At 37.6% G+C, this 72,089-nt stretch overlaps 1 protein-coding gene across 1 annotated transcript; it reads right to left on the bottom strand.

The window, feature by feature from the left end:
* Positions 1 to 25,715: 25,715 nt before the first annotated feature.
* On the bottom strand, positions 25,716 to 67,726 carry RIT2 (Ras-like without CAAX 2). Its single transcript, XM_010087007.1, has 4 exons — positions 67,672 to 67,726; positions 47,496 to 47,569; positions 27,040 to 27,261; positions 25,716 to 25,949 (listed from the first exon to the last, which is right to left on the bottom strand). Exons 1-4 carry the CDS (start codon positions 67,724 to 67,726, stop codon positions 25,716 to 25,718), a joined length of 585 nt encoding a protein of 194 aa, XP_010085309.1.
* Positions 67,727 to 72,089: the final 4,363 nt, after the last annotated feature.

Here is a 72,089-nt window from a genome sequence, read left to right as displayed (position 1 = left end):
TGCTACCGTCTGTTTTCTGAGGATCAGGGAATGCAGTGTCACAGGATGGAGGTTTTCCACTAACATGTCTTCTTCAGTTGCCAAAGGTTGTTCATTTAGGATAAAGAGTGAGAATGAGTGAGATGGTAACCTCTGGGTCAGAGGACAGAAGATTGTCAGTAAATGTTGGTACTTCTTACGAGGGTATGCTTTCACACCTTTCCAAAGATACATTTCCCTTTACACTTGAGTCTGCTGGTGGTCTGGAACAACGCCAGACAGAAAGGTACTCAAAAAGCACATTTACAGCGTGCAAGGGGTTATTCTGTAAAATACTGGATGCATGACACACCACTAAGCTACCTGAACAGGCATCTTAATTAGCTATTTGTATTTACACATAGTCATCTTCCATTAATACGCGAGTCCTGTAACACAGTGATCATTGAAGCAAAAGTTGATTGCAAAATGAGCAAGACATGGAAAAGGTTGTAGACCAGAGAGAGATGATAATGTGCTAATTTGACCACTGTCACACAATAATTGCAACACTGACTGTTAATGGAACGACATGGAAATGTCTGCCCCAGGCAATGGACCCCAGAATGTATTTACCATTTCAGCACAAAACCAAGAAACAGTGCACAGCCAGTATGTTCAGTAAAGATCATTCTATAATTAGAACAAACAATATTCACAGTGGCCACATGAAGCAGATAATCTTATTTGGACTAGCTAACTGAACAGGAGGGTTTTATTAAAAAAAAAAAAAAAAAAAAAAAAAAAAAGGTTTCTTCTGTGAGAAATATTAACTTCATGAGCTGATTGAAGGGAAAAAAAAGCTTTAAAATGAAACCCTATCTATAGGCTTGATTGATAAGAAATGAGATTATACTTGACATTTAAAAATGGGGAAAGTATGCAACTGGGAGCTGAATATATTGAAAACACTTAAAACATCATGAGATTCTATTCATTTGTGAAAATTAAAACCTTAATGAAGGAATAAGGAAATCATTTTGCCAGAGCTATATGACATGGTCTTGATCTCCCAGTGGTCCTAGAGGGATGCCCTTCTTGTGCAAATTATGAGTGCACAAACAAAAACTCCTAGAGATTTACATTATTAAATGTAGCATGGAAGTAATAAGAACAAGGAGATAATACAGCCCACATACTGGCACAGACCATTTCCCAGTTGAAGATTTAATCAAGACTCTACAGAGCTTCTCTTTCTGTAGGCTTTTCGAATTCACTAATTTTGTATTTTTGACCACAGATGACTTAAGTTTATAAGACTCTCCTGAGCTCTCCTAAAACTTGGGAACGGTTTGTAAAAACTCATGAGATTAAGGTGAACCTTAAATACAGGTTTTCCATATTTCCCACATCTGCATCTGTCCAAAAATGCTTTATATAAAAAAAATTTAATACCAACCTATTCAGTTATAAAAATATATTTTGGTTTTAAAAAAAACCAAACAACAACAACAAAAAAAAAGAGAACTATAAAATAACTGTTCATTGTGGAACGAAAGCAATCATAGGAGTTTCCAAAAGATCTTGAAAGAATCAGAAGGAGGAAAAAAAATCTTCTTTTTCTTTTCTCAGGCGATTTGAGCAGAAAACAACTGTGTTTGGAGCAGGGTTAGTTTTGGAGATGAGTTATTCTTTTCCTTTCAGATTCAAGTGTGAAGAACACAACATGAAAGAAAGAAGATAGAATGAGACTGGCTACTGTACTACAGTGTTTTCTGTTTGAGAAAAACCGATGGTAACAAATTGTAAATCAACTTAACTCCACTCTCATCTCTGAATTATTGAGCACGAAACTAAAACCTTTGAGAGGCTTAAACAATCTATCACTTGCTCAGCTTTTGTCAGAAAATTAGCTCATGATATGTAATGATCTTTCCTATACATTTTAATTCCTTTTAACTGTTTAAACAGAATTTGAGTAATAACTTCTTAATGTTCACCATAGAAAGTAACTAAATCTTTAATGGACTCCTGGTGCAACCAGTTGAATAATGTAATTTAATTGAGCTTTATGCAAAAAAGAATAGAAGAAAAACAGAAAAGACATCTTCCTTCTTTAATATGTAAACTAGCTAATATATTTTGTTATATAAAACATTAGAAAAATTTTGAAGCCAACTGTGTTCTCTCAATCCTCAGACTGTATCTTTAGTGGATCTATTTTGAGAATTTATTTTTAAAAATATTTTGCTTTACTGAAATCAGGCTATTATTCTTCAAGTGTGCATAACTTTCTCCCGTCTCTTTTCCTTAAGCACAGACACTATTTTTTTTATCCTTTGGTGTTCCAATAAACGTTAATTTTCAGACATTTACTAAAACCCCCTTTGAACCACACCTGCAATTCCATCTTCCATTTAATTCAGACTTCTAGGATGTACATCTTCTGATTTAAGGATACTCAAAGATTTATTTCTAACCCTTACTATGGCATCTTTCATTTCAACACCATCACCTCCTCCACGTGTCTTGTTATTGCTCATTTTCAACACATTCTTCTTTAAAACATGGACAAGGTATTAGTTTATCTTTGGGAAAACAATTAAACAGTATATTGTGTCAGCCACAGCCTCTCTGAATGATTGATCCCTCTTCGTCCTTTCACATTGTCTTGTCTTTTATCTTGGATTAGTTTTTTTGTACTGTTTAATTTAATTTATTTTTTTTTTTAAGATCTAGCAAATATTACTTTTGTCATTTCTCCCTCCTATCTATTTGCTTCTTAGCTTCTTTTCACTGATTTCAGAACAGACCCTCATTTCTGATTGGTTTTTAAATAAGAATGTCTCCCCTTCCTTCCCATTCCCAAACTTCTGTCACACAGTTTTGAACCTGAAGGGATCCCAAGCTCTCTCCATGTCTTTTAGCCAGATAGGTTTGTTGTTCACTTCTCTCAATATTGTGTCAGTTCTGAGAAACCTGGTAAGTCCACATCAGACAGGAAAGCCTTGCAGAGACAGAATGGATGCAGAAGCATTACACTTAATTAGCTTCTCATTGATGAAGACATACACCTCACTTCTTAACACCCACCTAACTAGATTTTCAAGAGTAACTCTAGCTATAGCTAAATCTTAAGGGATTTGTCTGTGATTTCTGATGGACCATGCACAATGTTCATTGGGGAAAGCAGGGACAAGGTCTTATAGATGAAATTTATGTTCCACTTCATGCTTATGATGCAGTAAGCTTTGGCATGAAGTCATCAAACATTGTCCTCTGCATCTTTATTTTACAAGGATTACATCAGACCTGGTTCCTAGCACATGACATCACCTTGTCAGAGATATTCACAGTTTCTAATATTATACTCAGCATGTTTAATGACCCAGATTTATATTATCTGAAACATTATCTGAAGTGCCTGAATAAGGGCTATGGTTGATAACTTTACTTCTCAAATGCAATAAGGATTTTTAAACCACCATTAAGCATCAACAACAAAGATTTATTCAAAGCTTTCCTAAAACCAACTCTAGGAATAACTTTCTTTAATAATCTAAAACTGAAATCTCATGTTTTATTTCAAAAGCAAGATTATTTTTCTTTAAACTAAATTTTCTAAGAAAAACATACAGCAGAATGTATTTTAAAATACAAGCAAAACAAAGTATTGCCAAAGCAAAACAGCTAATCATATATCACTCCTATGCTGAGAACGAGTCACATGTGACAAATGATGAACATTTTGCTTATTGTACTGCAGGAAACCACTCAGACAATACACCAGTGAGAGTCATATAAATACGTAGTGGGAAAAGACTGAAATTAAATAACCTAATAAATTAAATAAAGAAATTCTGGCATAACCCATTTCCTATGATTATTAAAGAGTGTGCATAGCTTCATATTCCTAAAATAGTTATTTTGAGGCTCATCCCCAGGCTCAGAATATATCCTGGTCACAGATCAAGTTTTGTGACCATCTTCCCCTGAGAAAACTATGAGATTTTGAGGTCGTCTTCTGATTTAAGCAAAAAAAGAACTTGAATACATATAATCCATATTTCATTTAGTGGTTTTATGAGGACTACCAGCGACAAAGACAATGAGCAGCAGCTTGGTATAACACTGGCATCTCCATAGCTTTAACCTTTTTGGAAGTTCTGCAAAACAGAGTTTTAACTTTGGTCAGAATGTCTCATTTGATACACACTTTTAGTTGGACATAATCTTTAAAAAATGCATTAATTTGAGGTTATTCTAAATAATGTGTTTACCTTCAATTTGAACACTAAATAAAGAAACATAATTGTTATTTGCGCAACTACATCACATACAATTCAGAGAAGAGCAGACTGTTCCTTGGAACAGAGGTTTTTGCTGGCTAAAAATCTTCTAATTAGAAGTCCACGCAAACCTCAGATATTTCAAGGGTCACTTTAAATATTAACAGGTAAACCTAAAGTTGTTTTTTTTTTTTTTGGTTTTTTTTTTCTGCTACACCCACAAGACTTCCTAGTTCTATTATACAACTTCCTTACTGGGGTTATGAAAATTTTTATTGTATTTATGAAGTTCTTGTGATTCCCAAATGTTAGACTCAATATAAGTATGCACCGTTGTTATTGCTATTACCTACATTCGTGGAACTTTTCCTAAAAGTTAGTTATGTCTCCAGATGGTGATTGACTCTGCAATAAAGTTCCCTAGGAAACAATTAGTGAATAGCATTTTCATCACTGTCCTTCTTAAAGCATAGGTGCACCTGGTAGGAAATTAGCCACAAAGGATTTCCACTTTACAGTGTTATTATTTCTAACCCTATTTAACAGATTGTTTTTGTATAGCAGTCAAAGCTTGCCTAATTTATCTCTGTCTATTACGGATGCTCTTGACTAAACAACTATTGTGCTGTGTTCTTACTATTATTTTGTTTAAACACGCCACACATACCATCCAAAAATACAAACACAAAACCCCATGAGGAATAATGCAGCAGATTCTACCTGTAGACTCTGACAGATGGGCTGCTGTGAATTTCATTTTCACTGGGATTTCACATGGACGTATCCTAGCTTTTAAGAATAGTTAAGATAGATGAGATTTTCAGCTGCTATAAACCATAATAATCTTACATCTGATCTAGTCGTCTTGACTTCACTTTCTCTTTATCAGTGAAAAAAAAAAAAATCAACATTCTCACACATGATTCATTCAGAGATCCTTTTCAGGATGCTGTAGCTCTCTCCATTTTAGATTTCCAAAATTAGGAGAGATTAGTCCCAAACTTAATGATGTTAATGGATGTGAATATAAGATATGATACTGTGAGCAAACTAAGGGGTATACGTCTACTTGGGCAGACCTCAGCTTCTTTCTGCATGCTGCTGCACATGTGTAGTCAGGGAAGAATAAAGATTAACCTAGAATCTAAATATAGATGTTAACAGAGCTGGACACGGTGTCACAGAAATGAAACTCCACAGTTCCCAGACAAGAGCTTTTGTCTGGCTCTCTTGCAGCTAGGTGAATTCACCTATGTTTCTTTGAAACCAAACCGTCAGACTTGTTCTGTTAGTCTGCTAACATTCAAAAGAAGAGAGGGGAGAAATCCTTGCTCACAATAATTTAGTAAATGGTAGAAACCCCAATGCCTAATGCATGCATACATAACTACATTGCCCTAGCTGATTATAGCCTTATAGATTATCACTTTAACAGAACGTGTATAAAACATGGGTTGGAGGGAGAAAAGAGAAAACTACATGGCAGACCCAGACCCAGACATCTCATGTTGGAAAATCTGAAGTTCTCCTGTGTCTGTAACTAAACCAAATAGCTATTTGTTACCAATTTCCTGATGGAAGCTCTATAATACTAATTTCAGTAACTTGAACTGAATTTTATGTGACAAACTACTAGTTTTACTGGGGTGAAAAGCCCTGAATCTGCAATATAGGCTGCTGAATTTTCTTTATATTTTTCTTCCTTTGTTTTCTTTCTTAAATGGTATGAAAAGTGAATCTCATTCTGGAGAAAAGCTGTATTCCTCTGAGCTTATGTTAAACAGGATGTACCTACAAGTCGAATGGATTCTTTCTTCTAAGGGAATTGCAAAGCAATGGAATTTCATAGCCAGTGTTATTAGTTATTAATCCAGATCTGTTTCTGTATTCCACTGCTACTGTCCTAAAACCCCCCTGGAATCTACTGTATTGAGCCAGATACATAGATCTCAGTAACAGTCTTTAAATATAAGTACTGATGCTGTCTATATTGTGTTAATCAATAAGACAGAACTGTGAAGGAAACTTGGAGAGAAAAGGAGGAATAAATCCCTTCGGAATGTTTTTTCACCATTCCAGCAAAGTTACACTCTCACTCTCATACTATATGATACAGAATGGAAAGAAAATCACCACTAACCGAAGTTACAGCTTCTTTGCAAAGATTTTGATTCAGACTTAGGATTTAATTGTCATTAAAAATGGAAACAATCAAAACAACTATAAATATGCAAAGTATAACCATAAAAAAAAAAAAGTCTGTTTTCCACAGCCCTGCTTAGTGTTCCACCCAGTGCCCCAACACACACAATCAAGATGACTGCTTATGATGGTTTTAATGTTACGACTCGGATCATTTACAACCTAGTGTCTTAAATGACTTCGAAGACAGAGGATAGAAAGATGATTTGACTTCAGATGTCTAAGATCCTTGTCCCAGCTTCACTAACCTTTATGAAACCAAACTTCAGCCTGCTGGTTACAAAGTGGTCTGAGAAGTTTCCTCACCCACACCACTTGCACATTGGAAATCTTCAAGAACTGAATGCAGATATGATAAGGTGTTAAGATCTACTACTAGTTTTAGACTCTTCAAAGAGCTGGAGAACTTAAAAGAAGTGATCAGAATGTTGGGATTGTTATATTCCTCTTTGGAATACGGTTTTTCCTGTAACTTACTCATAACTTGTTGATACAAGGTTTCCTGTCAGATAATTTCACATATGAAATGATCTCATCTCTATGGACTTGCTTGACCATCCCTGGACTGTGGCTGATGCCAGTTGCTGCCACCAGACCTGATCATGACCCTGACTTTGTGGCTCCTGTTCCTGGCTTCTTCTCCTGCAATTTGCCTCTTCACCACTGACTCAACAGATGATCAGACAGCCCTTGTGAAATCTTAGCTAAGTGATGTAAAGGATTGATTGTGCATATACAACCCTTGAGACATAAACCGTTGACCAAGACTTGGACTAGGATTGGATTCAGCTGCACCTGGGCTCCTCTCTGAGACAGAGTGTAGAAAGCAAGGGGGTTCTTTCTGAACCTTGTGACTCGACAGGAGGTTTCCCTTAGCCTCTGTATTCTTTAGACGTAAACCACTGACCAAGTCTGGGACTAGCACTGGATCCAGTGGCACCTGGACTCCTCTCTGAGGAGAAATTTAGAGAGCAAGGGAGTCTTTTCTGAACCTCGTGACTCAATGGGATGGTCTCCCTGACAGTTTTGTCTGACCCTGTCCTCTATGTAGTAAATAATCAAGTGCACCTTGCCATCGAATCCTGTTAAATCATTGTCGCATTAACTTTTGAACTTTGTTAATTCACTGGTTTATATAAATAAATATATTGCTGCTTCTCTTGTGTGAGTGAAGTGTATAACTACCTCTGACTCCTTCCATGATGCTCCTGGCTCCCCTGCCCTTGCAGAGCAGCCAGCCCATCCTGCTCTCCAGCAGTTACACCAGTAACTAGCCCGGTGCTGGTTTTCACACTGAAGTCACTGATGTACTTAATGATCTTTCATTTACTTCAATAACAAGAATGTGTTCACGGGTGAATACTTTCCTTGCTTGTAGAAAACTTATTACCTGGATCCTCAACAGCTTTGAAAATGAGGGGAATTGGCTGGTAATCTCCACTGTAAGGTTTCTCAAAATGAGACAGGAGCCTAGTAGAACAGTATCTCCCTAAGTCCCAGCAGTGGGGACATGCATGTCTGCTTCTGCTTCACCTCCTGCTTATAAGTCTCTTTATGGGGAAATAAACAAGGAGCAGAAGCAGAAAGTTGTGAGTGATGCAATCCATTAAGCAGCATGAATTGCAAATTATGATGAGCCGGTATTCTTTGTAATGGTCTTGGAGCAAAATTGATGAGCAATCTCTAAAATAAACTGCCTTCTTATCTTTATGCAGATTTTGAGTAACAAAGAGATTCAGGCAAGCAAAAGCTTGTTCACTGATAAATTACAATGAGAAAGAGGGATAAATTTGCTGAAAATTCCTCTGTTGATAAAAACCGTTTGAGAACGTTATTTGTTGTGAAAGTTATATATGAAATAAATTTACATGCACGGTCAAAGCAAAAATTAAAGTACAAGGACGGGCTCTGTTAGTTGCTCCTGGAGATGGGGCAGGGACTTCCACAGAAGGATCCCTTTAGGAACCATTGTCTTTAGACGAAATTTCCACCTGTCCAAACTGCTTTTTTTACTAAACCTACATGGTTCAAAGAACATAAAATTCTTTCAAATATTAGACTCCTCCTATAGCTAATATCCCCCAGGTTATATGGTGAAACACTGGAACAGGTTGCCCAGGGAGGTGGTAGATGCCCCGTCCCTGAAAACATTCAAGGTCAGGTTGGATGGGGCTCTGGGCAACCTGAACTAGTGGAAGATGTTCCTGCTTGCTGTAGGGGGAGTTGGAGTAGATGATCTCCATGGTCCCTTCCAACTTAAACTATTCTATGAACCTATGATTCTGTGATTCTATATACTTGGAATCCTTATATATTTTTAGTTTTATTTTATTTATTTTCCCCTGCATTGACTATGTTCGTTGTATTCCCAGAACTATAAGCCAGAAAGAGAATGAAAGTCCCGTATACTTTACAGACCTGGTTCTCTATATCCGGATGTCAAGTGTAGGGGAGTTGCAACTTGGTGTAATACAGATGTTCTGCCCTAAAGAGCTGCATGAAGGAGGCTTCCTACTAATTCCTTTTAATTTTTCAACCCACGATTTTGTCATATGCCAGTGATGAACCAAATGGCTGCTGACCTTCCTGCCTTCTCTTAAATATATTACATTCCTTACAGGTAGCTATATTATATAAAGTGTCTAGAAGTCTCTAAGATTGAACCAGTCATACATGTTTTATAATCATCAAGAGGAAACAGAGTGTGTCAAATCAGTATTTACCACATCCCAACAAAAACTTCTTAAGTCAGTCGGATGGTTGTCTGATTGCACAGAACATCTGTTTCTCCTCTTGAACAACAAGGGAATGGGTGACCAGGTCAAATTTAGAGAACTGAATTGTAGCTTTCTTAGGTTAGTCACATAAGAGGAATCCTACCCAATGAAAGTATACTTCTGATGGTGCCTTTTACATTGGTGACGACATGTAATGTATCATCTCTTTCCCCACCATTTTTCAGTATGTCTGGAAATTTTCCTGAAGTTCCCAGGTAAGAATAAGCTTGCACTCAAAAAGTAAGTTTGTAGTCAAGACTGGTGGCCAGTTTGTGCTCGGAATATAGCTACATCCATCCACTGTTTCTCTGTGGTAATTACTAGTTTCACGGGGATCATTTCTGCAGTCATGTTCTTGTATTATGAGACACATGGAATACAAATTTGTTTAACATTACCTACACCATAAAACCTAGAATAAATGCAGGGATTTTGTGTCATCACTTCTCACAACCTAGCAACATTTTTCATTTAAATTCAGAAGCAAAACTCAACTGCTTATTTGAGGGGAATGTGGTTTTTTTACTGAAAAACAGGTTATCACATTGTTTCATGGAAGCACAATGACGATGTAACGGGCAATATTAATCTACACTAAAACTACTCCAGCCCAGATAATTTTGGTTTCAGCCAATCATTTCTGTAGTATTACCCATAGGATAATTAGAATACAACCAATTTTAGGATTATAATTACTTGCAGTTTAATTCTCACATTGACCTGATATTGCACACCACTATGGCTCATTACACTTGTTTTATTAACGCAGTGTACCAAAAATTACGTTAACATTCTTACTAGCTACAACACAATCTTCTGGTTCACCCACACACAAAATCACCTTCATTAAAGTTGAAATAATAATAATAAAAATATCACAGCAAAACTTAAATGCTTAGTTAGACTGCTTTCCAAGAATCACAACAATTTACATAATTGTTCAGTCATTTTTCAATGCATATTCCTAACCATTCTATTCTGTGTAGAAAATTATATTTATATATGCTTCTGCAACATTTGAAGACTCAGTAGTGTATGACAGCAGGAATTGAAATAAAATGAGTTCATAAAATCAGTGATGCCAGTGTATTAGCAGTTTGCCCTCAATATTTTGCTATAATGGTTATCAAAACTGCATTAACCTTTCTTATTGAAAACTATTTATATACCCCTAATTATAATTAAAATGCTATTTTGTCTACAGCACAACAAATTAATCTTCTCCTCTATTAAAAAGAAATCATCTATTTTTTTTTCAAGGCTTTGCCTGTTAATGATGATTCTGTGAAGCGAACACAAGGGAAAGCTCCATAAAAAAGAATTAAAAGAAAAAAATGAAAGGAAGTACTAGAAAGTTGTTAACAGAAATTACAGACAAGGTTTATCAGTTTCCACACTAATGGTCTATTGCTGCTGAGGGATTTTTTTAACTGTATCTTTTCAGTGAGATGCCCACAGTTTTTACTGATTCTTAATAAAATTTATTAGAATATAGGCCACAAAAACAAAATCTGTGGATCAGTCATAGAAAAAGCCACACTACCTACACAACTGAGTAAAACAAGACTCAGGAAAGAGCTGGGTAACAGACTGCAACACAACCAACGCCAAAAAACCATGTTTTAGTTATTTCTGACATCTCCTGACAGTCTCCAGTTCAACATTTAGGCAAGAATTAAGAGACTAAAATAAAGAAAAGGCAGAAAAGCCTTGCCTAACCTGGAGTGACACTTAATACTTGAAGGAAACACCTTTTTAGGAAAGAAGCCTTTCTGGAGTTGTATGTCTAGTGACTTTTGTTGAACTGAGTTGTATAGATTCCTGAGTTGCTCCAGAATTATGGGAAAATGGGATTAGTAGGTGCAATTCGCACACGGCATCAAAAATATTAGTGCATTCAGAGGAAACCAATTCACTTCTTGAGATATTTGGAGGAGGAGGCAACATTATAAAGAGTTAGATACCTCATTTATATTGACCAGAAGACCACTCTGCTAAAGATACCAAAAAAACATTTAATGAAAGGCAGACTCTGATCTCAGACTACATAATCTCAGAAACAATACTAAATTCACAGCTCATTAAAATCCAAGGTTACTAGGTTAGTTTTTTTTTAGACCCAAGACATAAATATTGATACTACTTCAAGAAGCTAAAGTAAATTGAGGCCATTGTGCAGCAGAACAGCTATGACCAGTGGCCATCACAGAAACATGGTGGGATGAGTCTCATGGCTGGAGTGCTGCAATGGATGGCTATAAGCTCTTCAGAAGGGATAGGCAAGGAAAGAGAGGAGGTGGGGGGGAGGCTCTATATGTTAGGGAGTGTTTTGATTGTATAGAAATCGAGGATTGTGATGATAAGTTTCAGTGCTTATGGGTAAGAATGAGGGGAAGGGCTATTACTAATTGTCTCTAAGAGGTCTCTGTAGTCAAAGGTGCAGCTCAAAAGCAACAAAACATTTGCATCTTTTAATTTTGTAGCTACTTACAGCTATGCATTATAATTCTGAAGAATGAGTTCTGATGACTTTATCCATTATTCCTTCTGACTGAAGGAGCAGTAGTGTGGTAAAAAAATTTAATGACTTCTGACCTGCTGTGGCTCCATCTCTAAGCATACTGAAGCTAGAGGGAAGACCTACATGGCCCTTGTCCTTACTTTGAAGAAGGAGGGACCTTTAGAAAGTAGCAATGTTAAAACCAGAGACTCTACAGTTTATTATAAGGAAAGACAAAGCTTAGCAAGACATTGTTCTTCACTTATTTCTAGCTGTGCACGATGACCAAGAACTTCAATCATGGGGACTGCATGCTTAAATTTGCACGGTTTTCAGTTCCGCGATGTAGGTTCCAAAAGTTCAAGTCACTTCTTGATATGTAACTGGAATCAAGGATTTTTACTCAAAGTAAATGCAAGACTAATCTTTTAACAATGTCCCATCACTTAGAGTCTAGCTTCAAAGGCAATCTTATCCAGCCTCTTCTTCTTAGCAGAAAGGTGAATGTAAATCTGAAAGCACAGGAATATGCTCAGTTTTTCCTTCCTAGCAGATAACTGGGATAATAGCACTATCTCTGCACCTAGTGCTTTCCCCACATTGCTCTAAACATCTCAGGTCTGTGCTACAAAAAACAAACACTTTTTATGTTTCCCTATACTAGCCCTTAGATTCCAATTTGTCCCTCACTATCTTAGACAAATTGGGTCATGTAGATCCTTTGCCGTCTATTTGACTAGTCTTAATTATTTATTTTCTGTTATTCAGGTTTATGGCTACGCAATAAAAGATAGGTTTAATGGGCCAGTAGTCCAGAATGGGAAATCAGCCAGCTAGTGAAGCATTGAGGACATCAAATTAGTGGCACTGCTGATCAGTCTTTTTCCTCAGCTTGACATCTGTTTGCAAACACTCCCAGCCAAAATTGTTTTGAAAGGCAATGTCAGCCTTAGGCTTTGGAGCTTGCTTCCTCAGATGCATCAGTGATTCTCTCCACCCCTTACTACTTGTTATTCTCTTCTGTGAAGTGACACAAAACATATAATGATGCACAAGAGAGACAATATTATCTGGTGTTTTGATCTGATGAGTAGAAATCAGGATTCCTGGACTCTTATTTCTGACACCACTCCTGATTCTCTTGTGCCTCCTGTCTTATGTGCATATTTATTATGTACATTAAATTAGAGAACACAAACACAAATTTAAGGAAACTTTCTGGAAACCTTATTTTGAATTGAATTAGCTGTCAGATGATTCTTTGATTTTCTTTTCCAGAAACTATTCTACTAAGTGTGAATGCTGTTAAGAATCTCCCTGCACTGAAAGTGAAAATAAAAGAATATTAAAAGACACCTAGACATTTGAAAGGAAAGGACTCTTGGGACCCCTGTTCAGGACTGCTTTATAGTGCAGACTGAACATCTTTATCCTGTGATTCTGCTTCATGCTAACATTTGCTTGGAAAATAGAGTATCTTAGGGGAAAAAAAAACTAACACAAAGAAGAAAAAATAAAGAGTCCCAGTGGAAACTAAGTACCAACCATCAGTAATTATCATATAGTAACAATGATTATATAATAATCATATGATCATGAGTACAGTGATTATATTAACACCATGTTAATACTGCTGTACACAACTTATAAGTGTCTGTAAATATAAATATTTATGTAAATGAATGTGTTCACAAGACCTCTGTGTGTTTGCCCTATCAAAATTAGTTGCTATGGTTCATTTTTTATACATGTTACAGCAGAAGTGCAATGACACTAAATAAATCAGCCCACAGCTGTCTTGTCCCCCATGCCATCATCAATAGCAGCAACTTGCTTAGGGACAGGACATGATAATAGACCTAGCATAGAGAATACTTCTTCCCCTATACGCTTGCATATTGTGGGAATCTGAGGCTCAGACACCTCCTGAGCTAGAAATGTGATGTTTTCCTTTAATAATTCTTGGATGGCTGATTGAATTACTTTTTTAATCTACTAAAAAAAAACCTTTTACATTTCTCAATCCTGCAGGAATGAGTTCCACAGTTTAGTTATGCACTGTGTAGGAAAGCATTTTCATTTGTTTACCATAAGTATGATTAATCAGATTGTAATTTATATTTGTTGTCGTGGCTGTCCTGTTACTACTTTCCAACTTCAGCACTGAATTTCATCTTATCATCCAGGTTTTAAATATATTAAGAATTACTCAAACCTCATCATTGTCAACTGTCATTTTTACTACCCAAAATAGTTAACTATCATTGAAAATGTTTCATTTTATTGTTCAGTTATTAATGGATATATTTAAAACAGGAATACCTATATCACCACAGTTAAAATTATAAACTCTGTTTATTCTTGACTATTTATTCCTGCTTTTGCTTCATCTCCTTTTGACGCTTATTAACATGTGAAACATCTTCCTTCGACTTTATTTTTGTTATTCACATAAATCTTTTTGGAATTTTAAGGAAAATATAAGAACTGTAACCATATTCCTCGTACGTTTGTTGACTTAATCAAAGAACTCTTAAAGACTTGTCAGGCATGAGTGACCTCTGTGAAAACCATGATGAATTTTGCCTGTAAAAACATATTTATTCATGTACTTGTTATTTCTGTTCTTTCTTATAGTAGCTATCAATTTGCTCAGCAAAACTCAGATTTACTGGTCTGTAGCTCCCTGGACTGTTCTGAACTTGCCATCTTCCATTTCCCTGGTGCTGATTCCATTTTAAACACAGTTAATAGCTCAGCAATTTTATACTTGAATTCTTTTAGAACTCTTGGGTGAATACCATCTGTTCCTGATGATTTGTTACCGTTCATTTTATCAGTTAGTTCTAAAACCTCTTATTTCTAACATTTTTATAAGGTGGCCAAGTACTGAATTCAGACAGCCTACTAGAGAAACTCTCAAACCTGAAGTCCCAATTATAAATTTTGGGAAGCTTACATTCAGACTGCAGATATTCTATAACCATTACTATTATTCTGACATAAATAATGAACTAAACTTAATGTCATAATCCCATTTTCCAGTTTAATCACCGCAGCATTCTCACCCTTTCCTGTGATGGTTCAGAATACAAATATCATAAAATTCTTTTGTTTAGGTACATTTTTCACCAAGATAAAATCACAGATATAGAGGCAGGTAAAGGCAGAACGTTACTGACTTTCTTCTGACCTTAGATAGAATTTCAATGAGAATCACAAACAGGAAGAAAAAATATACGATACAGGCACTGTTGATGCTCTCGTCAATAAAGAAAAATTGAGATGTCCTAAATTACCCATCTATTTTCAATCACTATATAGACAAATAAAAGCATAGATTGAGGAAGAAGAAGGCTTAATACATCTTAATAGAGAATGGCACTATGGAGTTTCTGAATAACAGCTTACTACTCAATTTCAGGTAACAAGGTACTATTTTTTTATTACTGTATTGTGTTAATTTTCTCTATAAATATCATTGTTTTTTTACACAACATTTTCTAACAAAGTTTTCAATACTATGAAGCTTTCTGCTGCTTCTTTGTGTTTTTAATTTTGAAGGAAAATAACCATTACAAACCTAATTTGCTTTAATGAATCACATTTCTAAAGAACAGCAAACTTTCTAATCACAAGGTTAATTTGCTAATTAAAAAAAAATAAAGAAGGTTTCTATACTACTGTGTAAGTTTGGCATAACAGTAAACCTTTAAGTTGAGTGCACAAGGGAAATAAAAAATTTCCTATCAGAACTATTCTATAGTTTTTTTATGGTTTTTTAATAAATTATCTTCTCTTTTTTCTTATGGCCTTTTTACCTGTGCTCCATAAAAAGCAATTTCTCTTTTACAGATATTCTATATTGAAAATGTCAGGCAATCAGGACATTTATAAAGTTATTTTTATGTGCTATGGTTCGGAAATTAGTAAACACAGCACTTTTTATTTTTTCTGTTATATTTAAATGACATAAATTGTGTTAAGTTGATAGCCCTGGAGAATGAAGCAGTCTTTGTGTCGTACTGTGGTACAAACAGTGGGAGTTTCTCCACCACTTTCTGAAAAACTACTTGCACCTCAGATAGAGTATCGGCACAGATGAAAATTCAGTTCTGATTACCATTAAATTTTTCACTCCTCTTACTAAGAATGTCAGGAAAGATTTTCAGAAGAGAGTACAAGGGTACTTTCACCATTGTCCCATTTAACCATGGCTTCATATTCTAGATTACAGGGTTTGAAGGAAAAAATATACTGACTTCCCTGAATTTTTGATAAGTCATATGGATACTTTCATCTAGGAATTGTGCTCACATATAACTATCTGGTACTGGTTCCCTCCCAATAAATGCAAAGGACTGAAGTATGTGCAAGGAAAAGCATGTGCAAGGAAATTGCATGAAGCAAGGAAAAGCAGTAACTGATGAACTGAGACTAATGAACCTTCTCCATCTTTCAATTCTTCCTACTCGCAGGCCTAAGTGTTTGTCAAATGAAGTACAAAACCCTAGCAAGAGCAAAGATGTCAGATATAGCAGTGAAATACTCTTTGTCTCCAACTTCAGAAGTGTGGTAACACTGAACACTTTTAAAGTCACATACAGCAACTATTCAGGGGCTTAAAAAAGATTTTCTTTGCAGCCACCACCATGTCTAAAGTCATGCCTGATGTTTCCCAAAGGACTTTCAGGCTTCAGTCACACTGAATCATCTCATTAATTTCAGATGGGAACGACAATGGACTCAAAGGGAAGACAATTTCTCCACAAACAACATTTTTTTCAGTAGACTGTCCTGGGAAAGTAGCTACACATGTCTATAACCCAAATCAAGTCAGATGTCACTAGGTCTGATGAATGGTCAATGCACATCTCACTGTAAGGAATGCATAGGATCACCTTCTCTACTCTCTCTTACAACCTCCTTCTCTTCCACCTTCTCTTCTGACTCCACCGAACACACAACCACTTACAACCCATTCCCAACCTAAAACAAATAACCTGCAACAAACCTATTAAAAATGAAATAGAAAAATCCACAAAATTTTCTACATATGATGTGCTAAGAAAGACAGTATGAGACTGAGAACACCACCTGAAGCCCACATTCCTGCATCAGTTCAGAATCCGTTAAGTAAAAATGCCCAGATAATTCTGAGAATCTGAACACACCTCCCTGCCTGATCACCTGCAGTCGGCATAAGCCTTGTGTTCACCTTCAGTGGAAAATAGACCAGGACTCTGGGGCAGTAACTCATGTGGGGTCTGAAGCAATCACTAGGAAGGTATGACACAACAATAATAAGGTGACTAGGTTTGGTCTGTAGTTTCTATGGGCTAGGACTAAGCAGGTCTGGGGTAATATCACTCAGATTTCAGAGGGTGGAAGAAAACAATGAAACATATCTATCGCCTTTGTTCCTCAGGTTTAAAAATTCAAGAAGTCATGAGCTATAGAAATTATTGGAGTCTCAGCAACAAAGGCAAAATTCACTTTTTTTTTTTTTTTTAATAATAATGAAAGAAGAGATTATATGAGTCACAGCTAGGAAAAGAATGGAAGAATTGTCCCATGGTTTTGGTAATGACAGACATAATTAAATGCAAAGACACTGTCTTCCCCACCACCTCCGAAGTAATGCAAAGTAAAGTCAAAATTTCAATGACTAACTATGTATGACAGGAATACCCAACGGATGGCCTGTGGTATTGATGAATATCCTGTACTGAACTCATTGTTGGTGTTAGATTGCAATGTTAAAACATGCAAACACAAGCAAGCGCACACAAAACCCTACACATTTGTGTCAGTGCTTGTACCAGACAACTTAAAAAAACTGATAAGAAATATTATTTTCTCCTTATTAAACTTTTTGGATTGTAGTAGGTGGTAAAAATTACATAGATGGAAACAGAGGGAAAAAAAACATTAGCTGAGCAACAGAGGAAATAAATGCATCAACGACAGAAGAGATGCCCATACTTTTTTGTATTTGAAATAACACCCATCAGGACAAGGTGGATGAAGACATTAAACTGTATCAACTCCAGTACCAACTAATTTCAAATGAACAACATACCACACTCTGACCCCCAGGCTGGGTCTGGGGTTCTGATAAGTAAAACAGTGTGATTAAGATTGTTAATGACTGTAACATCAAAACCTGAGTTCTGACATTTTATGGATATTTAACATCTTGTGTTTCAACTGTAACAATGTACTTTAACGTCATTTTATCATAGGTAATTTCCCGGACATTCCTGAAATAGAATCATAGAATCATAGAATGGTTTGGGTTGGAAGGGACCTTAAAGACCATCTAGTTCCAACCCCCCTGCCATGGGCAGGGACACCTCCCACTAGCCCAAGTCGCTCAAAGCCTCATCCAGCCTGGCCTTGAACCCCTCCAGGGATGGGGCATCCACAGCTTCTCTGGGAGATATGTGTCACTTCCTCACCCCCCTCACATTAAAAGCTTCCTTCTAATATCCAGTCTAAATCTTCTCTTTTTCAGCTTAAAATCTTTACCCCTTGTCCTATCCCTCCACCCCCTGATGAAGGGTGCCCCCCCATGTCTCCTGTAGCCCCCTTTCAGCACTGGAAGGTGCTGTAAGGTGTCCCCAGATCCTTCTCTTCTCCAGACTGAACAACCCCAACTCTCTCAGCCTGTCCTCGTACAGGAGATGATCCAGCCCCCCGACCCCCTTCATGGCCTCCTCTGGTCTCACACCAAGTGAATTAACTCTGCTATATTAAAAAAAATTTACTCAGAGATTGAGAAGCTGCCATTATACGTAGACTTTATCGGGTAAATTTGGACACTTTGAAAGAGAGATTGGAAGTTTCCAGAATAGATATAACACAGAGACATTTTCCCTTGTATTTTTTTTTTTTTCAGATTGGTTTGTTTGGGTAAGGGCTTTTTGTTTGTTTGTGGTTTTGGGTTTTGATTTTTTTTTTTTTTTTATTTTGCCTGTCATGACTGCACAGCTTAACAACATCACAGTGTGTGAAGCTAACATGCTGCTATTTTTAGCCAAGTTGTTATATCTGGATAAAACCAAATCTCTCTAACTTCCTAATTCATCTGAAAGAAAACCAAAAAACTGAGACATTAAGTCAAGAATATAAGCAAATCTTCAAAACCCAAAGATGATTAAACTGATTAATCTTCTTTTCTTTAAATGCTAGGTCATGCTCTTATTATTTGTGACACCATGATAAACTGTAATTAAAGTCTGGCAACATTTTTTCTTTCAAGTAATGTGAGCTGCTACTTCAAAAACACACAGGAAACCATCCTTGCTAGGAGGAATTAACATTTTTATATAAGCAACGCTCTCAGTAAATGTTACCTTGTATATTAATCTGCTACTTTGCTATGGGATTTTCATTTTTACAAAGTTGCTCATTACTGTCTCACTTTCAGGACAGCATCTTCACTCAAGTGCAGACTAACATGAAGAACATGCATTAGTTCCACTCTAATTAACCATATGCTTAAATAGTTTCCTGAACTGGAACTGTAGTAAATAATACATAAGAGTGAGGATGGAACCTTGATTTTGCTGATGTAAAAATAGCAGCATGTGTATAAAAAGATACCTTCCCATCTCATGCCATTCTTTTTCACGTATATGTGCCCTGTGGAGAAAATGAGAGGACAAATCTTGAGAGATGGGAGGTCATATTGCTTCAGGCATGGATGGTGGAGAGGCAAAACTGTGCCCCAGTTAGTACTGTCTGATGTGATATGTTCATGCCTTTCCCGTTTCTGCCTGAAGAACAGGTTGATGCCTGGCTTGTGCACAGTCTGCAAAAGGAAGATTCACAGACAGGACAATGAAGATTCCAGTAATTAAACAGAAAATGAATAAAACTGAATTTTACAACCAGACTTTTGAAGCACTGTTCTCTGAACAGAGCAGGAACTGGAGTGAGAGCCACACCCAGCTCCTTCCTTACACCTTCCTCTGCTGGCGAAAAATGAATTATGGAAATCCTTCAAGGATAATTATCTTCTTCACAAGGAAAACTGTAGAGGTTACTAACTAAACCCGAGTCACCCAACAAATGACACCACTGTGGTTTTCTTTGCAAGCTGTACCTCTTTGTGTGGCCACTGTGTAACCAATGGGTTTCCCTCTGAGAGGCTCTGAGGAATGCAACAGCATCCTGAACTTACAAACCAGCACTACACAAGTCTGTTTTGCAGTAGGCTTGTCTGGGTAGTTTTCCAACAGCATTTTCTTGCTTCGGTTAAAAAGAAAGATCCTGCTGGTGTGGCTGCCAAAAGTGCATTGAAGTCTTCACAAGAGCTAATCTCCCAATTTGCAGACCTAACAGACAAATCTCACAGTCCAGGTTCACCTTTAAGAGCAATTTAGATGAAAAAGACAAGAGGTGTGAGAGAACCTCTGTAGCTTCACACTTCTCCTCCAAGGTGTTCTCCCTCTGGAGTGAAATATGACCACACCAAGTCAGGGTCTGGTACGTGGGGAGGACAGAATCTCTGAAATTGAGGGTGAAGGTAAAGCAGGCAGAGGTAACAAGTACTGCGAAATTTTTGAAAAAATATAAAGTGTGTTGGTGTTTAATATCCCTATCCACGAGGTGACCCTCCAGCACTATCCCTAGTGTATAGCTCTTGCTATGTGTCCTGTGTTACAGAATCATAGAATGGTTTGGAAGGGACCTTCAAATTCATTGAGTTCCAAGCCCCCTGCCAATGGGCAGGGACACCTTCCACTAGTCCAGGTTGCTCAAGACCTCATCCAACCTGTTGTCCTGCTTTGGTTTCAAGCCTCTGTTGAAATATAAAAGTGTTGTAATGACAAAGAGGTAAACTACGTATAAATGAACTTTTGCTAGATACAGTTAAGTTAAGAATAATAGCATTTCCTTCCAAAAGACTACAACTGCTAAATTTACTTCTACAATTGCATTGGAATAGAAAAGCACACACCTGGGGGCAGGGGGCTAACACTGAAAGGTTTTACTTAAGTGATATAAGGAAGACTTGTAAGGGCAGTGAACAGTGTGAAAGAAATGTTGAAAAACCAAAGTCAACTGAAAATAAATAGAAATTAGAGGTGTGGAAGAACATGACAGAATCCAGATACATATTTTGTTAATTTAAGAAAGTGATTATCAACGGTTTGACAGTTTTCTAAGATAATAAAACATCATGACAACTTCAGTGGTTTTACTTCCAAATATTCAGACAACTGTCATAGCTCTATTAAAACAGCAAAAATAGCTTACATTATTCAGCACTTGAAGAGCAAAGGAAGAATAGGCTGTGATGTCATGTGGGAAGGGCAATGTGTAGGCAAGAGAATGTAAGTGACGATGGCAACTCTTTACAAATGGAAGTAATTTTCAGCAAACATTCATGCTACCAAAATGGAACTGCATGGACATCCATTGAAAATGAACAGCCAAGATGACATCAAGATGGATGAATGAATTAATTTCAAAATTCATTGCAAAATTCAAATAAATGGTTTTGAATAATTTGCTCTTCTGTGACATATTCTCCCTGGCTTGTTTCCATTATACCACTATGGCTTTTTGTAGTTGTTATTTAGGGTAAACCTGCGCGAATGTATCTGAGATATTGTAAGATCACACTGATTTTTCGAAGGTACTAACCACCTAAGAATGACTATTTATTAGATTTTATTCATTCAAAAAACAAAGGCAATCTGAGCTTCAAAGTCTAGTCTGTATTTAACAGCAATAATAACAACAGAATGAGTCAGTAACCTTACATTCTCAATGGAAAGGCTGTCACAAACAATTTAGCGACTTTATCTCACCCAAGTATTGCTTTATAAACGTTAGGAAGATAGTTGTCTGTGCCTCTCTCTACAGTCAACTTCTTCATGGGCAGATTAATCTCATTTTATGATAGGCTTCTATGATATGTAATTAATTCTGTTCTTCTGCAAGGATTTTATAGCAAATGTGGCCAATACATTTAGCTGTGTCTATGGTTAAATCAAACATATACTACTTTTTGTCAGTAAATAGCAGAAAACATATTTCCCTTGACTTGCATTTAGCAAGCTCAGAAGAAACAATGAAAGCTTTCCCTCTGTGCAGGGCACTGGCCTGATAAACAGGAATCAAGGGTCTTCAGTAGATAGACTCCTCCACCCAAATGTCTTTAAGAGAAAATGGAACTGCTGGTGGTAAAGGACATTTACAAATTTGAGAGCAGTTTTAATCCCAAAAGCAAAAGAATTCAGCCTGATGCTAAGGTAAGAAGTTAAGAATGCTGCAATTTCATTACTAATACGAGTAAGAGAGCATCTAGCAAATAGTGCTTCATAGTCATGCACTGGAAAAAATGAAAATAAAATAAAATATAATGTCACATTCAGTAAGCATTTTCAGTGTCTCAGCCAGGCACCAGAAGGTATAGACTGACAATGTTTGAAATATACTGAGCGGTTATTCATACAAAAGAAACCAAAACAAAGAAAAAGAACATTAGCTGCCTCAGACTCAACAAATATTTCAAGGTTTTAGAAGCCAGGATGAAAATAGAGCAACTGTCAAAATGAGAAATCTAAAAGTTGATGCACACAATATCTGGTAACCAGTCAGCCCATCTTGAGCAAATTCCAGAGTAAAACCTCATCAAAGTGAGAATGTTCTGCAGGCACCTGGTTCAGATCATGGAAATATACTGAGCCACTGTAATCCTGGTTTGAGAATTATCTTATGGTATAATAAAACCTTAGAAAGGAACGATAAAAAAGCCCCTGTAATTAATTTGCACTCCAAGTAAGATATTGTTCCGTGTTAAAGACAGTTTTCATATTGAAACACTTCATGTTTCCTACTGAAGGAGGGAGGCTGTAGGGAGAGAGAAAAGGAATAAAATACTTTCAAAAACATTTCTACTGCTCATATTTGTGCTTGAAGCCAATAAGACAACTCGTGTGGAGGGGTAAACAACTGCATATTTTTTTTCAGGACCAACACTATATTGGCAAAGGTAACAACCTTGATGACAGGCTTCCCAGAGAGGCCAAGAGCTGAATGAAGTGTGAGCTGCCCTTGTAACCTTGGACTCAACGGACATCAACATGTTATCCGTGGACTCGACTGAGCTCACAGCTTGTTCCTCTGGGGTTAAAAAAAAAAAAAGCCTATAGGAAAAACTGCTCCATGAAGGATGTGCTATTTCTATGTAGGTAAAATTTCCAAAGGACTTCTGACATCTACATTAAAAGTTTGAAAAAGACTGCTAGGAAGTATCTATTCTTTCCAGCTCAGAGCTACAACACATTGTTCAGAGGGTCTTATGTAGCTAGTTCCCCTCTGAATTGATAAATATAATATATTGTAATGGTCAGTAGGCAAAGTCTTTTGAATATTTTTTTCAATCTTTCAGCAGTGCTACATGTCTTTATTATAAAATACTTTAATTAAAAGCTGCAATTTAGCTTTTGCATGGCATGAGCCCAAATAAAGTCAGTTGTTTATTGTCATTTTTAAAGATGAACTTGTTTTAATTAGATATTTACCCATTATACAAATTTTAATCTTCAGTGAGAGCCAGATGTTGATCTGTGGCAAAGTGAAAAAGCTTACCTGAAGTAAAAATATCTACTGTACTACATATCAGCGGGTCCTAGATGTTTCTGAAACTCTAAAGACATTCAAAGACATATACAGCCTATCTTTATTAATATAATGACTTTAATATTAGAAAACACTGAAATTAAAATGACATCTAATCAAGCACTTAGTGCTCTAGTTTTTACATCAAAGAGCTATAGGATAAAATACATAAAATACTTAAATATTTCTTAGAGCAATGTCTGAAACTCAAGGAATGAACACAAATGAATGCCTTAACCGTTCATGTCCGTTCTCTTTCCCAGTGAATCTTACTAATCACACAAAATGGAACAGGGTCAGAAAGGACCAGATGCAGCTGCAGTACAAATGGGGGGAGAGGAATGCAGGATGGAGGGAGCCTTGCCACCAGACTGAATATGTACATCAGGATAATGAGTTATTATATTTTTTTTTTTCCCCACAGTTGTTTCACAGTTGTTCCCCCATGTTGTTTCAGAGAAAATGGAAAGTGTTTGTTCTTTGGGCTGATGTATGTAATTAAAACTTGTTTTAAGAAGGAATACAGACAAATCAATTTCTTAAGACATTAAAAATGACAGGCATACTTAAAGACAACAATAATTTTGCTGGAGCCATCAGAAAATGAAAATATTATTTAAAAATAATAAGCTTGTTGGTTTTGTTTTTCAGCAGTGTTTCTCCTAGCACAAAATTTTAATTGCAGATTAGTTTTATTCTTGTAGTCCTGTTGATAGATTTGAGGCAAGTGACATACATCATTAATTGCATTGTGTAGGGGATTGCATTTCAAATGAGAGTTTTGTCTGACTGAGCTACTACAGCCTGTCTGATTGTTGCAGAATTGTCATTAAATGGAAATGATGACCAGGAATGTTGAACTTAATGTTATGCTTCCAAATACCATGAATAACATTACAGTAGCTTTACTGAATTTCATAGGAGAAAAATGTCATTAAACAAAGCAACAATATTAACCCTGGTGCCCTGGCCAAATTACAATCCAGCTAATTGTGTTCTGACACCTACTATTTCTCAGTTGTTTGAATTTCATATGTTTGTCTATCTCACTGTTTATTCATTGCTATGCTAATGCCATACACTGACAAATGATTGCTGTTACCCCATCATTAGTTGGCTACCACTCTTGACCATCCAAGTGCTTTTAATGAAGTAGTAACTATGGTACATGAAAATATTCCTTTCAATCTACCTTGCCACAGTTCATCAAGTTACTTAGATATTGCTTAACCTAACTGGTAAACATGGATACAACTTATTTCAGTGTTTGTTAAACATACAGGACAGCCTCACCTCCCAGTTCTGAAATAATGAGCTGCTGAAGTCCATTAACAGGTGCTTAAAGCTGGGCACAGAGATGACCTCCCAGGCATTAGTGCTTTAGTTGAGGTCAGAGAGGCACCCTGAACACTATCTCCTAATCACCTCCATTTAACCATGCTTTGCTTTGAATTGTGGAGTGCTCTCTGAGAGCATCACCTGTAATATGGATGAAATTTAAGTGAAGATACGCGCCCAGAGCACAATTTCTACACCTCAGCATCAGCTAATTCTGGAGACAATGGCCCTGGAGTAAAGCTTGTCCAAAGTTAGAAACAAATTCCCAAAATGTGGACTTCAGAATAAACTGTTTTGTTCTAAGGTCCTACTGCTGCTGACTCATGCTACTTGCTCATGTAGAGGTAGACATTCATGTGGTTTATTCAACAGAGCTGATCTGCACTGTATTATGTTACTAGTCTTTGACTTAAGGGTGTCCCATGTCTCAGACTCTGGATTGCAGAATATTTGAGAAAACCCTTCTGACATTGCTGTGTTTGTTAACAGTTGTAGAGGGTTTATGGAGGAAGAGGTTCTAAAGACCTAAACCCTGCCTCACTGAAATGTTAAAAAAAAAAAAAAAAAAAACAAAAACAAAAACAACAACAAAAAAAACCCCAATTAAGACCATGATTTGTAACTGCCTTGATTTACATTCAGGCAGGATCTTCAGAAACAACCTTGACTCTGAAAAAAACATTTTTTTTGTCTGTCACATCTCAAAGGCATAATTTCTAATTCCTAAAAGCCTCCCTACGCCCTTTAATCTTGAATGCTATTTGCAATATCCGATGTGCACTGATTTTTTATTTTTTTTTTGGAGACCAGGCAAGATCATCAAGGAGCATGTAAAACAATTAAATCAGGCATATATATTTTAATATGCATTAACAGTGATTAAGATATTAATGCCCAACAAAACATAAAATCAGGAAGAGGTAGTGTTAAATATAACTCTGTTTCAAGAGTCTTCATCACTTACTGCCTAGAACATTCCCGGAAACCTCATCTATAGGTAACTGTAGGTGATCAATCATATGCTATTTCTGTCGGGATCAGGTGCAATGTCCTGTTCACTCGGCAGAACAACTGAATCCACATCCCTCCCCCATCTGGTATGTAAGTACCCCAGAAGCTGCACAGATTGTACTCCATGTTGCACATGGCACTGTTGTTTGAAGTTTCAAGCTGTGTGTTAAACTGCAACTGGATTATCACCATTAAGGTTTTGTCACAGTCTGATTTAGGGAGAAAGTCAATGATCTGGGAACACATGCGAAGTTTTAAATGTACATCATTAGATCTTCAGGACTAATTTCAGGCTTAACACTGCCTTGGATTCTCTTCAGGTAGAAGAAAGAAGACAAAGAAATGGGAAGAAGAGTGACAAGATAAGTGGAAAAGAGAAGACAGTATCATGTGAGCACAGATGCTAATGAACTGAAAACCACCATTTTATTTAACTGTTACATATGTCTGCACAGAAGTCAGGCAATTGAAAGCAATTGTAGTGTGTATAAAGAGCCTCTTAAGATTTCCATATAGGGAAGTCTCTTTTTTTTTCCCCTTTTCAAAGTTTCTGCTTAACAGTAAGGATATTTTCCATTCAATGACAGGTCACAATCAAGGCATTTCTATGATGGTCTCTCTCTAACTTATTCCCTTGCACACACACAAATATACAAATAACAAGGAGGAAGTGGAGAGGAAGTAAGAGGAGAGGAAGTAAGAGGAAAAGAGTGAGCAAAGATTACTAAAGACTTTGACAGAGCCACAGTCAATACCCTCATAGTCAAAGAAATCTATTGCTCTATGAGTGGTGGTGGCTCAAATTTTTGTACACAAATCAAAGTGAATTCAAGTTTCGTGTGTCCATATCTTGTCTGAACTCTCTGATAACACAGACACTGGCTTTTCAGGCAAAGAAAATGTCATATGGATTTGTCTAGTGTAATAGAATATTTTTCAGTCTGAGCTGGAGAAACCTTTAATTAAATCTAGTACATTTATTAAAAAAAATAAGATCTATGTTTAATAGCTGGTAACTTTCAAAGAAAACAGGTTTTTTTTTTGCCATGAAGATTCTGACTGAATCTTTTTCCATGTCGAAAAAATATATATAAATTGCAACAAAAATAGTTTTACTTTTCAAGTAAAACAAAAAAACCTATGGATGTGATTGGCCAAGGCTACTTTAAGATCCATAACATATTAATGAAAAGTACTGCTAAGTCCTTAATTTATTACCAGCCCTTGTGTGTTGCTCTTTGATTAAACCTTATCTTGTGCTAATGATTCTCAGAAGTACTGTACAACATATGCTACAGAAATCCTTGAGGCAATCGAGGAAAACCAAACCAGAAACAGCAGAGGATTTGCTTACCTGTCTAAATTCTTCAAGATCTATTTTGTTTCCCACCAGCACCAAGGGGATGTCATAGGTGTGCCGGACACGATAAATGAGTTCCTTAAATTCAGCAGCTTCTTGAAAAGATTGGCGGTCTGTGATGGAATAGCAGATAATGAAGCCTTCTCCGCCCCTCATGTATTGGTCCCTCATGGCTGTGAATTCTGCCTGTGGAATAGAAAGAACATGCTCAGTAATTCGGCAGACAAAATTATCCATCTGTAAATAATGATCTTGCTGAAAACTTCCCCCATTCCCTTCGTAATTTCATATTGGCTTTTTTTTTACTCTCTTAAATACTTCTTGCTGAAACTTGGGCACTATTCCGGGGTCATCATTCTGGATAATACACTACCAGGATTTATCTTAGGAACATTTTTTTTTTCCTTTTCCCATCAAGGAAGATCTGTCCGCTAAGAGTACGAACTTATTATGCCAGTATCTACATACTGAAAGTACTGTCTTGTTTATTTCTAGAAACTTCTGCAGCACTTTCAGAACACATAGATGAGCTGCAATTGAATGAACACTAATAGGTGTAAACGAAGAGCTATATTACTATCTAGGGATAGGAGACAGGTATAAACTCCTTATTATGCACTCAATTCAAAACCTCAGTAATATCAAAAAAGACATTCACTGATTCCCACCAGCTTTGGAAAAGCACCTAATAAAACAGGAATATAATCTGCAAAAAGTTCTGCCCTTTCAAATGCTCTCAGGGAAGCTGGGGGTTTCAGTTCAGTGCAGGATAATACTATTAAATGAACATGAACTATTTCAAAGAGTGTGAGAATTGGCCAAATTTTCTCCTCCTACATTCTCCTCTATTTCTGTATGTATTTATTGTCACAGCAATGCTTCTGGTTATCAGTATGTTTTTCTGGTACTATTTAATAAGTGTCATATTGTACAAAAATAAAGATTTAGTTTTCAAAACCTAGTCTAAGGCACTGTGGTTTGAGAATATGGTTTAAAGCTAGTTTCTTTTTCAAGTTTGTTTGCTCTTCTTGATCACAGCCCAGAATAACCCAATACCATGGCAACAGTCGGTCAGGATCAGAATCCTCCTGACAGAATCAGTTCTCCAGAGATATTAAGATGCAGGAAGGTCTGATAAAGCAAGGAATACACATATCAACATTGGCCCATTTCTATGAGCAACAGGATGCAATATCAAGTCCTGTATTTTTTATTCTGTTGAGAATTTAGGCTAGGATTTTTAAAACTGTTTAGGTTATATATATATCTCCTCTATTCTTGCTGAAAATTGAAGGGAAATGGATTGCTTATGCTCTTTTAAAAGTCTCAGCCTTAAATCTCTCTCAATAGTCACTCATGTTGATTGATAATACTTCCTGTGACTAGGCTTTCATGTTGACCATTATCATTTATTCATGATGTATCTTTTACCCAAGGGCTTTCTCATATATCATTCAAAATATTTCACCTGCTACAGGAAAAAGTTCATAGACTAAGCTCCAAAATAGCAGACTAATAGGCAATTTAAAGGTAGGATTCTGCTTTGAGATTTACTCAGAATATCACCACTGGCATCCCAGGAGAGTATATTAACTACAGCATAGATCGGATCAGGCTGTATTCTATCCTATCCTCTTGAAACCGGATGTGTAAGAAGTAGGACAATGGTTGGGAGAAACACAGAAGACGTCAAACAGAAAGGATTCTACATTTTGCTGGTTCAGGTGAGACAATGAAGGGAGATGTGTTTCTGTTGCCAGATCTTTGCCTGCCACCTGCATTAGATAGCCACTGGATTAATAAACAATGCAATACCAAACTGGAGACCATACCCAAGGGCTCCAAGTTACACACAGCAGGTATTAGTGACTAAACATAGAGTCATGCTCTCTGTCCCTTACTCACCCTCAGATCCCAGTCTTTTCTACCAGAACAAGGGTCTTTCCACCCTGCTTCCCTCTGACCTTGATTTTCTTTGCTTTGCATCAATCACCTGGAACTGTGTTGCACCATGATTAGTAGGTTAGTCTCTGTTGCAGGAGCTGATCAAGGCCAGGATCCCTTCAGGCTGAGCAAGTGGAAACCTCATGTAGAGTTAAACTTGCAGATTAAGACTCCTGAATTCAGCTGCCTATGTGTAGCTGCAGGCCACTCTAAAAGCTCCTGTTATAGATAATGATAAGCTAGTCAAGGCATTTAATGGACTATAAATTGCTTCTCCTGATGAAAAATAATTATGCATTTAGTTTTCTAGTTATCTATTTTTTGTTTGTCTGTTTTTGGTTTTAGAATGAACCGAATATTTATACAACTAAATGGAGCCTTTAGCTCCCATGTAGACAACTAAAAGTAGATGTTTTAGTAGAACGGCCTGGGTTGAAAAGGACCTTAAAGATCATCTAGTTTCAACCCCCCTGCTGTGGACAGGGTTGCCAACCACCAAAGCAGGCATTGGTTTAGAACTTAAATCCGAGCCCAGATGACCTGTTTTCCTGAGTTAGAGCTTTTGTAAATCAACTACTGTAACACTGTATGATTATTCAGCACAGCCTTTTACGAAGAATGAGCTCTGCTTAGTGAGATGATCCACCTCCAGGAAGTGCTCAGGACTTCGTACACTCATTTGTAACCATTTAGAGCAAACTAAGAAGGAATTAGGTCACATATCTCTAAGTTACAGCAAGTAACTTTCTGCAGCACGAGGACTCCCAGGATCACTCCCCACGAATGTTTAATGACTTTTCTTGACTGCCAGGAGGCTCTGAGTTCCTAATTTTACACATCGTGAATCATTACAAAGGGACAGCTTTTAGGCACTGCCATTCTTGAGTTGGAGTCATTTACCTATGTATTCTGGTTCATGCCCAGGCATAATTATGACTTTAAGGGTCTGAATTAATTTACTTCTGCAATTTTTTATTATGACATGGTGTTGCTGCTGATGTATTAGACTAAACAGCCAAAATACTTTAATGTCATGCTTGCAGTGATCCATTTTCAGAGGCATTAATTATTCTAAGAAACTGGATTGGAGACATTCACTTGGTTCTCTGTTGTTAACTCAGTAATTTCCATTCTGATTTTTTGATGTTGACTTTCACTTCGCAGCTTTTTCCTCTTGGCAGAGGTGCTCATTACAGAGTCAAGGACTCCAAGGTCAAACACAAATAAACCTATTCCTGGATTTCAAAAAAGTGGGGTTTTGCCTCTGTTCACCAAGAACCCCAACATATAAATATATACTAAGAAAAAAGAATAAATACAGTTTCCAATAAATGTACTATAATGCAAAAATATATGTATGTTATGTAGATAAGACGAAGGACTAAGATGTAATTAAACCTCTTTGTTCATTTTTTAGTTCAAGTCCTACTTGAAATTTCAGAGTTTACATGTATCCTTACAGCAAGCAGAATCAAAATCCAAGTTCACCTGGGTTTTGTGGATGTTCAGAGATAGATGAGGGCAGATTCAAAGGTTTTACTGATTTTCAGTGGTTTTATTTTTATATTTTGCCTGGTTGTCTTATAAAATAAGTAGCAGTGTATCTGTGCAGCTGGTTCACTAATATCTTCTTTAATTGCTTCCTGCTGTTAAAGTAGCATTTAAAAAAATTATTCAGGAATAGTACTAGATGCCATTTGCTACTCAATAGGGGGAAAATATGAAACATTCCCTAGTCAGTAAATGCCAAGGGGTAGAGACAGAAGGAAATCACACCTCCTCAAAAGGAAATCAATTCTGAGAATTAAAGTGAAGACTTGTCACGCTTATAGCACTTTGCAGCTTGACATCAGTCTCTAATACTCTCTTGTGTATTATGACTAAGACTTAACTGAAAAGTGTGATAAGAAATCTTTTGAAACAAAATCACCGTTCTTCTTGGGAGAGATATTGTACTTGAGAACAAGCATCAAGTCTGGATAGAAACAAAATAAAACTTTTCTAAAAGTTGAAAGAAGGCAGCATAACTTTTTCCTTTTCCTTTTCTGTTGTAATTGAATGCAGAGAAAACCTGATACTAATCCTCATGATTTTGTATAAATCTACCTGTTGTTGAGAATATTAGTCTTTTCTGTGTTCCTGATCATTAGGCCACTCACTCCTTTCAGCATCAGTCCCACATTTTTCGTGGTCTTCATTTAGTTGCCAAGTGTACCTGTAGAAACCTATTTCATTGCCTTTTATATCTCTCAAAAGTTTCAACTCTATCAACACTTCGGCATTCATAATCCAATCCATTGCTGGCGAAGAGATTCTTCCATACTGATCCTTGGGAGACTGTCTCTGGTTCCACATTTCATCCTTCTGTAAATATTTGGTTTTTTCTGTTAACTTTTAAGAGAATAATTTAGCAAAGAAGAAAATACTGATCCTCTGTTTTTTCTCTGTCATCTTGATTTATACTCTTTTATGACAGTTTTCATAATGAGAAAGTTTTTCATAAAGAGCAGTATTTTTAATTAGTTTTAAAATTTATATTGTTTTCATATAAATATAAATAGGATGTGTATGATTTCCTTTTTTTTTTTTTTTTTTAATTAGAGATTAGAATCCTTTCCAAATAGGATCAGTATCTTAATGTCTCCAGAAAAGGAAATAAAGGTGTTGAGCAGCAAAGTCAGATAGACTGCACTTAGATACACAGATCCTTAGGAAGGATTAGTTTATGGGTTGCTATCAAACATAATAGTGTGGATTTAATGTTCAGCTCAGGTCAACCCTACCTTGCTGACTGGAAGAATCTAGGAAGGTGCATCCCAAATTTCACTGAACCCAAGCCTTGCTCTTTACTCTTTGCTAACAATGCTGGAGAGGAAAAGGAGGGTAAGAGAAGAATTAACCAGGAAAAAAAAAAAAAAAATGAAAGAGGCAATGAGCAGGGGGTCACCATATCTGTCCCTTCTTTTTCGTTCTATGATGATGTGTTTGAGGGCTAAGCACAGTACAATGCTTAGAAGTGCGGTCCTTCACACTCCTCAGAAGCGTAGTGCTTAGAAATTTAAAGATGAAGCATCCCAGAAATAAAGGTGTCATGTTTTTTCAAACTACACACACACACACTCCACACAGTTTGATGTCTGTTCTTTTTTTGTGATTTTGGCTTGTATCTCTGGAAGAGGTCAGAGTCTCCCCAGGGAGGCCAGCCTCACAGTTTGAGAAATGCCACTTTCTATATCTTCTCATCTTATGTTCTGCTTGACTTTAGAACCAGGAATCTGCTAACAGATGTTTTTAATCAAAGCTGTCTCCCTGATTACCACAGGGGTCATTCTTATTATGAAGGGTTTGGTTTTTTTTTATTTTTTTTATATATTTCTAGCGAACACTGGAGGAGGGAGGGATATATTCTTGGAACTAGGCAGGATACTATTCATCTATGACAATGAACAAACAAAGGTAAAATCAACAAAAAGGCCACGGGAAATTAGTGGATAAAAAAAAGATTTCAAATAGTGAGAGAATCAAAAGTAAAAACCACACAACATAAACAAAATATGTGAACATATATTGTCAGGGGGTGAGGGTGTTAAAGCAAGCAGCTTTTAAAAGCTTATTTGTAAAATCAAGCAGGGAGAAACCTGCAGCAGTTACACTTCAAATGAGAAAGTATCCAAACAGGATGTTGGGTGGAAATTATATCTCATAACCTCCATAATACTGCTACTAATCTAGATGCAAAGGACAGGACTTGTTCCATACAGTTTCTGGCACTGAAGCGGTAGTCACCTAATCTACATTAGTCTTCAAGTCTCTACAGTCAGGAGAGAGACATAATCAGAGAATGGTTTGGGTTGGAAGGGACCTTAAAGACCGTTGAGTTCCAACCCCCCTGCCATGGGCAGGGACACCTCCCACTAGCCCAGGTTGCTCAAAGCCTCATCCAGCCTGGCCTTGAAAAACATGATCAACTACAGAGAGTAATTCAATCTATCCTTAGAGAAGTGTTTGAGATACCAGGGATGACTTTCCTTTTTACCTCTCTCACTACCTCAAAAGAGACGAAATGCCAGTGCCAGCCTCTGAGATCCACAATGTCAGCCACAGCCCTAGCCCAGCCATATCCTTCATCTTCCTCTTTTCTTCCTCTTCATTTTATGTTTTTTATTTTGTTTCTACAAGGTTTTTTTTATTTCCAACAAAGTTAAAAAAGTCAAGAGAAAGTATCGTCTAGTGCCTAAAGCCAATAGAGAGACAATTCTTCCCTTCACAGCACTCAGCAGTGGGAAATGCTATCCCCCAGCATGGTTTAAATTCCATGAGGAGATAACAAACAGATACATCTTTTTATCACAGAAATCAGAGTTTCAAACCTGTTACCTTTGTTTGCTGGGTTCCAGCATGCACTAGCTATAGGTTCCCAGCAACAATAGAGCAGAAAACAAGAAAGCACTGAACAGTATCAGCACCATTTCACACTCTCCTCTTGCTTCCCTCCTATTTCCTTTGCAAACAGCAACAAAAGGAGTTATACAGCAAAAGAGACAAAAAAGTTTGCAGCAGGTGGTACTCGGCCACCTGTGCCAGCCTAAACCATCTGCTACACCACTGTGAGGAAGGAAGGGAACTGAATAACATCTCAGACACAAAGCAAAGAAAATGCAGGGGCTCTGGCTTAAGTATTGGAGGGCAAGGATTGATTTTCCTCTGCGTCAAGTCTCTACACTGTTCTGGTTGTACATCAAGCCACTCTCTCGCAACCCTTTTTGCCTGCTCTAATAATGATCCAGGAGCAATTCAAAATGGGATTAGTATAAATGAGAATTAGCCCATAAGCCTGCAGTGGAAGTGGATTATTATTATAATCAGTTCCTTGATTAATGATCAGTCAGTGTCTCACGCCTTATAATTACAGGAAGAAATCCTTGCTTCAGTTATAAAACAGCAATATCCTTTTCCTTCTGTGAATTTGTACTGGGGACAAAATGCACATCACTGATGATGGGAACAGTATAAATATAACATAAAAGATGCAGTACATGTTCCTACCAGACTAATGTCTTTCTGAACTTAATCTGACAGCCTTCCAAGGCAATCTTATGAACTCCACATTGAACAAAATCACTAGCCTTTGCTTAACTCTGGGAACGTACAAGTAAAAAGCTGAGACAGATACCGAGATTAACCCATAATTTAGAAGACAACCAGCAGCAACTACATCAACCGTGTTGAAATCAGTGCTCATTTATCTGGCCATGCCTCCCCCTGTTTAAGATAATTTATTTACCTGGAAAGGGAAACAGGCAGGAAGAAACAGGTGATCTTTGCTGGAAGACACAGGTATGACTTTCACTTTTGTGACAAAGAGTAGCATTACTTCTTAACTGATAATTTTCAGGGTATCCTGGGTATCAGTGTACACTCTGGAAATGAAAGAGATAAGCTCACCCAGGTAGATTGAATGACAGGGAGCGCCTCAAGACCCTCTCTATGGACAAGAAGATGCTCCAAACTGAGTCAGTCCACTGAATGGATGGTTGGCAATTTAAGAAACATGACTAGACTTGCACTGAACATAAAATGCAAACATAGTCTTACATCCCTAACTTTTTCAAAATTTTGTCCAAAAGCTTCCTAAAACATTTTCCCTCTCCTACCCTTCTGTAAGGAATGAAAAGGGAAAGTGGTTTGTTATGAAAGACTGCAACTGCCTGTCAAAGGCCCCCAGAAGGGATGAAAGGCAACAGTTTGTCTCAAACATCTTGGTTGTAAAAGACTCCAATCTTTCTGAAATCTTCCTTTCTCTCTTCTTTTTTTTGGTGTTGTCAGTAGGAGGTAGAACTCTTTTAAGTTTTCTTTGCTAACATATTTGTCTCTTGTAATCCTGCTATATTTATTTTTTCCAATAAAATTGTTGTTTAATTGAACTTTTCAAAGCATTACTCTGGGTGTTCTGGGTTACCACACAGAGATCTAAAAGTAAACCTTGCCCTCACCCACCAAGTACAATGAGACACCTTCCCCCATGCTTATGTTCTTCAGCATCAACCTGCTCCCCTATAGAAACAGGTCTCCAGTCCCAGACAGGAGCTGGTCTTACGCTAGACCTCAGTTCAGGAATTTCTGAAGACTAATTTATTTGAATGGAAAGAGATGGATTCCTTTGCACTGGTTAATGTATCTATCTTTGATCTCTGATGACTCAAGAGACTTTATGAGCCTCTAAAGTCCTGAGTATAAAGAGCGAATTAATTAAAAATAAAGACTTTCATTTCTTAATCTGAGTCTCTATATCAGGTTAATTCGTGAGGACATTAGTCTCATCTTCATTCAGATGAGTCTGAGACTTTGAAGTGGTATGTCTAAATTTTCACCTTTTCTGAAAATCAGCAGTTTGTGAGGTTAGTTTGATTACTGACTTCTTTAAATCATTGTGGGACACAATCTGTGTTCATCACTTGTGAATTCATGTCGTTTCCCATAGTTGGGCTTAAAGATTCAGGCTCCTGTTCACTTTCAGCTATGATACTTCTCCCCATCATATCCGGTATTGCTCACTGTCACAGACCATGCAGGGTTAAGTCTCATGAAAGACAGGTGTGGACTCTGATGGATCACTATTGCACTGCCCTGTTTGCTAACAACAGAACATTTTCTATCCACTTGCTGCTCTGTAATCACAAACTGTTCTGCATCATGGCTGGCTTATAAAGTAAGATTGAACCACATCAGCTTGTTTAAAAAAAAAAAAAAGGCAAAGAAAAATAAAAAAGGAAAAAAAGACAAATGAGAACAACTTCCAATAAAACAAGTCAGAACTTCAAAAAAACAGCTTCACACTGTGACCATTCTTTCTTACTCAGGAACCACTAAATAACCTACACTGGCACTCAGACCCACCCTCCAGCTTCTCTGCACTGATGTTCCCAATGTTCCCACTCTAATTGCCCTCCTGCCTTCAGCTGAAAATATATCTGCTGTTTTGCTGCAACTGTGCTTTTGTTAACTTTATTAATCCTGCTCTTCTAAAGATGGTTTGTCATATGCAGTAATGAAAAGATGCAGTCCATCACCTGGGAGATGATGTCTACTTTTCATTCACCCCGAACACGGATGAAATCACCCTATCGATTCTCCTCAATGCCAGCAAAAATGCCTCAGTGCTACATTCCCTAACTCAGAGAACTGTCTTTTTCTTTCATATTAATGCTAATGGTTTCTCTCATAGGGATAAACACCTTAGTAATGTTCTCCTAAATGCAGGCACTGAAGCAATCTTCGTTGTTAACCACCTCTAAAACCCCCAACTGCATTTAGTTTATTGTGCACCATATAATACTGTTCCCCCACTCCTCATTGGTATGCAAGAAAGAATAAAGCCAATTTTCACCTTTTATCACAAATGCATCATAAATGGTAAAGGGAAAGAATTAATAGCTTGGTAATTACATTTTAGTAAACAGCAGAGAGGAGGGAAAAAAAAAAAAAAAAAAGACAACAACCCACTAGTGAAGAGGTAATGACTGCAGCTGCAAGCAAGGGCTCGCCAGGGATTCAAATAAGCTTTTGTCAGCTTACATGGGGATTGCAGGCTTGTCATCTTCCCTGGTGAGGCTTGTGCAGCCTTGCAGAAGTGAAACAGTAGGCTATGGAGTCAGACACCTCATTGCTCTGATAAATGACTGCAAATGATATTCTGCCTTGCATATATATTCTCTTGTGATAACTTCCATAACAAGTGTTCTTACCTTAAAAATTCCACAACTTAGGTATTTTCCTCCCCTCCCTTGTGCTCTACTCATCACCAGAGATATAATTTGAGCTAAGAATCTGAGGAGGGAGAAAAAGAAACAAGCAAATAACCTGCAGAATGTCTTTTTTAGACTTTTGTATCATTTAATAAATTGTGTGCTCATTTCTGCCACTGAAATTTAGCTCAGTGCTTGTCTGAGGGATGTGCTCCCTGGGGACTACATAGATCATCACCAGTATGAATGCAAAACAGCTATGCTATAGCTCCACTGATTTTGTATTGCTTACAATATTACAATCTGGTATGACTCCATGACACAAAAGGACTAAGTTGTCATGCCCCTGTGACTTCCAGCATGAAGGAGATCACACTGTTCTTTATTCTTTACATTTGCATTAATGTTTCTGGTGCACATGAGATGACTAGGAAGAAATATTTTCCTGTGCGGGTGGTGAGGCAGTGGCCCAGGTTGCCCAGAGAAGCTGTGGATGCCCCATCCCTGGAGGGGTTCAAGGCCAGGCTGGATGAGGCTTTGGGCAACCTGGGCTGGTGGGAGGTGTTCTGCCCATGGCAGGGGGGGTTGGAACTCAATGATCTCTAAGGTCCCTCCCAACCCAAACCATTCTATGATTCTATGAAATGATACCAAGTTCTATTTTCAGATCCGTAACCTCTAAGTCTGCCTATAAAACAGGACTACGGTTTTCATTTCTTTAGAAAAAAGCTGTGAGGACAAAGAGGGAGCACCAAAACTCTAGTCATGTGTCTAGGTTAGATCAAGAGATACCGAAATATGCTGAGCAGCTTCTGAGATATGCCAAGACTGTCCAACACAGGGATACAACTCATCTGCAATTCTGAAACTTAGTGGAGTCTGACTTTTCAGCTTGCTTCAAGATATTAATCAGGTACCCCATGGTAAGAGAAGATCTCATTTCTTATACAGGTACAGCAGATGCAGCTACTGCTAAGCTTTTGGGTTTTGTCTTTTTAAAAGGAAAGATTTCTCCCTGGCATGCTTTATTTCACATCATCCTGCTGCTCTGACAATGACATGGAACTCCTGCAGCAACAATTTATTCTCCTCAGCCATCAGGCACAAAATAAAAGCAGGTACAAAAATTTACACAAGCTATGAAATGTTCTGTTTATGGAAGTAAGAAAAATACATATCTGAAATACATCAAATTTAAAAAAAAAACAGAAAGTGTTCCATATTTTTGCTTTTCTCTTGAATTTCCACTTTGCTCTTTATTTCTTCTTTTAAAAGAAGATAGATGCCATAACACTCCTGACATTATAAAGGAGAGGTGATAAGCAATGGAGTTCAAAAATTGCTAAGGTTTACTTTTTCTGGTTTTTTTTTTTTTTTTTTTTTTTTTTTTTTTTGGTGGGGTGGAGGTTGGGGGTGGGGAAGAGAAACCATATCCAGGTTCTGGGGCAAAACTACTGGAACTTCAGCTGTGGAAGATGTCTTTTGTTTTTATTCTTTTCCAGCCTAAAAATGGAGCTTTGCAGTTCAAAGTTCTGGATGATTCAGACAAAACTATGTAACTTTTTTTTCTCTTTTGTTTTTGTCTGGCAACACCACCATTCAATATATTGGTAGAACATCCAACAGCTACAGAATAGCATAAAAGACAAACAAATTTTATTAAATTATGGTTCTTTGGGACAACCCACTTTTCCTGAGAACCGTTAATACTCCATTCTACAAAAGACTTTTCTCTTGGTCATTTGTTATTGTCAAGTCAAATGGCACCAGGCGGTGCTGTTATACATGCTGGTTTTCTCAGCATGTAAGCCAACAATTTAGTCCTAGAAATAATTTTTTGATGTGAATTTTGTGAAAATTAGTATAGGTAGAAAACTATGTTCTGTCCACTGGAGTCCCTGGTCTGTATACAGTTGCCTGGTAACACATAGCTTTTGATAGGCAAATCTCTGTAAAATGGAATTCCTAGTGAGGTTGTCTAGGACAGTCGTATACATAAAAAGAAATCAGGACACAATTAAAACCATGTCCAACTTCTGCTGGAGGTGACTTCAAAGGGCTTCAGTGCCATTCAGTAATGGGAAGAAAATGTATACAACACAGTCTGCAATTTTCAATGAAGTATTTTCTTATTTTATTTGAAAAGTTACTAATCAAACATTCAGCACTACGACTGGTTATTTATCTATTTTTGTAAGTTATTAGTTAAAGAAAGACAAAGAACAGTGAGAGAGAAAGCATTTCAAGATTAAAAAGAAGATTTTATTGAAAAATAAAAGATAACATTGGAAAGTATTCCTCCACCTGCAATATGGGACCACTTTCCTTTACTTTACTGAAGGGGAATGGTAGTGAGGGGCAGGAAGTCAGTATCGCTAGACCCAATAAACCCTGATGTTCACTCTAAATGCCTGATCCCTCTAACATGTTGTTGCTCCTGTTTGTCAGAAAATTAAATGCAGACCTAGAAATACAAACTGATTCATCCTTTATTGCACCATGATTCATTCATTGACAGGGACGAGAAAGGAAGTTGCAAGTTGCCTGTTGTTGCTAAACCAATATACTCTTTTTTTTTGACAGTATAAGTGCAGAACAGCTTATCTTGAGAATCTACCAAATTTTCAGTGCTATGGTTTGTCTTTTTAAGTATTCCATCACCAGCCTGTGGAACAACAACATATAAAGAAAATAAAATTAACATTCTTCACCTAATACACTGTGTTAATGGCTGTTACTCAGTTTGCTACCACTATACTTTAAAAATAAAATGGATTTCATTTACTCAATACAGTACCTAGCAGAAAATATGCTAAAATTATTTTTCCCTTAGAAGAACACACTGTAAAGGCCCATTAAAATATAATTACTGACAAAAAGGCATTTTACATTTCCTTAAGATAAGCTGTAGTGGCATAGTTTGAAATTCAGCTTCCATTGATTCAGGATTAGAGCAGCATGTTTAGATAATAAGCAGAAGGATCTCAGATAACACCCTGAGTGAGTCATCAGGCTATAGCGTTCAGTCTGAGAAATTGCGTTTAGCTGAAGGGCTCTTGGGACTAATATGGTTCCTCTTCAAAGCTTGAAGCAGGGGGCAAAAATCATAGTCCTGCAGGTTGGCAGGATAAACATGTCCTGTGATTTGCTGGCAATTTGAGAGATGGATTTCACGACAGACCGCACTGTTGTTGTCAGGTTGAAAAGTGTCTGCCTGGAAATAAATTCATGTGCACACAGCTCCAGACAAAAGAAAATCTCCCCGAAATGGCATGCCATCACATTTTAAGACCAATTTTTCAAGTCTCTGACTCACACCTGGGAAATATACTGGTGCACTGAGTTTATCATAAAAAGCTCGCGTTTTAACAAGCAAAAATTGTTGCAATAATCCTGAAATGTACTGTCTCACTGACAGGTACAGAAACCCATTTTTATGCATATTTGCCTATTTTGTGTCTGAAAATGACTTTGCCTTTTCTACATAAGGTTGTCCAGGACTGTTTTCTGGTGAAGGGAACTCTGTCTGATGCTCTTTTAATGTTTGGTGTGAGGTCTAAACAGGAAGGTTGGGTAACGTGTCATTGGGAAGAAAGCTTGGGCAAGAATAAAAGCTCCTGTGTCAGTCAAGAGTTCATAAATACAGTAGGAGAGATAACTGCCGTGTATGCTCCAAGAGGAGGAATTCAAACTGGGCTCCAGAAGTAGCAACATATTTTTAAGTTAGAAGAGAGAGAAAGAAAGTGTAAATGAGTGAACAGAAGGTTTCTATAACTCTGTGTGGAGGCTTTTTGTGCACAGTTGGAGCAGTTGGGGGTTGTCATTTTCTGAGAATAATTGTGACGGGAACCGAACATGGAATAAAGGGCTTGAGTTCTGAATGTCCTTTCATTTGTGCACACAAGTTTCCTGGAAATCAAAGAGTTTACACCAGTTTAAATCAAATATATGTAAAAGCAGATGAGGCTTATGACACATTGGATTAGAAAAGGAAATCCAAGAACTGTGTCCCTCCCAACACCTCTCTCAGACTTAGGGGATAGAGAGAGGCACATGGGTGAATTTCAGGAGAGAGTTACTCAAAAAATGTTTTCCAAGGACATGGCTGAACAAGGAAGTGCAAGCTATCTTCATGGATAATAGACTGTATTTGCAAATTTCCATTCAGGTTTTATTATTTACTCCCCATGCTAAATTGTAGCTAGCCTAGAGAATTAAAAGCTAATGAAATAAAATTCCTTCTGAAGCTCAATTTCACATCTAGAATCATACAATGGGGTGGATTGGAAGGGTCCTTAAAAATCATCTAGTTCCAACCCCCTGCCATTTATCCTCTGTTTAGTTTTATTTGCTTTTTGTTTTTGTTTTAATTGAAATGTAGATACAAAAAGAAAACTTTTGGTTTAAGAAAACTTCTAGTTAAGGAAGAGCTAAAGGCATCATTGATAGCTTCTTCCAGAAGCAAATGTGAGGCTAAGGATACATGTCTTCTAGATTCAGCTGTGCTATTGAAAAATAAAACCATCATCGATTTCTTTGTTCCTTTCCTTCTTGCTGCAAGTCACGTTTTCAAGCACTGAAACTGGTAGGAACTGCTCAAGTAAGTGCTGTTTGTGACCATTCAGCTACGAGTAACTACATCAGCAATACCTGCTCTGGAAACTCTCTGAGTTAAACATAACCTTATTCTGTCTGAAGTTGACAGTGGTGAGCAAAGACATGCTATCCTGCTGGCTGGTGTAACTGGTGGTGTAATGCAGGAGTAGTGAGTTCAGTGAAGCATAACTACTTACTACATATGATGGCTCATGACTTAGACAGGAACACCTTTTGCTGGATAAAAAACTGGCTGGATGGCCAAGCCCAGAGTCGTGGTGAATGGAGTTAAGTCCAGGTGGTGGCCGGTCACCAGTGGTGTTCCCCAGGGATCGGTTTTGGGGCCTGTCCTCTTTAACTTCTTTATCAGTGACCTGGATGAGGGGATGGAGTGCTCCCTCAGTAAGTTTGCTGATGATACCAAATTGAGCAGGTGTGTTGCCCTCCTTGAGGGTAGGAAGGCTTTGCAGAGGGATCTGGACAGGCTGGAGCGATGGGCCGAGGCCAGTTGCATGAGGTTCAATAAAGCCAAGTGCCGGGTCCTGCACTTTGGTCACAACAACCCCCTGCAACGCTACAGGCTAGGGGGAGAGTAGCTGGAAAGCTGCCCAGAAGAGAGGGACCTGGAGGTGCTGGTCGAGAGCCCGCTGAACATGAGTCAGCAGTGTGCCCAGGTGGCCAAGAAGGCCAACGGCATCCTGGCCTGCATCAGCAATAGTGTGGCCAGCAGGACTGGGGCAGGATTGTGCCCCTGTACTCGGCACTGGTGAGGCCGCACCTTGAATCCTGTGTTCAGTTTTGGGCCCCTCACCACAAGGAGGACATTGAGGAGCAGGAGCAGGTCCAGAGAAGGGCAATGAAGCTGGTGAAGGGTCTGGAGCACAGGTCTTATGAGGAGCGGCTGAGGGAGCTGGGGTTGTTTAGTCTAGAGAAGAGGAGGCTGAGAGGAGACCTCATCACTCTCTACAACTACCTGTAAGGAGGGGGCAGTGAGGTGGGTGCTGGGGTTTGCTCTAAAGGAACAAGTGATGTGACAATAGGAAACGGCCTCAAGTTGCACCAGGGGAGGTTTATGCTGGATATTAGAAAAAATTTCTTCACTGCAAGAGTGATCAGGCATTGGAACAGGCTGCCCAGGGAAGTGGTGGAGTCACCATCCCTGGAGGTGTTCAAGAAACGTGTAGATGTGGTGCTTAGGGACAGGGTTTAGTGAGTTAGGTGGTGTTGGGTTGGACTTGATGATCCTTGAGGTCTTTTCCAACCTTAATGATTCTATGCTTCTAGGATTCTACTTACAGTAGCCCTACATACAATAAGAACGTGCCTCTTATTGTACCTTCAGCAGAAAAATAATATTGGAAGAGCATTAGAGGACAACTGATGATGTAGAAAATATGTATCCACAGTTGAAGAGACATCAGCCTGCTTCCTGAGAGGAGCAATCTGCCATATTTAGTACTGCCTATGCATATGCATGTAAAGAGGAAGATCAATAACCAGATGACAAATTCTGATAGTTTATTCTTGGTTCTGGTTTTTACTTTGTTTAAATGGCTTTTAACTTCAGAAAGTTAAGAAACAGAAATGTATTTCTGGAGCACCATATATGTTTTTGGTGCTCCAGGCTATCTATCAGTTAAAATATCAATTATTTTTATTCAGTTTCAGGCATGAAATCAGATGTGGATTTTTAACTCTGGACTTGACAATGAAGGACTATTTTAATTATTAATAAATCACAGTATTTGGTCAGTGTTGAAGTGTTCAATTAGTGCATAGGTACAGCAGGGAAAGGAGAAGTATATTTGGTGAAACATGTTCTCTAGAACAAAAGCAAATTACATTAACTTCAGGCAGTTTCTCTATTGACTTCTCGTATTTCCCAAAAGGGGAAGAATTACAATTTCAGCTCCTTGATCTTCTGAAGTGATTAAAGTCATTATTCAAAGTTGATGACGAAGTATTTATGACTGCAAGGACACCCAGAGAGAAATGAGATTTCCACTACGTGATTTAGAAGTTGTAACACCATCTCTGCTTCAACACAAAACCCAGCAAGGTATCATCAGAGTGCATCAGCAGCAGCATGACTGGGTACTGTGATTTTTCACCCTGAGTCACAGAAGTCACAGCAGGATTTCAGTTCGAACCTTAGAGTAACATTAAGCCTCCTGTGAGGAAAAAGGCTCTTTTAGCTGTTGACTTCAATGGGAGTTGGATTAGGTCTCGATTTATTCTGGAGATGTGTAGTGCAGATAGAGAGGCAACAAATTCAAAGACACCTGCAAAGACAAGCAGCTAAATCCAGGATACTTAGAATGGACAGCTTTTTGAAAAATAAAGGTGTAAGAAAGTCAGAAGAGCTTCCTAGTACAGATAGACTGAGACACGTTTCAGCAATGACAGTCTGCACTGGAAGAACAGGGAAATTTAAAGCAGAGATCTTCTCGTATCAATTAAACTTGGATCTTGAGGTAGAACAGCTGTGTCCAGGAACTACAAAGTCCTGGGCTGATGTATCTGCAGTGTGGTGCTACTGCCACAGTTCTCCACTTGCTGCAAAACCTCTATATCACATTTCATTACGTGGTCATTACACACCATGGGTTTCTGATATTATGGACAATTTGGTCCCTTCTTGAAAAAAAACTTAAAAATCTCCAGCCTTTCTCTACCATCATTCTCACCAGCTTTCACTGTTTGTGTTATTCTGATTTCTCTTCTTCACTTACAAGGGTCACTTCTGATAAAATCCATAATATTGGCAATAAAACCTCCACAAATTAAAAATGAAGTTTTGATCTAGTTTTTTATACGATTGAAACAAAAAAAAATGTAAAAATTTTTTTAGGAATTTTTCCTAAAAAGTAAACATAATGGACAAAAGATGGGTTTGTTTAAAATGGAAAACATAACAGTTTCATCTACTTAAAAGATCAGCACATAGGGATATTTTTTCTTTTTTCCTGAACCTAAACAAATCTTTCAAAGGGACTGAAGATTGAACTCCACTATTTTCATTTTAAAAGATGCTGAGATAAAATGAAATTGGATTTTTAAAAAACTTGTTTTAACAACAAAAAAAAAAAATAGATGCTTTGATTTTGGTGGGCGGTTTGGAAGAGAATGAAATTCTAAATATCTGAGTCTATCTTTTTTATCAACAACACAAACTTTTATGTTTCTAGTAACAAAAACAAATAGAAAAATATCAGAGTAGAATAAATTGTTCCTCTTGTTTTTTACAACTTATTACTAGAAATTCTGTGTAGTATTTTACTCCTCTTCCCGTTAGCAAAAAAGCTGGACATGTAAGCTCTGATTCATCGTCTCTCTTCAGCACTGGGAAGAAACTATTTTACTTTTTAACACTTTAACCAGTGAACTATGTTAAAGGATACACAGGAGGTCCCTAATACATAAAGCCTTACAATATTAAACAGGTGGAGATATAATTCCCCTAGTAATTATGTACTAATGACAACTTAGGGTTGAAGGTACCAGGCTCAGACTTCCTGAGTGAGCAAAGAAGATGTTGCTTCCACTTCTTCAACAGAAGTACAGATATTTTCAGACATATGGAGTAGCAACTAAGATGTCCCTTCTGTCACCCAACCAAATCATTGCTGAAGCTGTGGTACGACTATTATGCATAAAAAACTTCTTGAGCCCATTATAATAATAAATTCTAAGTCAATTAAATTCACAGCTTTGGAGACTTGCCTTGAAATTGAGCTTAAATTTCCTGGAGACTCAAACACTTTCACATGAAATTCAGTAGCAAGCCACTGGTTAACTGCTGAGACTGTAAAATTTTGGGTCAAGGAAGAATAATTCAGGGCATCTTTTGATTCCTGAAACTGGGTTGAGCTCACTTTGAAACTGGCCTACATTTCATTCACATGTAAAACTCATGCTACAATCCCGCTGAACTACATTCAACTTATATAACTAGATGCTATTCCAATTCTTGGCAGCAGCCTGCATTCCCCACGATTTGCAGTGCTCAGCTAAGGTGCATTCAGACATTTGCGAAGCTGAGATCAAGGTTTCCAGGCTCGTACTTCATAAATCTTTTTGTGTTTGTTTACTTTAAGGATTAACTGTCCCTGTTGACTGACCCATTCATGTACAAGGTTCACACACACTATGGAAACTCATGAACTTACCAAAACCTTCAAACAGAACCTGATGCATACCTCAGGAAAAGATCAAACAGCTGCAACATTTTGATTAAACAATAAAAATGTTTTGAGATGTGTATTGGGTTTTAGTGGCAAGGTTTGGTAGCGGGTGGGGCTGTGGGGGTGGTTTCTGTGAGAAGATGCCAGAAGCTTCCCTTATGTCTGATAGAGCCAATGCCTGCTGACTCCCACTGCTGGCCAAGGCCAAGCCTATCAGCGATGGTGGTTGTTGTGACCCAGCTCATAAAACCACCCTGGGTGGGATGAGTGGTGTTTGCAGACATTCTGTATATTCCCTTGGGGGTAAATTAAGGTGAGACAACACCGAAGAATTTAAAACTGGCTTATAACTTTAATGTATATAATTGTTTAGGGAAAAATGTAAATGTGGGGTATGAAATGTGGAATGTAACAGAATTATAAAGGAAAAACAAATTACTTGGTAAAGACAATTCATTACAACACTACCAGCCACCAACAACACCAAATCTTACAGCAATGTGGTAATGTCAGCATAATCTCCAACAATACTCAGAAACCCGCAACCGCTTGTGAAACTTGCAATCACTTAACCTGCAATCGCTCACAAAACTTGCAATTACTTTTCAGTACTAAGATGAACAACTTTGGAAAACCTGCTAAACAAGCCCCAAAAGGAGCTGGCATAAACCTTACAAGGTGTTGCCATATGTGCCAAAGAGAGAGATCAAGAGATGCTTGAAGAGAAAAAGAAAGGAAAAGGAGAGGAGAGAGAGAAAGGTTTTCACCACTCTTTGGATCCTTGGAGATGAGGGTCAACATCTTGGGGGGTGAGGGGAGTGGGTTTCGATCAATCTGTCAGCATCCCAGTAGTCCTCAGGTGGTGGGTGCAAACGCACCTTCTCTTTCTTAATTCACCTTTTATAGACAAAAGTTCTCAGGTCTCTGCCTAACTTTCTTCAATTATCACAGGAAGAGATGGAGTTGTCTCCCCAAATGCACAGGAAGCGGAGAGGAGTGTCTCCTTAATTAGCGTGGGGAGAACCATCTTTCTGGGCATGTGCAAGAGGGGGAAGGGTAGCATTAACCCTTTCAGCCAATTGAGCTGGAGGTCTTGCGGACCCTGTATTAGATTAACTTTGGCCTTGCTGGCACCTTCGAGCTAGAGGCAGTGGCCTTATTCAGCAAGGGTTTGCTGCTTTGTTGTAAGACTAAGTCCTTTGTTAGTGAAGGGAGGAAAGCCTTCATTGCATTCTTCGCTTCTTCTTATCATCAAGGGAGAGGACTAAGTGTCTATAACCAAAATGCTTTGAGACATCACAAGGCCTTGCCTCACTGGAACCTTGACAGGCAGCTGCAGTTTCTGCAGAACAGCATGGATAGTCCTTTACAGTGGTAGAACCTCTGGGATAACATATTTAAGAAGGGGAAAAGTTACTGTGCAACAACAATTGCGGACAGAGAGAGGAGTGGGATATGAGAGAAATAACTCTGCAGACACAAAGTTCAGTGAACAAAGAGGGAAGGAGGTGCTCCAGGCACTGGAGCAGAGGTTCCCCTGCACCCCGTGGTGCAGACCATGGTGAGGCAGCTGTGCCCCTGCAGCCATGGAGGTAACGGTGGAGCAGATCTCCACCTGCGGACAGAATGAGAAACACATAAGACAAACAACAACATTTGTTCATTCCATGATGGTGATAGATGTTTTTGCATACAAGAGAAGAGGAAACAAACAGCTTTCATCTCCTACTTGATTAAATTTGTTTGTCTCTTCTGGTCAGATTTTGAAGTTATCCTGTACCACTGAAGCACTCTCAATCTTCTCCTTTGTTAATTCTTCAATGTTATTCTGCCACTGCTCTTTTTATGTTTGAATCAGGAAACTTGTTTCTAGCTCTGTGACCTGTATATCTAAGGTTAAAATCTTTGGGTTTAACTCTGATTGAGTGGTTGACATTGGGAAACTACTTACCTGTCCAGCAGTGTCTAGAATGTCCAAATAGGCTGGTTCGTCATCAATTCGGACTTGAGTTTTATAGGCATCCTCTGAAAAACACAGTGCAGTACAACTAAGCATAGGAGTGGCTCAGAGAATCGAAAATGAATTAGCTCTGCTAGTTTGGAGCAAGCTTTTCAAAAGCTCTTCAATCTGACCTAACTCGGCTTTCTTTCAAGTCAAAAAGGCATTTTTTGAAATCCTACCATCATTGCAAAGTATTAGCAAAAGGGAGTGATCTAGTCTTCTCTATTACACCACCTCAAAATATTAAAGAAGTAAATTTGCCTCTCTTTAAAAGGAGAACACAGCCCATAGGTGTTTTTCAAGTCACAAAGTTTTGGAGGTGTTTTGCTGGTGCTATGCAACAGTGTGGTTTTTACTTACCAAAATCACTCTTCCACAGAGCTTTTCCAGCAAATAGTTTCAAGCGAAAGATTGTCTAAATTACTGGGGTGGTCTCCCTGTGGCTGAAGGGGGCTTCTGGCTCAGATATGTCAGAGAAACTAATTAGACCTCTGTATATCTCAGAAGAGGACACAAATGGATTTTTTAAAACACATTCTGTAATCAGTGTCCTCAAACTCATCATGGCTGGGGGTGGAGCAGGGAAAAACTGTGCTTAGCAGACATGATTTTGTAAAGATAAATTTGGAAGGAGAAAACCAAAAAAGGGTGAACTACTATTTCCCTAAGCTGTTTTCCTCACATTTAAATTTTGTTCTCTCAATATTTGTATTTTCTTCCTAAGGTTAAATAAAGCTTAGATACCGGGCCATGTTCATACTTGAAATAGTCTTGGAAGTTATCTGTGTTTTTTAATTAAACAATAATGCATAGCAGCCTGAGTGGTTTTGGTGACTGATGCAGAGCTTTGGCTGTGCATTGAGGTGTGAAGACAAGACAAGTGCGTTTAGTGCATCTGAGAAGTGTCATTAAACATCATGAGCATACGGCTGGCCTTGTACAATGACTCCATCCTGCAAGCTTTGGCTGCCAAAGACCCTCAGGACTTGGTCCTCAATGATTCTTGAGATAATATTTGGGTTATAGTGTGGGATTGTATTACAGGTAGCTGGAATTCCCAGGACAGTCCTGTTTGTACCCTTTGTATCTTGAATCACATGACAGTTTATAAAAACAAGTAAAAACTTGGTTTCCAAAGGAAAAAAGCATTGAGATATGGATGAAGGATTCTGGATGGCCACAACTCAACCCACTCTTGCGCAGTCAGTGGCAGCCTATCTTCAGTGACACAATCATGTACAGTAATTTCCATGACTCTTCTGCTTCTTTTAAGCCTCAATTCAGCGAATTACTGAGGCTTGCTTTAAACAAATAACTAATCCCATTGATATTAGGATGACCCAGAGGCTTAATTAAATGTATGATACATTGCCTTGCTGAGAAAGCCAGAGCACTCCAACCAGCATATGTTTCGGTCAATAGATCTCTTTCTAGGCATTGCTGAATCAGAAACTGTGTGCCAAAGAGGGACTATATAGAGTGAATTAGGCTACTTACAGTTTAAATAATCTATCACGGCATGACAATGATGTGTGAAGTAGCCTTTTTATCTTTTTTCCTTTTTTGTCTTTTTATCTTAACAAAAAATGAAATACAAAATACAAAAATACGTAAAATCAAATATGGTATTTCCTTCATATGAATTCTATTAATACTATAAAGTATTATTAATATATTTCCATGCAAGTGGGTGCCCATTTGCATTACACTCATGCAGATATAATTAACATATGACTTGCATAAATGTGGTTTGCACTCTTGGGTCCGCAGCTGGATGTTCAAAACCAATATGCCATGGTCTATTTCTCTCTTCACTTAAAGCAATCCGAGTTTTAAAAAAAGTTTTAAAAAACAGGATAGTATAGATAATTTAGAAAAGCTTAAAAATATCCTCATCTAGGGTGGGATAACAAGAGGTATACTCAACCTGCATTTGAATGGAAAATAGTTGGGAGATTTAATGCCTGCTTTTCTTGTGGAGCTCATTTAAGCAGAAATCCTAAAGCCCATACTTATCAAGGGAATTGCTATCTTGAGCAACATCCCCATACCAGAGATCAGATCACAGCATCCATATGTGACCTATCATCTTCTTAATGCTCAAGCACACCCAGTCCTTTGAAAGCCACTATCTTTACATTTACCCTGTGCATTCACTCATCTCCTGGGCTACTAGGATCATGAATTTTTCCAGTGCAGGAGGTAAAACATGAATAAGCTGAAAACCGTGTTTCCTATCTCACGCCATATGGACCAAGAAGACAAACTAAGAGTGGAAGAACTGTACCATTTAGTGCTGGTCTACAATTAATACTTTTAAACTGAGATTTCATCTCAGGAAGTAATGGAAATAGAGGTGATTTAGAATCATAGAATCATAGAATCATAGAATGGCCTGGGTTGAAAAGGACCATAGTGATCATCTAGTTTCAACCCCCCCGCCATACGCAGGGCCACCAATCACTAAACCAGGCTGCTCAGAGCCACCTAGGGATGACATAGACAAACATCTTTGTTTTACTATGGTGCAGAGACACTTATGTGAATAGAAACAACCTCCTAGAGATCAAGAGTTGGATATGTCTGTATGTTGGACTCAGTTAACTTATTTTTGTTTCACTACTAGCAATAATGCTAAGCGGAAACCCTGGAGTCTTATACATGCTCCTTAAAGGATTTCAAAAGGGACTACTAAGTGACTAGTCTTTTTTAGTCACATTAGGGTCACATTAAGGAAGCAGTAACCCTGAGATCTGGGAGGAACATGTTGTTTATATGTGGACAGAGAAGAACAGAAGTGAAGATGTTCCACTGAAATAGCATCTGAGTGTATATAAAACAAAGCAGAAAAGTCTCCATCAGGAGCATGAGCAAACTCTATGTCTAAACTCCTCTCATTAAAAATTATTCACATTATTATAAATGCTGTCTGGTATATTTACACTATTTATAATGTTTGAGTACATTACATTGTCTTTCACCTAATTAATTTATAATACTAATATAATGTTCTCCTTAAAGTTAATTGGGAGCTGCTAAGGCATGTGTATCTGGATTTTACATCTTAGAGCTCTAAGGGCTGGTATTTATCAAAAGGCCAAACTCCAACTGCTGTTTCAGTAAAGCAATAAGACAAAAAAAGAGACAAGAATAATAATCAGACATCAGAAAATAAACTAGGCAACAACAATATACCTTATATTAAGTTCAATGTCGGTCTTTTTCTGTAAGGCTAACTGTAAAGTGTCAGCTTTTGGTTTAGGCAAAAAAGCAGCCAAAGGGTAGGATATTATAAGAAAAAGTTGTGGATGGAGTTTATTGATATTGCTGACTGCAACAATGAACATTTCGTAGGTTCCAAAGAGAAAAATGAAATAAAAACTCCTGCATCCTTACAATCTGTAGAATAATGAATATATGAACACAGGAACTGGATACATAAAATATCTGGCAAAACTTATTTTTATAGATATTATTATCTTCTCTTCCATATGTAATATGTGTTTTTTAAAATAGAAAATAGACAAAAATTTCAGCTTAAAAAATTACACTACTGAGCTTGAATTATTTCTGACCATTTACTGTTTTCCAGAGTGGGAAAAAAACAAATAGAGCTCCAGCTGTTTTCTGAATGGCACCTATTCTTTTTTATTACTATTTCTTTCCTGCTTTACTGCATATCTCATTTAAACCAAGAAAATATGCTTTTTCAAAAGCCGCTTTTTAACTGTTTTTTTTTACTTAATTGTTTGATTGTCTTTTGCAGTACTATGAAAGAAAAAAAAAAAAAAACCTTAAGCCTTTTGTTACATGGCGCTTTTTTTTTTTTTTTGTAAAATGACTACATGCTTTTTTTTCAGCTTTCCTTTTTTATAGGACATCACTCGGTAGACAGAAGTACAGTAATTAATGCAAGGTTGTGTTGCGATCAGTTATCTTAGCACTGGAGAAGCTAGATTCATAAAAAATATATCAAAGCACTTCTTTTCAGCTATGAGCAGGTAACTGCTTCATGACAAATAGATTTGGATGGTGTACAATTTACAGGGGAGATGGAAAGGGCTTTTCATCTGCATTACAGACATGTTCCAGTCCCTGAAATATAGGTCAGCTGCTTCTTTCTTCCATTTGTTAATTCTGCTTATACACCTTCTAAATAAATAGTCTCTCTTCTTCTCTGTCTTATACACTATCAATTGCCATTAAAACCAATCAGATTCTCACATATGTAGATGAGCCAAAAGCTGTTTTATTTGGCTAAGGAGGTGCCAAACCAGCAGAATGAAGTCCAAGCTCAGTTGTCAGCCACACCTGGAGTTCTGCCTCTTGTTCTCCCTGTGTGCCAAAGAGGCAGCAGGAGACCCAGCTCTTGATGTGCTTAGATTATCTGCTACATACATGTTTTAATCCAGAGATGCTCCAGAATGCAGGATGATCATGAGTCTTTGGCTGGATGAGTGCTGTTTCTATTTACAACAAGGAATTTTTAAATAAAAAGAGTGTGCATGAACAGAGGGTTAAACCACTGTACCAACTACTACATGATTCTGTGATTCTGTGATGTAAACTCTGTCTATTTGAGACAGAAATATGCATACCATAGGAATTGCCCATCAAAATACATCAGTCTTACAATTTTGCTTAGTATATAATTATTCTTGTGGAGTACGAGTGTTTTGTAGTTTGGATGAGCATTGCTATCAACATTTTGCAGACAAGGACACCAACTCACAGAGGATGCCTTCCTATGAGCTGTGCACACATGATACACAGTGAATGGCTCAGAATAGTAGAACTGACCTATTTGATAGACTTTTATTCTGTAAATACTCACATAGATAGCAGTATCCTTTAAAATAAGGTGAGTAGGAAAATTAGCACCAGACTAGTAGTTATGATACTTAAATATCCCACTTCCATTTCAGCCTCGTGTTACGTAACTCTACATTATACCAGCAATTAATGATAATTCAGATTATTTTTTCCAGTACTGCTGCTTTTTCCTTCTCACTGTTGAACTGTGTTTACCATTATGCTGTCATTTGTTTAGCTTTCAGGTATTTGTCATATCTTTCTTGTTTTGCTCAGTTTTATGTTAACAGCACAAGTTGCCAGTTCCTGCCTATGTAAGTGACAGTAACACAAAACATAATTGCAGGCAGAAGAATCTTGATGATGGTTTGCAGAACAGAGGAAAAATTACCTCCGCCTTTCCAAACCCACAGACAGAAACTCTTTCTTCAGTTACCACACACTTTGAACATCTCTGCTGTTTCTATGAAAGAGAAGCAGGTAAGTAATGATGCATTTAATCCCGATAGTACCTCTCTGCTGGCCTTATTCTTATAACAAGACTATAGTGTAGGCCTTGAGAAAATTAAAATAATCTGAGAAAAAACAAAGCATTAGTCATGTTAAGTGCTTATCGTAAAAGGAATTCATACATTTATTCATTATAGATTCAGTTGCATGATGAGAAACACAGTGCTTTCTATCTCTCAGTTTTCATTTTAGCATTCAAATTACCATAAGCATATTTTCAGATAAGATAATAAACCAAGGTCTTGGCCACATATGTCTTCAGAAAAGATTCTGTGATGTTGTTTTCAAAGGGCCTTGCTAAATTCAAATGCATACTACTGTTGTACATTCCAACTCTCCTTATTAATTTCAATTGGATATGCAATTCTTTGTTTCCTTTATTTAGCCTTTGTTCAGCATTATGACATGTTCTTAACAATTGCCGTGTTCTGTTTTAGAGTTTCCTGCACTTCCAGTGGCACATAAAAACAAATCCTGGAGTGCTCATAAGCTAATTCCTGATTTCAAAGAGTAAGGAAGCAAATAGCAATACAACCAGGTACTGCTAATCTATAAGCTTGAAAATGAAAGACCAGAACAGCTCGTAACTTTTAGTTAATTTTGTCCTATGAAATAAGCAATGCTTAGATCTTCAGTGGAAAACAGAAGTGTAACTAGACTATGCCCAGATCCTCAAATAAACCTCTGCACTTAATCCTGCTGTCATCAATGAAAAGTGGTGCCTACGTATCTGGAGGGGGACAGGGCTCGAATTACCTGTTGAGAATCCAGAATCATTACAATATAGTCAAGATTTGAGTTTAGGCCCAGTAAAACCCATTTCCAGGAAGAAAATTTTTCCTGTGCGGGTAGTGAGGCAGTGTCCCAGGTTGCCCAGAGAAGCTGTGGATGCCCCATCCCTGGAGGGGTTCAAGGCCAGGCTGGATGAGGCTTTGAGCAACCTGGGCTGGTGGGAGGTGTCCCTGCCCATGGCAGGGGGGTTGGAACTCAATGATCTCTAAGGTCCCTCCCAACCCAAACTATTCTATGATTCTATGATTCTAAATCCCATGCAGTCTTAGTACTTATGGTTGGTAGTTTTTAACTGAGCCAACTTCATTGTCATGCTCCTGCCTCACTCCTTTCCTAACTTTGGCCCTGGCTGCCATTCACCATATTCCATCTGCATCTGGTTACAATAATAAAAGTAAAAGCTTCTTCAGCCTAATGGGCATTCTGTTTGCTTCTCACCTCACCACAGTGCTCCTCTTTTAATGCCATTATGTATCTGTCTTAAAACAGCTGCTCTCAAATTAAGTTTCTCCCTCTTGTTGGGCTGCCTAATGTTTCAGATCTGTGCTCTGCGAGGCAAGACTGATAACACACAGCTGCTCAAGGAGCCTGATTGATGTTCAGCATTGGGTACTTACACAGTAGCTTTCTTGGTGGCCTGAAATGTACTCAGTGCCTTCCAAATTGGGAAATGGGTTATCGATTGCACTTTCTGTCTTCTTGGTTGTCTTGTTGTTTTCTTTTTTTTTTTTTTTTTTTTTTTCCCAGTTGTACCTATAGATGTGCACAAGGACATGTTCTTCAACGTCAGCTTGCAATTTCATTACTGTGGTACCCTTTCACTCTCTGCTGAAAAGCAGAGGAAGAAAAAGCAACTTAATCTCACTTAGCGTGTGATAGATACAAAAAGAAGCATTATCTCTAAAAAGTTCTGTGTGAGCTAAAATATGAGTGAACTGAACTTTACATCACTTAAATCTGGTTTGTCTTCTCCCATTGGGTCCTCATTACCATGATGTTTACTAAAAAACCTGTTGGAAAAGGAGACCATTGCCTGGGTGGTTTTCAAGAAGAACAAAAATTAAGAGTAATTTTGTTGTGCAAAGTGTTGCATGGCAGAGGTTTTCACAGAATCATAGAATCACAGAATGGTTTGGGTTGGAAGGGACCTTAAAGACCATGTAGTTCCACCCCCCTGCCATGGGCAGGGACACCTCCCACCAGCCCAGGTTGCTCAAAGCCTCATCCAGCCTGGCCTTGAACACCTCCAGGGATGGGGCATCCACAGCTTCTCTGGGCAACCTGGGCCAGTGCCTCACCCCCCGCACAGGGAAACAATTCTTCTGATATCTCATCTAAATCTGCTCTCTTTCATCTTAGATTTAATCTACATGTACTCATGAAGAAGGACACAAAGCACAATGCATAACAGAAAATTCAAGATAAGATATCCATTTTCAGAAAAAGAAGGTAAGAACTGTGAGACCTAAGCGGCCAGCAAGGTAAAATCATTGCTACATTCTCTGGTCATACAGCACCTTGCACACAGTCAGATCTCTGTCATCAGGGCTCAAATTTTTATATGGTGCAAATAAATCATGACAGCATATGTGAACATAACGCCTTCAATCTGCATTCATGGTAGCAAATGCTCCACAGAAAAAAATCAAAGTCATCCACCATTTATAGCAATACTGACTACAAGAAACATCTCACCCACTAATACTTGCCCTCCATACAGTGAACATTTTTGCACTATTGACTTGAATGCATCATAATTCTTTTCAGTTCTAACTCAATATTCTGATGCAACAAGTGAACAGATCCTTCTGCACCAAGTACTCATATTTATCCATTCCTGTAATGTTCTTCATTACAGGGAGATTAGACATAGACACATATTTATGTGGTTTTACGTGTTTGTGAATTGGTATGTACATACACAAACACAGAGAGACATGTAAGACTGAGATTATCTGAATGTGCAACAAGAGAGTATCATAAATTAATCCCTATATGGAGCACCTGCAGTGTGTGAAACTGTTCACTTAGTCCTGGAAAAATTCAGGAGCAGGAGCAGATTGAAAATTACACAAAAAAAAATTTCAACACAAATGTCTTCTGCTACAGAAACATAAGCTATTTTCACACTACTACAATATATATTATTTTTTTACTATTTGCAACATTTTATTTTCTAGTTGCAGATATGCATTTCCCCCTTAAAATGTAATTGTCAATAAAAGCAAAATGCGTGTTCAAAAGAGACCATGAGAAACAGAATCGTTAAGAGTTCTGATCAAGTTCTAACTACCATTCGTATCACCAAGATGAAGTCTAGAAAACAATATGTCCCTCTTCCTTCTTTCCCATAGACAAATGGATGGAGAAGCTGTTCACATTTTTACATTACACCTTATAGTGAAATGTAGCATTCCTCTAGATGTAGAATAGCCACCTCCTCTGGTCTTCTGCAGAGAGGCTGGGATACAGCAGATGTTTGGATAAAAGACCACCAAAATTTATACGAATAATGTGGCCCAGCACAGTAACTATCATTCATGATGCAAATGTCCTTATCAGCAAAGCCACTATTTATTATTTTTATCTGCAAGCATGCACAGATGTGACTAAATTTATATAAACACTTGCAAAGGATATGACTTACTGCCCAGAAAATTCGCTCAGCTCTTTTTCAGACCTTATACTACAGTCCTTCAAACAGGCTAAATATTGCTTATAAAGTGTCCCAGCCATGTGAATAAGACTATTTGAGTGACAAATACGCAGAACCAGCTCTTGAAGAGAAAATATGATTTCTTACGATTGTTAGCATTTTTGCAAATCAGGGCTAAAGGAAACTCAGGCAAACCTTTGCTGTAGCACTTGCTTTGCTGTTAGAAACCACTTTCAATATAGATAATACTACTAATATTTAATAAAAGCATATCATTACTTTCTCTGCTTCCAGAAAAATGTCATTCATTTCAAAGATGTACATGAACAAAGTGAACAAAGTACTCCTGTTTAATCAAAACATGATAATTAACCGAAGTCCAAGTGCCCTTATCTTGGGGAACAAGAATAGCGGGTAGCAATTTCACCACTCTTTCAAGTCTGTGATTGTGCTGCTGAGTGGGAGGATTTGACAGCTATGACTTCACTTCTTGTAGTTTCAGGGGGAGTAATTAACAAGTTGACTGCATCTGCCGGGCTATTAACATGGGTGGTGCCTGTGATTTAGTAAGGTGGGGATGACTGCCACTTCCACAAAAGAAAGGTTAATGGAGACATTTGTCCTGTGATGAAGAATCTTGATTTGAGCATGATGAATCATCCACTCTAGGAAACCATAGCACAAGTGGCTCTTCCAGTGTCAAAAATCATTTAATGAATGTTTTTACAAATCAAGATATACCAACTGGGGGATACGTAAGCAAGTTTTCCACTGGTGATCTTATTTATAGGTTGCAAGTCTCACTCCAGCTCCTTCTAAATTAATTATCTTCATCATTATTATCACCACTGTGCGGGGGTTGTGATACCTGTGACAGAACCACTGGGCTAAAGCCACAGAATGACTTAGGTTTACTACAACTTCAGTCACCAAATTCCCAGGAACTTTGAATCTCCTCAGTTGCCACATAACATGACTTTCCACCCTTTAGCCCTAACAACCTAGGCTTTCTTTATGGTATTTCATATTAGAGACCTTTATTCATCTGACTAACTTGAGATGCAGAAGTTAGGGCAAAATGTATCCTGTTCTAGAACTTAAGTACATTTCTGTTATGAATTAGAAACCACAACCTGCATGTGACTTCACTGTGTTTTATAGCTCTGGACAAAAATAAAAACTCTCCTGACCTCATGTTGCCCTCCAAATGGACACTTGCTCACCCTTTCACCCAGTCAGGATCTATAGACTAGGAGCTGATTCCCCCGGAATCCTGGATCCCCACATCCCTGGAGGTGTTCAAGGCCAGGCTGGGTGAGGGTTTGGGCAACCTGGTCTAGTGCAAGATGTCCCTGCCCATGGCAGGGGGGTGGAACTGGATGATTTTTAAGGTCCTTTCCAACCCAAACCATTCTGTGATTCCATGATTCTATGCTTAGAGTGTCTCAATCTAACAAAAGTGTGTCTATGAAACACTACTAAAAACCCTACAGCAGTTAAGAACCTAAGAAGGAGATGTTGTCTCAGTTTTCTATGATAGGTCAGGGCTTGGAGTATCACTGTAGGCCTGAAGGGAGGCCTAAAGAACTTAGGTCTGAGAGTAAACTCTTCTGTGGTAAGAAGTGTCACTCTTCAACTCCTTTTGCTGCCTCAGTTTATTAGATGGAGCAATTAGGTGAATCAAAGAAGGGGGAGGTGAGGATCATTGGATTGAGTCCAATCAAACACACTAGTCACTGAGATATAGTGCTTCAGTTTGTGTGAAGTTGATATTAAAAAAAAAAAAAAAAAAAAAGTTTATTTTGTGTTTAAATAACCTAAAAAATTAGAATAGTGTTTTCTATTCCTGGCTGACTCTTTCTATTTTCTGAATATGGTAGATATCATTAAGAGAGAACTCTAATAAAATAGTTTCATTATTATAAATATTATTAATATTACTATTATTAAAAAATATATAATGGAAATGTTTTTTCACAGATATTGTCACAGTTATGAGAAAAGGCTTTTTTTCCTTCCCAAATTTTAATCTCTCTAAACAGTGCTTAAGAATAGCAACCACAAGGGCATACCTCTATACAGTTTTTGTTTATTTTCCTTCTCTTTCTGTTTAACGGATATACAGTTAAACTAGAAGCTGTCTAGGAAGTACTTTAATCCTCCACTGACACTATTCTCGGTGGAGAAGAGAAGATGGCCAAGACAGGAATACATCTTACTTCTAACACAAGGAGAGTTAATGGAGGATAGATAATAGTAGGTATGAACCATTAACAGTTAAGTGGTATTTGTGCTGGTTTGCGTGTGAACATGCAGCATGGATCTCTCATGGCAACACACAGGAGAAGTGATTTTTCTCTCCTGATCCAGCCATGGTAGGTAGATGTTGAGCTTTGAGAAAAAGAGTTGTTCATCTTTTTACTTCTTTCTCAAACAAGGGAGAAAAGGAAGTCAGATCACTGGTCAGACTACCAGTTAAGGTCATTCAGTACAGGTAAATGCTTCTAATGAGAATACAAAAAGCAGAGCCATAGAAGATCAACAGTCCATCCAATCCACTTCCCTCTTTCGGAGATTTAGCAATAGCCCAAGTAATACCACTCAGTGATTTTTGCTTGGCATACTCTCTCAGCTTCCACTTGTTTGCACCTCAATGACCTTTCTGAGACAGAAGCAGAATCTTTGTTTTTAGCAGCCCTTGATGGATTTTTTTCTCCTCCAACAGTTTACCTAAATGGTTTTTGAATCCATCTACGTTTTTGACACAAATAATTATCTGGATTCTCTTCGAGAGCAGAGATGAAGTTGGGAAGGAACTTTGGCTCACAGGCTGGTATCTCACAGTGATTGTACATGAGCTGGTTGACTCGGTTTTAACATCTTGCCTGTCCAGAAAGAAAAGGATCTCTTTTCTCCTCTTTCATCTCCATTTATACTCCTGTTGTACATGGTTCTACACAATCCCTTTTGCCACTTTTTGAGCTTTCTGAATTGTTTTTATTAAAGTCATTAAACTCGCTAACCTGGTAGACAACTATTCTGTGCTGGGCTGGCTTAGTTTTTCTTCTGAATTCCTCTTGAATCAGTCTTCAAAGTTGTCCAATGAATGCTAGAGCACCAATGAGGCTGGGAGAAGGGCAGAGATGAAGAGTGGGACTCCCTTCTTTTCCACACAAATGAGTTGTTAGATTTGGCTCATCTCATCTCATGAAACTACAGGCTGTTGCAGAAACTCCAAAGTCTGTTCCTAGCAGGTGATAGTTCATGTATCGTTCCTTGTTCATTATTTAGGGTAAATGCTCATCAAGACGTTCTGATTAACCTCCAACCTCTGCGCAAGTGTTTGGTGAGATGATAGGGAGAAATGACTGCTGTGAAGCCTTCTTATGTGAAGTCTGCAAACTGTTTAAGACTGAATAAATGGCTTATCAAAGCAAAGTCACAAGAAAGAAAGTTTAACAGCAGAGCTAGAGATCATGAATCTGAGTAACACTGCATACTTAGAATGGGGCCAGATTGTTTCATTAAGGAGGACAACACTGAAATTCTCGACAGAGGAAGGGTCAAAGAGTCAAAGCTCATCTTGAGCTGAAAACACATCCAAGTTAGAGGATGTAGCTCAGACTGAAATGTTGACATATGACTCAGGTGTCATTAATCTGCTCTTTAGAGGAAAACTGCCATCTTTCAAAAAAGTTATTTCCAGGAAAAATGGGATTTTTTTTTTTTTTTTTAATCAAATTGTTTCCATCACAGAGAGAAATGTCTGCTATGATTTTCCAGTCTCTGTTCTCCATGGCTTTAAACAGTTTCTATACCCCTTCATGGCAGAATATAATAACAACACTAGGCAGAAGGTATTTTGTTGCCTCATTGAATTACAAACTAACTAAGCAGCTTAAGCACTTCTAGGATTCTTGATTTCTTAAAACTACTCCCTCCTTTTCTATTCATGTGGGGTTTTTTTTATCTTACAGTGGAAGCACCTGTGCTGCCAGACATTTGCTAGTGTTCCTCTGTATTTTGCCACCTTAACAAGGATTCTGCATTTTCCTTCCTTCACTGCAGGACATTTATCCAGACACTCCAGAAGATAACATGATAATCTGTGAAGGCCCTTGTTCTGAGGAGCTGTCAGGGAAGGTACCACAATTCAGATTCGGGTGCCTACATTTAGGCAGCTACAAAATATGTGTCTACATGCAAGGTAGGCATCTAAATTCCCTTTACACAATAATGAAAGTATAGACTGTATTCAGCTGCTCACACGTAACTCTTGTTATTGGATATACTCTCAGGAATCTTACCTGGCTTTCTGCTACTGGATTTTCTGCTCTGGTGCCCACAGATCCTGTGTCACATCCCAATGATGATGACACAAGACCTGTGGGAGATCCACAACATTCTGAATCAGGAACCTGAGCCCAAGCAGGATACTGTAGGACATCTCAAATGGCTCTCTAAGCCTGTGGTAAGGGAAATGAGCAAAGACCTAAATCTCCCTGAATCCCTCAAAACCAGAACCTAGACACACAGCTCATATGTAGACATTGTAATTTAGGTGTCTGAATGTATGGCTTAGTCCTAACATAGTAGGTATCGTTTCTGTTTGTTCTTCTTTGAGTACATAAGTCAAAACGCTTTATACTGAAAGTGAGTATTACCCTCTTAATGTGATGTGTAATGCAGACAACACCAACAGATAGAAAACTGAAAACTAATCATAAAACACAGGTTTAAGATTATGATTCAAGTACATACACCAATATTCTTACATATCCTCTATTTCTCATTTTAAATGATGATGATTAGGGACCACAAACATGAGCAACTTATCCATGTCTGCACAGTCAGTCTGAATACCCTTGTCTCAGGGTATTTGTCTCCAGGTATTTGTCTCCAGTCTTTGGAGACAAATTTTACTGGTTCCAGATCATTTTAGATGAACTGTTTATCCAGTCTCAGATGAAGCTAATAAATGTATGGAGAACGATGAATGAAAGGTGGTTGTGACCATTTATCTATTGATCATATGATTTAATTTTTTTTTAAAAGTAATAATTTTGGAGTTCAAATTCAGTTGTGGCTTGTTCAGTTCAATACAAATACTTTATCTTCTATAGAAAAATTAGGATGAGAATGAAATTAGAGACAGAGCATACACATATACATATAGAATCATAGAATCATAGAATCATTAAGGTTGGAAAAGACCTCAAGGATCATCAAGTCCAACCCAACACCACCTAACTCACTAAACCATGTCCCTAAGCAGTACAAATGATCTAGAAATATGTTGTACCCTAAAAGTGAGTTTGAATATACTTTTGTGGCAAGATGCTCCTCTCTTGATCTACTAGATGTATCCCATCTTTGTCTTCTTTCACTCAGCCATTACTGAATTAGTTTTCCCTTGCTTTATCCTTTTCACTATCGCACTTGAAAATACATATAATATTCCTTATAACACAGGCATTTTCTGCTACGCATTATACAACCTTAGAAGATTTTCAGTCAAATTTTATCTTTTTTCTCCAACTCACCCACACATTTCCACCATCTTATTAAGGGTGAGTTTAAATGTGTTTTATTTGGTGCATGTGAATACATTACTTCGTTGGGAAACCTCATGGAAATTCATGTGCTTAATGCTAAAGTGCCTCCCATCCCACACCCAATTTCAATTAAAGTGTGACATTGACACAGCCTTAATGCCCTTAACTGCTCATTTGACAGAATCTCATGCGGTGATATCTCACCGAAACAGGAAGATGCTTTCGCATCTCTTTTGCATTATGTATTCATTGTAAGATTAGTCACATGGTTAATGAGCATCTTGGAGGCTGTCCAGTTTGCTACACTATGTCATGCTTCCTTTCCTGCCACTCTACTTGCATTAACTCTCGGTGATATTGCCAAAGACCATACAGAGCGTAAATTGCTCTTATCCATTTGTTCCAGAAAATGATCACATCCACTGTCACTTGGAAATTGTTCCCATTGTTGACTACAATTAAATAGTAAATGTACGCTGAAATAGTTTTGTTTTCATGAAGTGCTAGCTTCTGAAATTTTGCCCACATATGGTCTAATACTAAAAAAATTTCCTCCTTCCCTACCCCATTTATTTACAAAAATAATGTTTCTGACTCAAAATTCTCAACTGCAATGTTTACAACAAGCCTAAAATATAGTAATTATTCCTGTTTTATGTTGAAGTGCAATTAAACTCAAAGTGACAGCATTAAAATTAGCACTTCAGGTAGCATTTCACTTTTTAATCAATGTTTACTTTATATTTTAAACAAATACTGACACATCTATTTGTGTATTTATGCGTATGCACATTTATTTATATCTGTAAATAATGTCTGCAGTCTTGTTTTCTCAAGATCTTATGGGGTTTTCCAGACTAAGACAACCACCTAAAATAAAAGACAGTTTCATACATCATAAGGGACCATTTATTCTGATCATTTAACACTGTATGTCTGATCCACACTGTTAAGAAGACCTCTCTCAATAAATTCCTGTTGATCAAAAACCTGCACCACTTACAAAAACAAACAAAAAAAATCTGCCTCTTTCCTCGTATAAACCTGTATCAGTCTTTAACAAAGTTTTGGATTTTAAAAATGTTGGACTATTCATCACATCATCCTGTGAATTCTTCAAAAGTATAGCTATTCATTTTATAACTTATAAACATAGAAAGAAAAACATGTAAACAATTCTAAATATATTTTCATAGCTCTTTTAAGATCAAAATTAACATATTTAGAATATATGTATTTGCCATACAAATTTACAAGCACATGTATCACTTAATGCAGGAACTGAAATATCCTTTTAACAAAAATTCTGGATCATCTCACAGTAGCAGCAACTTTCTGTGATCAAGAAAATTCCCTGTAATATTTAAAAAATGTGAGTGAATGACAGGAAAAGATTCATAAGTGCAAAGTACCATTGTATTTGAACTGTGTATTTCTACTATATTGTTAGACATATGAGTCACTGTAAAAAAAGAAAACTCTAATACACTAGTAACATAATGTGGAACTACAATGAAAAGGAATGATAGGGAAAATCCATTCTCCTAGGGACTGTCACAAAAAAAAAAAAAAAAAAAAAAAAGGAAAAATAATGCCTCCAGACTTTTAAAGATACGTGATTATTACTCCACAATGTTTAGGATGAATTCCTTTGTTTTTGGAGGGAAGAAGAAGTGGGAAGGGGAAGAATATTTGGCAGCATATTGAAGTGAATGGGCTCCTCTGTATTCTTTGGTCAGTACCAGTAAGCAATTTTCAATGTAGCCTCATGTTGGACGAGACAAAAGAGAAATATAGTCTAATGTTTAGACTCCCCTTAAAGCTCACTGTCTTGCCTGTTTACAGATTAAGTATAAAATAAAAACAAAAGAAGCAGAAATAAAAAAGTAATTTGCCCATGGGTATGCTTTTATGTAGCAAGGAACAGGTCAGGACATGAAATATGTTCTTTATACCAAAAGAATCAAACCTTTCTTAGAATTGAAAATATTTGGGCTTTTATGAAATAAATATGAAAACCTGTCGGCAGCTATTTACTTTTAAGTCAAAAGAGAAACTATTGTAAGTTCCTTGTCTCAGGCATTTTATGTGTTCTAACTGATCACACAAGATGGTTTTGTGGATCTTTTGTACAGAATGAATGCGGTTTGGTTCTGCTTTTCAACTAGAATATCAATCAGATTACATCAGTCCTATGCTCATGTGCTTTGGGAATGGTTTGTTGTCCCGTCTTCTTTACCTAAATGTAAATATATTTCACTAGAGTCTACATAAATAAAAACCAGTTGGAACTATTATTGTACTCCCATCCCAACGCTTAAGATGGACAATGAAACTTAAAATAGACAAAGGTATTATAAACATTTAGTAGCCCCAGGGATCATTAAAGTCTTGCCTGTAAAACTGAAAGTGGTAGATTTCTGGGATTTAAAAGACAATGATGTTCTTAACAAAGGCCCCTCCATTTTACAGTTCTCCATCCCCTCTTTTCTATTAGGACAGCTCTTAGAAAAAGCCCCATCAAACACAAGGATGGAGTAACAATTCTGTCTGCACTACCTGCTTAAATGATGACTAAATTTGCACACTGTAGTGTCATGGTAGCTATTGTCACAATTTCACACCATAGAAAACAGAGAGAATAGAGTTGTTACTGCAAGAAAATTAGGAAAACTATGTAGGTGTTTATTAGATTGTTATGTCTATGTAAAGCAAAAGAAACAGTAGACCTTACCTTAAAGCTCAACTGGAATACAGTAGACTCAAGCAGGTTGGTTAATACCGAAAATCCATGGATTATCATTCAAACACATCATAGAACTTTTTTTGTTATTTCTATAGAAAATCACCCTCTCAGTGACACCTATGGAAACTACTGTTCCTCTAAATGCCCAAAGACAAACACAATCACGGGTAGGAAGAATGCCTTGTTTACAAAGAATTACAGTAAAATCTGAGGTCAGTGTACCCAGAGAAGTTCAGGACAGCTCATGAGTTCTGTAAGCAGGATACAAATTGCTGAGGAATGAAAGTGCCCTAAAATGTACAACACAAAAGAAAGGCTCTACATTGATATTGAGGGAGAGCCGCAATCTCAGACATAGCTGAAAAGCTACATTCAATTTTCTGCTTCACCACTCTGCCAGACTGAAGGTGCGTTTCATATGTGTCCTCTTTTATTTTTCTTTCCTCATTGTCTGCTGCTGGGTTGCTGTGAGAAGCGAAACTCTGACTAGATGGGTGAATGTTCTGCCCCAACATGATAACCTCCCCATGACACAAAGCATCTGTTTATGGCTTGTCCCTTCCAGCCTTTGAGGAAAGACCTCCCCTCAGGCAGCTCCTCGTATCAGCACAGCCTTGGCCCTGGATGTGCTCAGTCTGAATCACCTTTCTTAATGACAACCCAGAAAATTCTCTAGAACTGTAATATTTTATTAGACAGATAGGAAACAGTTAAAATATGCCTACTAGTGAATGTACAAAAAAAAAAAAAAAAAAAAGGAGATGAATTCTATGATCAGAAACCAGAGGGGCTCAAAAGTAGTAAAAACCATCTCAACAGTATAAACTTTTTCAGTGTACTGAGATTTTTTAAAAATATTTGTTCAGATAACAAATTATTCCTTCTATTTGTTTTTTAGGTTTTGTCCAATTTTGAGGGGTCATACCACAAATCTACCAAAGAGGAAACATACATATTTAGTCCAAGATTATACTTGGCTGTTCAGTTGTGTTTTAGAACATGAACAAAAATAAGCTTTCCTCAGGATGTCGTCAGCATGTTCTGAGAGGCAAGAAGGGCTGAACAAATAAAACTCAGTGCCATTCTTCCAGTTCTGCCTCTCACCAGCTGTGCTTTCAAATTCAGTATTTAATTTTTCTGTTGTCTATCTCCCTTTCTCTTTTCCTGTTTAGAGAGTTGGTTTTACCAAGCAGAAGCTGTCTCTTACTCAAGGAGACCTTCATCCTTTTTTTTTCCTGCAGTATCTATTTATAATGCATCATAAACTTTCCTTCTCTTCATGATTATCTATTATTCATGTTGTGGTAGTGTCTAGAGACCAATAAATTAAGATTATGACAAGATGCAATGTATGCATAAACACATATGGCAGGTGGATAGTTAATAATAAAGACAGGGGTATGTACATAACCTAATGGTGTCAGTAACTACTAATGTTCCTCTTTTCCAATTGGATCTAATGATTTTTTTTTTTTTCTGGGTGCAACAAATGATTTTATAGCAATTCATTGTAGTTTCCCCTTCCTTACAGTTAACACACCTCATTTTTTATTTTGCAATATTTGTAATGGTTATAAAATTGGTAGTGGCATTAAGAGTTTGCACGTCCTTTTTTTTTTTTTTTTTCACCTTTAAAAAACCACAGTTTACCATGAGTAATATCCAGGAAATGTGGAATATTTTAGAAACAACAAGTTAAAAGTAAATACTACCATTAGCTGTTCTACTACACAGTGCAGTAATTTTATAGAGATTAAACCTGGGTTTGAAATATTTTAAAATTTCAAAGATAATAGAAATTGTCTTGGCTGAGTGGGTTGGAAAACTTTTTTTTTTTTTTTCAGAGCAATCTTTGTAAATGTTATATTTTTTGTGCCTCCTACTTATCAGACCCAGATTCTTCCACCTTCGCCTAGGTATAACTAAGTATTACATACAGATAGTCCCTATAAATGCAAGGGTTTTTTTAGCAGAAGTAAAACTAACTAATAAAGCCACTCTAATATAAATGAACATTCAGTTCTGCTGATTTCTACCTCAATGTCACAGACTTTTTTACTACATTCATTCATATTAATAGTTATAGCAGTGCCCAAAAGATACTCAACAACAAGGAAAGAAGTCTTTTGACAACCATTCTTGATATCGTAGGGTCACAGAGTCAGGGACCTCTGAAGGTCATCTAATCTAAACCCCTACTTGAGCAGGACTACCTAGAACAGGCTGCCCAGGATTGTCTATACAGTTTTGAGTATCTCCGAGGATGCAGACTCCACAACCTCTCTGGCCAAACTATGCCAATGTTCTCCTGTAGTCAGAAGACAAAACATCTGCAATGTTTTAATGAGATGCAATTCTTGCCACAGGCTTTTTAAATTACACTATTTTAGATATAGAAATTCAGCCAACCAGAATTCATCCCAGATCTCTCTTCCAGCTCAGACTGTCTCATTGTACTCCAGCCATATAGTCATGCAACAGTCAGCATCTAAATCGTATTTCAGTGATTGTAGATATATGTGAATATTTATCATTATTTAAGTTTATAATACAGGTAAAACCCACGGAGTTAGTAGAGTTATGTGATCCCAGAGCACAACTCTAATATAGGAAGTTCAGTAGTCACTTGATTTTTCTAAAGAAGGTCAACTAAGAGTTTAATAACGAAAAAAAACCCCACAAAACTAAAATAATAAAACTTTTAAAAACACAGTCTGAATTGGAGTTTTTACATTATTTTAGTATTTTGAAAGTCTGCTTTCTATCTTCTAACTTTTTTTTTAATACATGCTGTGATTATAATTGCACTGACATAAATAGTTATAGAGCATGAAGCCACAAATCTGTTGTTGAAGGAGATTTTGTACAAAGCATTTCAGGAAGAAGTACCTATAGTATGACTATGACACAATTTTGTCATTACAAAATTAAAGTTTATTCTAAAGTTTATAAATCAGGCTTCTATCTAAGTGCTATTTAGGAGCAACTTCTCCCTGTATGGCAATCTTGAATAGGCAGAAGGATTGAAAAGGATGAAGAATAATCTCTACTCACCTATAGTTGGATCATGATACTCAGGGAACCGATGGCTTATGAATTGCATTGTCATTGCTGGAGAGGAGAAAGACAAAGAAAAAAGAATGATATTACTGTCTTTAAACCATAAGTGGGAAAAGAACATGGAGAGAATTCACTCATCCAAGTATCAGCTTAGAAAGTGAGTCAAAAGTCTGTGTCTACAGCTGCAAGAATGCACTGATACTACAGTGATAGTTAAAAATGGCTAAATGGAAAAAATATGAATCAAAATTAATTACTTGTCTTAATTTCTTCCTTTTTAAGCAACATTTTATCAATTGCTGTATTAAAATGTAACATCTTTTTAACACTTGGTAAATATTGTTAACCTGATATTGTATACAGATGAAAATTGCCATGAAGAAAACAGAATATAATTTACAAGGCTGACTCATAAAACTTTTCATGATGTTACAAAATGCCACTAGCTGCAGTACCTGATTTGATTGCTGATGCATTTTAGGAATACCTAACTCATTAAACTGGATGCAGCAGATAAATGCTTCTATCAACCCCCAAAGATCTTGGTTTCTTCTGAACAGTCTGTTTTACAGATGAATATTGCTTTGCATCCTTTGGAACAGGGGAAACTCTGGAAGTGAAATTCCAATTTATGTAGAAAACCAGAAGCATTCATATCATGTTGTGCTGGTTTTGGCCAGGATAGATGAAAAGACCAACTGACCAAAGGGATATTCCATACCATATGATGTCATCCTCAGCATATAAAGCTTGGGGAAGAAAGAAGGAAGGGGGTACATACAGTCTCATGGCATTTGTTTTCCCAAGTAACCATTACATGAGATGGAGCCCCGCTTTCCTGGAGGTGGCTGAATACCTGCCTGGCAACAGGAAGCCATGAATGAATTCCTTGTTTTGCTTTGTTTGTGCATGCAGCTTTTGCTTTACCCATTAAACTGTCTTTATCTCAACCCATGTTTATTCTTCTGAGTCTCTCCCACATCCCATTGGGGGGTGAGTGAGTGACTGTGTGGTGTTTATTGCCCACTGGGGTTAAACCACGACACCTGTCCAACTGTACGTTTCCAACATGACTTCTAAAGTTCATGGACTTTGAATAACAGCTAAAGAAGGCTTGGGTTTTCAGCAGTCACAGGAATACCATCAGTTATCAGAACAACATGGGAAGTTATGTTATTTTTGTTATTTCTCCTGTGGAGTTTGATTCTCAGCTCATTTGAAAAGTAAGGGTATCTACCTAACACTGAGAGCTGTGAATAAAAACCTTCAGAAGTGCAATAGGTGAATTATAACTGAACAGAAGAAGAAAAAAATATACCACCTAACAGATTTTTTTAAAAAATATTGCTTGATTTTTAAGCCAATTTCATTATTTTATTTTTTTCATGTTTTTTTAGTGCTTGCATTCAAATTCCTCTATAGTCGCTTTGTGGAAATCTGTTTAGAAAAAGTACCCCACCCGCATGATAATGATAACTGTCAGTCACAACATGTTATATCAAGCATGAGATTCTGCCTTACGTATTGAATATTTCAGCTACCTTCAATAGCAGAAGTTATGAACAAAAAATGTGACATTTTAAAAATTCTGCATACAAATACACCCATTTTTAAACAGTTTTGTTTTAGTTTAATGTTTGTCCTCCTTATATTTTCAAGAATCAGAGGGTCAAGGAGATACTTTTACAAAATGATACAGACAAGGAGTATTAAACATTTATTACCATGTTAATAAATTATTGCATCTTTAGTGTAGACAAATATAAATGTTAAGAAGCAGCATTATAAATTCATAGTAACCCAGAGAGGGTAACTGTGTAAAAAAGCTCATTCAGTCTATACATATTGTAGGGGAATAAATCTGTGTGTAGTGACACTCGTGTCTTCTGTATTATCTGTTGTCAGATGCATTACTTCTAAGTACTGTCTATGTTTGGACACTTTCATTTCCAGGACACCTGTTTTTTTAATCACGACAGATTTTTAGGCACCTCCATCTGATAACTGTTAGTGGTTTATGAAGAATAAATTGATGCCTAATGTGAGCTGCCTAGTTTGCTTTGAGAAGCAGAGGCAGCTAGCAGAGATGCTGTTCATACAGTTCATGCCTACACATTTTGAGCTTTCTGAGGGCACATACCACAAATTAATTCAATGTATTTCACTACCTGCTGCTTTTTCTTGCCAAACTTTTTCTTAAAAAAGCAAACTACTCTGTATCTGATCTTGTTCTGTTGTTCTGTTCCCTCTTGGAGCCACGCCTGCATCACAAAACCTGGTGTTACAACTGAAACAGAAATTTTCAGAGGATACCCAAAACTCACGGTAAAATTTTTCCTCTCTCTTGAGACAATGATAAATCAATAAAACACCTATATCCTCATTAAATCCACGGTATCTAACAGGACAGAATAATTTTCTACTGTAAATGTGTAGAATTCTGTGTAATGTGTAAAATTTACACCTCCCAGACCACTCTGTTTGTGTCAATATGCATCGTCAAAACTTTCACCTAGGGTGCACACATTGCTTTAGAAGCAAACCTGAGGAGGAATTTATGTCTTGTAAAGTCAAGTACAATACTGACTTGCATATGTGTAATACTAGTTTCAGGCCAGAGCTCTACATGAGCTGATTTAGCCATACATAAAATTAATCTGGAGAAGTTTAGAATTTCATAGAATCATAGAATCGTAGAATGGTTTGGGTTGGAAAGGACCTTAAAGATCATCTAGTTACAACCCCCCTGCCATGGGCCGGGACACCTCCCACTAGCCCAGGTTGCTCAAAGCCCCATCCAGCCTGGCCTTGAACCCCTCCAGGGATGGGGCATCCACAGCTTCTCTGGGCAACATCTTCCAGCGCCTCACCACCCTCACAGGAAAACATTTCTTCCTAATATCTTATGTAAATCTACCCACTTTCAGCTTAAAACCATTACTCCTCATCCTATCGCACACCCCCTGATCAAGAGCCCCTCCCCATCTCTCCTGTAGCCCCCTTTCAGCACTGGAAGGCTGCTGGAAGGTCTCCCTGGAGCCTTCTCTTCTCCAGACTGAACAACCCCAACTCTCTCAGCCTGTCCTTGTACGGGAGGTGCTCCAGCCTCTGGCCATCTTCATGGCCTCCTCTGGACCCACTCCAACAGCTCCGTGTCTTTTTCATATCTGGGGCCCCAGAGAATTTGAGAAAGGTATTCATAAAAGCACTCTACAGAATGAAATGAACATATCAGCTGGCAAGGGAAATGGTGAACGAAAGTTTCCTTTTACATGTATTTTGTTAACCGACTGCTTCCATGACAGCCCTTTGTCAAGGGCTCCTCTTAATCACCATGGTAAGGAACCTCTTTGGTCTCCTTAGAGTTTGTCACCTCTTGCATGGGGATTAGCACCCTCTCCCAGACACAGATTACATGGCTAAATTGCAGTGTAAAATGAGGAAACTGGGATACTAGAGGTGGGAATTGCAACCTGTCTTCCTCTGTGTGTTCTTTAAAATAATAATTAACATTTTCTGTTAAACTTTACTGAATATTAGTGCAGCAAGCATTTTCAGAGAAGGCATAACAGGTCACTTCCCTCAAGGGAAAGGAACACCTAGCTTTTGGTTTTGAACAACAAATTCCTCCCTTCATGAGGATGGAGGACAAAGAAGTATCAAAACATCAGGTCTGATGTACAACAGAGGTTGTATCCAGATCTACCAGAAATTCCACAGTCTTGGCTGCTGGACATGCAGAAATTAGTTCTGAATTACGGTCAGAAGTTGGTGGAATGCTTCCCAGAGCAAAAGAAAGTTCAGTCACCATTAGCACGAAACCATGCAGCTCTGATGGAGCTTCAGGAATTAGACCTGCTTACAACTCTGTCTGGGCTCCCCAGCAGAACAGCTGCCTCAGCTGGAATACACCAGCTTCTTCACTGATACTGACAGCTCCAGTCATTTTCCAGAGTAAATTAATTTTGAAAACTAATACAAAAATAGTATGGGTACTCCATGGTGCTTTATGAAAATATTCTTCTTGGTCCCTCCTTTTTCCTTATCCATTATCCTTTTTTTCCATATAAATTAACACTCACACCTCACAAACCCAAACCATCATCAGATATCGTTGTGACAATTTTCTTTTGGAAATCCAAATAACATTGTTCCAAATTTTTACAGATCTATAAATTAGGGACCTTTAACTCTAATTTATGCCGCACACAAAGCACTGTATCAAGCGTGGCTTTAAAGCAGGATATTAAAACAGAATAAATGGGTAAGACCAATATTTGAATAAATACATATACATACAAAAGCAGAGTCAGTTAAAATGGTAAAAAAAAAAAAAAAGAAAACCCTTTTAATCCATAGCAGATATTGTGAAACATTTTGAATTGCAAGTTGCCTGAAAATTTTTAATGAAT

Source organism: Pterocles gutturalis, unplaced genomic scaffold, assembly GCF_000699245.1.
Source record: "Pterocles gutturalis isolate BGI_N339 unplaced genomic scaffold, ASM69924v1 scaffold11901, whole genome shotgun sequence".
NCBI classification, from domain to species: domain Eukaryota; kingdom Metazoa; phylum Chordata; class Aves; order Pterocliformes; family Pteroclidae; genus Pterocles; species Pterocles gutturalis.
This window is presented reverse-complemented; position numbering and strand designations above follow the sequence as displayed.

Coding starts and splice junctions, on each gene's coding strand:
- RIT2 (XM_010087007.1), bottom strand. CDS start 67,726: ATGACAATGCAATTCATAAGCCATCGGTTCCCTGAGTATCATGATCCA. Junction 47,570..67,671: donor GTATCATGATCCAACTATAG/GTGAGTAGAGAT, acceptor TGTGTTTTTCAG/AGGATGCCTATAAAACTCAA. Junction 27,262..47,495: donor TTCTAGACACTGCTGGACAG/GTAAGTAGTTTC, acceptor TCTATTCCACAG/GCAGAATTCACAGCCATGAG.